Below are 60,948 nucleotides of genomic sequence, written 5' to 3'. Positions count from 1 at the left end.
GCGCTAATATGAAACTTTATCATGCTTTGATGTGTCACACAGACAATGGGTCTCAGCCTTGCCAGTATGCTACTGGGATTGCAAGCTGCTTACAAACCAGATTTAAAAGTGTCTATGGGGAAATGGTCTACAGATAGAGCTTGCAGGTACCAGCAGAGTTCTTTGTGGCACAAGGAGAGTCAACGACTGTGCAACTGCCACAGGTCTTACAAGTAAACAATGGCCTTTAGCAGGGTCACAATGTGGAGATCGAAAAACATTCTTGCAGAAGGAGCTTCACACATTTGCACGTCAAACTGGGAATGGACACTGTTCAAACACGCTGCGCCCACCTTATTCAGGGTGTCGGCAAGGGGTGCACATTCGTTGCAGATAGATGTAAATGGTAAGACACAGATGGTCTCATTGGAAAGAGGGAAGCCCACTCATATGAGGAAATCACAGATAGAAGGCAGGAACAGACACTGTTGCCCCCATAAGGAGGGTAGGAGAGCAGAACAGGACATGGAAATGCCATACCATCTTCAAGAGGTCAGGCAGCCTGAGAGAGAAGACACAGGTGGCACAGATGTTAGAAGGGCACTCTCGAGCCAGTCAAAAATGATAGGCAGATAGCCATTCTCCCAGGAGCTCCACTCTTCGGCAGGGGGAGGGGGAGCTGCTGCAATCAGAGAAAATAAATGCACAGTGAATAAAAGTGTTGTGCTTTGGAGGGAGTAGAGTGATATTACCATTACTCTTTATATTTCATAAAATTTCCATGGTTGTTAAGGATTTGTTATTCTCAATTTGACTCTTTTTCTCACAAAGTTGAATAAAGAGTTTCTTCATTGCTTTATATTGGTGCATCTTATTTGCACAGTTTTTATAACAAATATCACCAGAAAGCAATTAGTCAACAGCAAAATGGTAACTTAACATGTGGTGTCCAACAGGATTTCATTTCAATACCTGTAGTTTTTCTTGCATATAGTAATGACTAGAATGTGTAAGATTCTTCCTGTGAGTATGTGTCTAAAGTATGATGACAATGTATGCAAGCAGATGCTAGTGAAAAATTGTTAGGATTACAACTTGATAATAAGTTCAGTAGGAAGGAGCACATAAAAATAAAAAAAGCACATGTTGCTCACTTTCATTTCATAATGTTATAGGAAACATTCCACGTAGGAAATATATATCTAAAAACAATGATGATTTGACTTACCAAATGAAAGTGCTGGCAGGTCGATAGACACACAAACAACCACAAACATACACACAAAATTCAAGCTTTCGCAACAAACTGTTGCCTCATCAGGAAAGAGGGAAGGAGAGGGAAAGACGAAAGGAAGTGGGTTTTAAGGGAGAGGGTAAGGAGTCATTCCAATCCCGGGAGCGGAAAGACTTACCTTAGGGGGAAAAAAGGACGGGTATACACTCGCACACACACACATATCCATCCACACATATACAGACACAAGCAGACATATTTAAAGACTCTTTGTCTTTAAATATGTCTGCTTGTGTCTGTATATGTGTGGATGGATATGTGTGTGTGTGCGAGTGTATACCTGTCCTTTTTTCCCCCTAAGGTAAGTCTTTCCGCTCCCGGGATTGGAATGACTCCTTACCCTCTCCCTTAAAACCCACTTCCTTTCGTCTTCCCCTCTCCTTCCCTCTTTCCTGATGAGGCAACAGTTTGTTGCGAAAGCTTGAATTTTGTGTGTATGTTTGTGTTTGTTTGTGTGTCTATCGACCTGCCAGCGCTTTTGTTCGGTAAGTCACCTCATCTTTGATTTTTTTTATATATATATATATATATATATATATATATATATATATATATATATATTTTTGCTATATCTGGCAGTGTTGAGTTTCATTTCTTGGAAGAAGATGTGACACTGGAGCACAACATGTGATATTGCAATGCATGGTCATGTTGATTTTTCACAAAAATATTTATTTTCATGCTAAATTTCTTTTCCCATTTTAGATCAAAGGTGCCACAACAAAACTTGAAGCATGACCCTGATGCAGAATGTGGTTTATGTTCATGTCCTTGGAAAACATTCATAATCAGCAAGAATATATACAAGTGTTTCTGAGTGCTATCAGTCATAATGATTCATTCTTGCATCAACAAAGAGTTATATCAAGTCTGAAAGTGTTTTGTCTTGTATAATAATTCTCTCTCTCTCTCTCTCTTCCTATCCCTCTCCCCCTCTCCCTCCATCTCCCCCTCTCCCTCCCGTCATCCCCTCCCTCCCTCCCCGTTTTGGGGGAGTTTAGCAAAGAAAGTTATTGTGGGTAGAAAAAGTGATTACTCCCTTTAGGTCTTAAATTGTATTGGTGGTTTGTTCTACACGTGTTTTTTGTGCTTTGAGGAGTTAGCAGCCAAATAACATAGATCATTTTCGATTTGAAGGATGAGTTTCAGTCTAGAATCTGTCAATCACTGTTTTTATTATTTCAAACTGACCAGTTATGAGCAGTTTTGCAAATCTATAACATACCATGTCTTATAGTTACAGAGTAACCAGGCTTCATGGAACTATCAGTTTCACTGTAATATACTAAAATGAAACATATTAAAATTTCAAAAGAAATTTGATTGGTGTAAAAAGCTTGTAATTTTAATGAGTGTCTTCTACCAAATATAAAAATATGCATTAAACATTCAAGACCATTAAAAACAAAACATTACAGAGAATTTCTTAAATTGAAAAACATATTTTATTAAGGGGAAACTGTTAAAATTTTAAACGTGTCTCTCCTATTACTTTTGATTAAACCACTTTAGAGGGAAATTTGTATATCCCAATTCAAAAGTAGCAAGATGCTGAGGTTTCCTCCATAGTGGCAAATTCAATGCTGCCAATGTGTGGCAGCCCACCATCCCTAACCCAACATGGTAGAGTCTAAATCATATTTAAAAATTTAATAATATCGCTATATGCAAAATCACTTCATTTATTCAACAGGTCTCCCATGATTTTAGTTGATGAGCACAAATCTCATATTCTTCTATGTTGTTGTTGTTGTGGTCTTCAGTCCTGAGACTGGTTTGATGCAGCTCTCCATGCTACTCTATCCTGTGCAAGCTTCTTCATCTCCCAGTACCTACTGCAACCTACATCCTTCTGAATCTGCTTAGTGTATTCATCTCTTGGCCTCCCCCTATGATTTTTACCCTCCACGCTGCCCTCCAATACTAAATTGGTGATCCCTTGATGCCTCAGAACATGTCCTACCAACCAATCCCTTCTTCTGGTCAAGTTGTGCCACAAACTTCTCTTCTCCCCAATCCTATTCAATACTTCCTCATTACTTATGTGATCTACCCATCTAATCTTCAGCATTCTTCTGTAGCACCACATTTCAAAAGCTTCTATTCCCTTCTTGTCCAAACTACTTACTGTCCATGTTTCACTTCCATACATGGCTACACTCCATACAAATACTTTCAGAAATAACTTCCTGACACTTAAATCTATACTCGATGTTAACAAATTTCTCATCTTCAGAAACGCTTTCCTTGCCATTGCCAGTCTACATTTTATATCCTCTCTACTTCGTCCATCATCAGTTATTTTGCTCCCCAAATAGCAAAACTCCTTTACTACTTTAAGTGTCTCATTTCCTAATCTAATACCCTCAGCATCACCCGACGTAACTCGACTACATTCCATTATCCTCGTTTTGCTTTTGTTGATGTTCATCTTATATCCTCCCTTCAAGACACCATCCATTCCGTTCAACTGCTCTTCCAAGTCCTTTGCTGTCTCTGACAGAATTACAATGTCATCGGCGAACCTCAAAGTTTTTATTTCTTCTCCATGGATTTTAATACCTACTCCAAATTTTTCTTTTGTTTCCTTTACTGCTCGCTCAATATAGAGATTGAATAACATCGTGGAGAGGCTACAACCCTGTCTTACTCCCTTCCCAACCACTGCTTCCCTTTCATGTCCCTCAACTCTTATAACTGCCATCTGGTTTCTGTACAAGTTGTAAATAGCCTTTCGCTCCCTGTATTTTACCCCTGCCACCTTTAGAATTTGAAAGAGAGTATTCCAGTCAACATTGTCAAAAGCTTTCTCTAAGTCTACAAATGCTAGAAACGTAGGTTTGCCTTTCCTTAATCTTTCTTCTAAGATAAGTCGTAAGGTCAGTATTGCCTCACGTGTTCCAGTATTTCTACGGAATCCAAACTGATCTTCCCCGAGGTTGGCTTCTACTAGTTTTTCCATTCGTCTGTAAAGAATTCGTGTTAGTACTTTGCAGCTGTGGCTTATTAAACTGATTGTTTGGTAATTTTCACATCTGTCAACACCTGCTTTCTTTGGGATTGGAATTATTATATTCTTCTTGAAGTCTGAGGGTATTTCACCTGTTTCATACATCTTGCTCACCAGATGGTAGAGTTTTCTCAGGACTGGCTCTCCCAAGGCTGTCAGTAGTTCCAATGGAATGTTGTCTACTCCGGGGGCCTTGATTCGACTCAGGTCCTTCAGTGCTTTGTCAAACTCTTCACGCAGTATCGTATCTCCCATTTCATCTTCATCTACATCCTCTTCCATTTCCATAATATTGTCCTCAAGCACATCGCCCTTGTATAGACCCTCTATATACTCCTTCCACCTTTCTGCTTTCCCTTCTTTGCTTAGAACTGGGTTTCCATCTGAGCTCTTGATGTTCATACATGTGGTTCTCTTATCTCCAAAGGTCTCTTTTATTTTCCTGTAGGCAGTATCTATCTTACCCCTAGTGAGATAAGCCTCTACATCCTTACATTTGTCCTCTAGCTATCCCTGCTTAGCCATTTTGCACTTCCTGTCGATCTCATTTTTGAGACGTTTGTATTCCTTTTTGCCTGCTTCATTTACTGCATTTTTATATTTTCTCCTTTCATCAATTGAATTCAATATTTCTTCTGTTACCCAAGGATTTCTACTAACCCTCTTCTTTTTACCTACTTGATCGTCTGCTGCCTTCACTACTTCATCCCTCAGAGCTACCCATTCTTCTTCTACTGTATTTCTTTCCCCCATTCCTATCAATTGTTCCCTTATGCTCTCCCTGAAACTCTGTACAACCTCTGGTTCTTTCAGTTTATCCAGGTCCCATCTCCTTAAATTCCCACCTTTTTGCAGTTTCTTCAGTTTTAATCTACAGGTCATAACCAATAGATTGTGGTCAGAGTCCACATCTGCCCCTGGAAACGTCTTACAATTTAAAACCTGGTTCCTAAATCTCTGTCTTACCATTATATAATCTATCTGATACCTTTTAGTCTCTCCAGGGTTCTTCCATGTATACAACCTTCTATCATGATTCTTAAACCAAGTGTTAGCTATGATTAAGTTGTGCTCTGTGCAAAATTCTATCAGGCGGCTTCCTCTTTCATTTCTTAGCCCCAATCCATATTCACCTACTACGTTTCCTTCTCTCCCTTTTCCTACACTCGAATTCCAGTCACCCATGACTATTAAATTTTCATCTCCCTTCACTATCTGAATAATTTCTTTTATTTCATCATACATTTCTTCAATTTCTTTGTCATCTGCAGAGCTAGTTGGCATATAAACTTGTACTACTGTAGTAGGTGTGGGCTTCGTATCTATCTTGGCCACAATAATGCGTTCACTATGCTGTTTGTAGTAGCTTACCCGCATTCCTATTTTCCTATTCATTATTAAATCTACTCCTGCATTACCCCTATTTGATTTTGTATTTATAACCCTGTAATCACCTGACCAAAAGTCTTGTTCCTCCTGCCACCGAACTTCACTAATTCCCACTATATCTAACTTTAACCTATCCATTTCCCTTTTTAAATTTTCTAACCTACCTGCCGATTAAGGGATCTGACATTCCACGCACCGATACGTAGAACGCCACTTTTCTTTCTCCTGATAACGACATCCTCTTGAGTAGTTCCCGCCCGGAGATCCGAATGGGTGACTATTTTACCTCCGGAATATTTTACCCAAGAGGACGCCATCTTCATTTAATCATACAGTAAAGCTGCATGCCCTCGGGAAAAATTACGGCTGTAGTTTCCCCTTGCTTTCAGCCGTTCGCAGTAGCAGCACAGCAAAGCCGTTTTGGTTATTGTTACAAGGCCAGATCAGTCAATCATCCAGACTGTTGCCCTTGCAACTACTGAAAAGGCTGCTGCCCCTCTTCAGGAACCACATGTTTGTCTGGCCTCTCAACAGATACCCCTCCGTTGTGGTTGTACCTACGGTGCGGCTATCTGTATCGCTGAGGCACGCAAGCCTCCCCACCAATGGCAAGGTCCATGGTTCATGGGGGGGATATTCTTCTAGCACATTCGAATAGAATATTTTATTAAAGAACAAAATTAAAAAGACACTAGGCCAGTAGGAGACCTTGCATAATTCAGTTCATTTCTTGTCAGACTGGCGGCTTGCAGCGTTCTCATATTATCCTTCAGTTTGTACATATTGTATAAAGTTGACTACATTATACACCATGCAGTATCATTCATGTGTAAGCCAGGCTATGGAACAGCTGAGTTTTTGGAACAATTGTATGTACTGCTCTCATAATAATAGCTGTTATGCTATTGCAAATAATGAGCTTTTGATCCAATTTCTACTGATGCAGCTGGACAATTTCTTATATGACTATCGACCTGCAAGGTACTGTCTGTCTACAACCTGGCTTGCTCACGATGACATTTTCAACAATGAACTGTTATTGTTTTGGTACTTACAAGTGCATTTTGTTGCATGTTTCCAATGTTTATTCACCGCCTTTTCATATTTTGAATGTCTGAAGATGGTTGCAGATGGCCACTGAAACTAGTTAACAAACTTTATTTCTGGTAGGAAAATTGCAGTCTAGGCGTTAAAAGTTTTTACTTGAAAAAAATTTTTTTTTAGTAAACCAAATTAAGACCACCTTCTCTCCCCTCTGATCATGTCAGGCTACGCTTATATAAAATTTATTACACCCTGCACATTGATGAGTTTGATCACAGCTACTTTGGAATCCGTGAAATAAAATTCATAACCTTTCCTTAACAAGCCAATTCATGAATTAGGGACAAATGAGACATAATTTTATTTAGATCAACATCAGTAACTTTTAACATATATGCTCTATTAAGTGTTAAAAATGTTTCATATGGTATTCTCCATCTTATGTGAAGAACACTGTTTATGATTACTTTTGTGAAGCTAACTTTAGGCTGAGATGAGGTCTCTTATACTGAGAATGCTAATTTCTGTCAACATTTAGCCCATCATTTCTGAAACTATTGAACATATCACTACCAAATTTTTACCAATTTCACATCTGGGTATATTTAGTTCACTGATTTACAATAGAGAAGGTACATGCATTGGAAACTGATTTTCATTGTGCAGCTGGTGTCAGACTAAAGAATTACTGCTTGTCACGTCTTCCATGTGAAACCCAATGACAACAGCAAGTGTTAGTTTCGAATTATTTGTAAACCAGAATTTTGTGCACCCATGCGATACAGCACTCTCACATTAGTCTAGCCTTATACAGGGTGGAGCAAAGGAAATGCATGTTTTTCACTATTGAATGACTGGGACACGGTTTGATAAAAATAATAAAAACAAGCCTTAAATGATAGATTTCTTAATTCAGTTTTGAAATATACATACTTTAATTAGGTTTGAAAAATAATGTCTTGGAGATGATGTCTTTATTGCTGGATACAAATTTGCATCCTCTCTCGAATGCTATGCATGGCTCTCTCCAACATCTCATTTGGCACAGCTTCAACTTCCTGATGACTGGAATTCTTCAGGTCATCTATTGTGCGAGGCTTGTTCATGTAGACTTTTGATTTTAAATATCCTCACAAAAACAAGTCGCATATCAGCAAATCGGGTGAGCGAGTGGACCAGTAAATATCACCATGTCTCGAAATAGATGTCCTGGGAACATTTGTCGAACCACTTCCATGGATGCTCTCGCCCATGTGAGCTGTGACATCATCCTGTTGAAACCATACTTCTCTCATGTTCACTTGACACCTTTCAAGTTTTGGACGAAGAAAGTTGTTTAACATTTTAACGTAGTGCGTTGATGTCACAATAACTGCAGTTCCTTCCCCTTCAAAAAAACAGGGCCCAACAATCCCCATCTTTGAAATGCAGCACCACACTGTTATGTTTAAACTGCGGAGAGGTCTTTCATGTAATTCATGTGGGTTCTCTGGTGCCCAATACCGACAATTTTAAACATTGACGTAACCGTCTGCATAAAAATTTCATCCATTACGTGACAAAACTCTCTGCACTACACAAAATCCCCTTCACTAAGCTGCTGGACAGTCATTATCTTGTACAGATGAAACTTAAGGTCATCATGTAAGATGCGCTGAAGCGAACAACATGACGTACCCAGCAATACAGCCTGTCATTTAACCGATTATTTCAGACTAGCAAGAACTGCCATTCTCACTCAGTTTACATTTTCCAGAGTATGAACTGAATGGGGAAGACCATATGGTTTCCTTTTCATCACAGATCCAGTACTTCTTAATGCTGCAACCCATCAAAGTACAGTATTTTGAACAGGCACTGCACCTCGACGTCCAACTCTAAACTTCTGATGGAAAAGACGTTGCACTGTGACTACGGAATCATTGTTTCTAAAGTACTGCTCGACAATGAACACATGATGCTCTAGGCTCCATAGCGACTAAAACAGCATTGTATGGGCAGTGTGCCAAGATTCATTCTAGGTCAATACCCCCCTCTCATCACCGCGTACTAGTGGTTCAAAAAACATGCATTTCCTCTGCTCCACCCTGTATTTGTTTTATTTTATATGTATTAATAGGGACAGAAAACACAAAAGAATGAACATCAATGTGAGTGTGTCAGCTGTTGTTGCCTTGGAACAAAATTCAGAAATGTAACCAGCAATATACAAAAAGAATGTGCCAGTTCCACTAAAAGTGACTATGTTGTTCTCATAGTGGGATCAAACGATGTTTACTGCAACGAGGCCAGTGCATTTATAAGAAATCTGATTGTTATCTTGCAGTTCCTATTGACCACAAATGTGATAGTAGCGAATTTACGTCTGAGATTTGATCTGGCGGACTGGTCTTGTGTAAATAGTGAAATTCGATGAACAAATCAAAAATTGCAACATTTCTGCTCCAAGTTTAAAAATGTAAGACTTCTCAGCTTCAAAGACACTAGTTTCACAACGCATGGTCAACATTTAAATCTGTCTCGTAAAAAGAGACTTGCATCAGACATAAACAAAGCTGTTGACGTATTAATTTGTGAAAACAGCTGTGAAAACAGATGGGCTATCACCCTAAGTCCCAACACGCAGGGAAGCTAGTGGAAAGGGCTAACTCCAACCAGATTTGGCCCAATATAAACAAACCAGAACAGCAGGAAATTCAAAGTGACAAACTAAAAGTACCATTAAGGCATGCACTTAAATGTACAATATCTCAGAAATAAGCTCAATGTTTTGCAGACTTCTGTAAGTGATCATTCACCTCATGTAGTTGCGTTAACCGAGTATGGACTGAAATCTGAGGAAATTATTTACTTTAAACTAGATGGCTATTTCCTAGGAAATAGCTACTGTAGACAGGTGGAGGTGGGAGGTGGAGGTGTAGCAGTATTTGTTAGACAGCAGCTCAAAGTAAATAAATTAAATCATCTAGATCTGTATAATAATGAAGGCTTGACTGAAGTGACAGGTGTTGAACTCCATATCAAAGGTTGCAGAAAGGGCACGGTGAAACAGAAAATTATTGGGATTTATCGTCCACCAAAATCAGAGGTAGGGCGTTTCATAGATATTTTTAGTGGAATAGTGGGACACTGTGACCCAAACGAGGTAACAATGCTTGGTGACTTGAATATAGAGGCAACATCTTACAATAACCATAACAGCAGGCTAATAGTTACCCTTAACTCCTATAATTTTTTGAATGCAGTAAATTAAGATACAAGAGTAACTCAGTCTACTTCTAGTAGAATAGACTACATAACACTAAGTAAAGAGGTAAAAGATAGTATTAGATGCTGGAATGTGGACTTCCACCACTCAGACCACAAACGTCAATTTGTAGACTGTGAACACACTAGCACCCAAGAAAACACTCAAGTCATAGAACAAAAAACAATGCTTAAAGAGAAAAACATTAATGCTTTTAAAAGTAAACTAGCACCTGAGGAATGGCAACTACGTCTTCAGTAAAAGGGACCTTAATACAAATGGGCCAAATTTTATGATATTATTTTACAATATCTTAATTTTTGCTACCCAGTGAAAAAAATTAAGAAAGTAGTAACTCACAACCAAAGTGTAAAAAACACCAGACTGACTCTTCCAGCTTACATGATTAAACTTAGGTAAAATATTGAGGATCTAAGTGTGCTACATAAGTCAACTAAATAGCAAATATTTAAGGATAAGTACAATCAAGCTAAAAAACAATTTCAGGAACAGCTCTCAAATTTAAGAAAACAGATCCTAGATAAGGAAATAACTCAGTCAACAAATACAGGGAAGACTTCATGGAATATAATAAATGGATATCGCAAAGCCACCCCTAAGTTAGATGCTCAAATTGACAGAATCCAACATGAAGGAAACCTTATTAATGATACTGATAAAATCTGCAATATATTTAATGAATATTTTATATCTTCAGCTGTGAATCCAGTTAATAACACAGGTCTGACTCGAATGGTAAAGCCTTACCCTAGGCTGGAAACTGCTTTTGAATTTAAGGAAGTGAGTGTGGAGGAAATAGGAAAAATAATAAATAACTTAAAGAATAAGACCTATTCTGGCTGGGATGGGCTGAGTAGTATTATAATTTAAAAAATGCAATAAGGAATTAGTTGGAATAATTGCCCACATGATCAACAGTTGTATCAGGGAGCACACATTTCCAAATATTTTGAAGAAAAGTACAGTGAAACCTGTTCATAAAAAAGGATTGAAAGAAGAGCTATCAAACTTCAGGCCCATATCACTAGTACCAATTTTCGGTAAAATATTTGAAATTGTTTTGTTGACACAACTTATTGATTATTTTACAAAGAATAATTTACTAGCAGAAAAACAGCATGGCTTCAGAAAGCATCACAGTACCATTACAGTAATTACTGAACTTCTCCACAAGGTGTACGATGTCCTGGATGGGGGAATGCAGAGAGCAGGGATATTTCTAGGCCTTACTAAAGTATTTGACTCAGTGAACCATGAGCTACTACTAAGTAAACTGGAAACTTACAATATAAATGCCACATCCATTCAACTACTAACCATTTATCTAACCAATCATAAGCACTGTACAAAGCTGAGTCACGAAATTAATAATCAGATCAAACATTTCCAATCTAGCTATGAAACAGTAAAACAAGGTGTACCTCAGGGCTCTGTATTGGGCCCTTTCTTTTTCCTGGTCTACATTAATGATTTAGAGGCACCTCTGTATTCCCAATTAGTAAGTTGTGCAGATGGTACCTCACTTTCATTCTTTTGCAGACAAACTAATGACTTGACATTGGCTGCAACTGATGGCTTAAGTCATATAACTACTTACTTCCATGATCAATATTAGCAAATCCCAGCTATTACCATTTAAACTAGGTAATTCATATCAAACCTGTATTGATAATATAAGTGGCATCAAAAAAAGTAGACACTGACAAATGTAAATTTTTGGGGATATACCTAGATGAAAATCTTAGATGGTAGAACGTATCAATTTTGTATGCAATAAAAATGCTACGACATTTGCAAAAGTCATCAGGTGGTGACTATATGCAAAAAAAGACAATAAATAAATAAATAAGTGCTTAAGAAAGCTCAGGTCTGTGACGCCTTTGAGAGAACTATTTCACTGACTCTGAGATTATTTAAAAGAAAAGAAGGCGTATGACTGATCAAAAACATAGCTGCAGCTCAGACACTCCCTCCAGCAATACCACAGACTAATTGGGCCTTACCTCCAAAACTACCTGTTTCCATGGTCATGAGTACCAGGTTTCACAGTTGAAAACAGATTTTTGTTGTGATTAAATTATTTGGGGATAGGGGAAAGGTCTACAGAACTGCTGAGTTCACTGTGCTTAATCAGCAAACTATAAAAATTAGTCTCTGAACAAACATTAAAAACTGCTTATTATGGGACAATACTTGCATATATTAATTATGGAATAGAGGTATGGGGATTTGCTGTTGATAGACATGAACAGAATCCTAACACTGCAGAAAGAGAAATCAGGACCATGCATAGACTAGGATACAGAGATTCATGTAGGGAAACCTTTGTACAAGATAAATATCTAACAGTATATTCCTTGTATCTGTACAAATTAATAACATTCTTTGTGGACCATGGAAATAATGAAACTAAGTGCTCTGATGTGCATACGCATATCACAAGGCAAAAAGATTGCTTCTTCAGAAACAGAACTAAACTAAAGACAACAGATCATAGTCCTTGGATAAATTGGCCATATATGGTTTAACAAACTGCCAAGTGCTATAAGATGCCACAGAGGTAAAGTATTCAAAAGGGAACTAAAATCATTCTTAACTCTCAAATGCTTGTACTCACTGAATGAATACTGATATTAAAATGTAGCTATTCTTAAATGTAGGCCTAACTCTTCTATCTATATGATGTACTATTCTGAGGTGATTGTAATATATATTATTTTTGTAACAACATGCTGTAAATTCAGATACCTATACTATGTAACAACTGTATGTTGCATTATGAAGTACTGTACCATATCACTTGTAAGTATCAGCATGGCGCTCCACGAGTGACCGGTGTAGTGCCTCTTAGGTGTAAATTTGATTAATAGTTCATTTTAGTCACAGGGGAATATTTCCCCTGCTGTTGGAACCTAAACTGGAAATTGAGAATGACCCGGTCCAAAATAGAACTCTGTGATGTCACACCAAACAATATAAAACAACTGAAGTGCCTTAATCAAGTTGTCTTCCCAGTGTCATATAATGACAAGTTTTATAAGGATGTCTTGGAAGCAGGAGAACTAGCGAAATTAGCATATTACAACGACAGCGTTGTGGGTGCTGTGTGCTGCAGAATTTATACATCAGAGAATTTGCGCTGTCTGTATATTATGACACTGGGTTGTCTTTATCACTATCGCCGGCTAGGAATTGGTACGAAAATGGTGGAACATGTACTGAACTATGTCGAAAAGGACAGAAATTTTGACAGCATTTTCTTGCATGTACAAGTAAACAACGAAGGTGCCATCAAGTTCTATAAGAAATTTGGCTTTGAGATTGTTGAAACGAAAGAGTGGTACTATAAAAGGATAGAACCTGCTGATGCTCATGTTTTACAAAAGACACTTAGACCCCAATCGTGAGAAGACAAGTGATATAACAAATTACAAACAGACTTTTATCTGTGAAATATGGAAAATTCTTTTTTCACATGAGAACGAAGTGTTGTGATAAAGAATATCAATTATTTGTTGGGATACTGGTCTGCAGTCAAACTTGAACATTTGTGATAATGACATTATGGTTCCAGCTTGCTTCCATTGTTCTTGTGTAGGTGTGATGATTCGATTGTGTAATGTTTTCTGCTCTCTGAAAGTGTAAAGTTTTGCTGTTTTAACATACTGAGAAATTAAATTTCATCACCTTTCAGTTTAGTAAATTGACAAGTGGCTTCTTGTATATGTGAATTGCAAATTCCTACTGTTTGTACAAAAATTGTATAAAAACGCTATGGTGTTTACAAAAGTCACCAGTTGGTGACTATATGCACATAAAAGTAGACAATCAGAGACTCAGTAGCACTGTATACACAGTGGTAGCAATAAGTGTGAGCCAGGGCAGTACTGTTGTTGCTCATGTACTGGCTGTTCTTCAAGTTTTTCTGTCAATGTTAATACATATTGATAAACAAAATTCACACTAGACTAATTTGGGACTGCTGTATCAAATAGGCACATAAAATTCTGCTTTAAAAACATTTTGTTCATAGCACACTTTCCATTGACAGTGGGAGTTACATGAAAGATGCAATGAGCATTATTTATTTGGACTGACTCCAGCTACAAAATGCAAGACAAAATTGCAAATATCTGCTGAATGTTGGGAACCAGAGAAAATATGCCTGGTTATTCGTAGGTGAGACAGCACATAAATATATACATATACTTTTGTTTTTCGGGATCACAGATCGTGCCACCTGGCTGAAGTCCACAGCTAAATTTAACAACTTGTCTGCAACCATATAGTGTGGAACACCAGAAGTTCAGACATAAACATGTGCAATATATGTGGCATATGAATACATGGGCAAACTGTGCACCTAAAATTTTGTGGAAATGAAGGGTGCTATTGATGTGTTGTTTCCACAGAGTAGGTTGCTGGTCAGGGGCCCTTATTGTTAGCCAATACACAGATTGCAATAATACTTAGAAAGTGTATTTTTCATGAAAACATGCACTTTTTTTTAATGGGACCATGCCTATTGACATTAACAAACTAAAGCAGGATAAATTAGAATGTAAGTGGTGTTTGTTATAGGAGTCTAGTGCAAGTTGTTTACAAGATATCATATTGTGCAAAGTTTCCAAACTGACACCTGTTTGTGTCATTCAAACTGCTTAGTTGCTAGGCATGATTTTATTGTTGCTTACAGTGTGCTTGTGTGTTCCTTGAGTGCACTGCAACTTTCTACTCATTTAGTGTGTACTGTACAAGCAGTAGGTCATGAGTGGATGATGTGATTTGCCAATGCAGAAAAAGCCAACATGCTCATTGTGTGTGGAGAGCTTCACCAGTTTTCCTTCAAAGGATTCTTATGATTGGTGAGACAAATTAGGATGGGGCCATTTCTAAGTGGTGTTTTAATTTCTTTGGCTTCAAGGAATCATTCACAAGAATGGTTGTGCATGTAACACACTGGTTTTATTTCTTCATTACTTTCTACTGAAGTAAATTTGTATTTAATGTAACTGCTGTTGTACTTTCTCTGAGGCACCATTTTCAAATGTAAAACAGAAATGCAATTGAATATAAGCATAAAAAGCATCTCATAATAAGTTAAATAAATGTTAGAATAATTAATAAATATGTAAACTTTCAATATCTTTATTTCTCATTGCATATCACTATGTAATTATTCTTTAAGTAGTCATCAGCATAGGCCTACATTCCCTTTGTAATGCTTAATTTGGATGAAAAGAGTTTAACATAGAAAATTATGTAATACCTCTTTAACACAAGTCATTAGAATGTTGAGGACTAACAGTCAGTTAAACTACTGATCCTGTCAAACCACTAAGTAGTCAAATAGAATTACTGACAATACCGAGCAAGACAAAAGAAAGTGTTATTCTGTATCATCGATCACTTGCTGTCATTGTCCAGTATGCCACCAACATCCATCATCTGTGTGGAGAGGACAATGTTGTCATCAATGCACATGATCTCTGTCGTTCTCAGTTATTGCAGACTGGCTGAGAAACAAGAGTGTGACCCAACAATTTCTGTCTTACTCAATGACAATTCCTCTAATCCCAAAATTGAATGCCTATCAACTCCTGGTTTGGGTGCCAGCATCCTCTGTGACATGTCACAGCACAGACTTTGACCATTCCTCCCCACATCAATGCAGCAACCAATCTTTGACTATCTACACAACATCATCCATCCAAGAGTTAGACTGATCATCAGGCTGGTCACCAAGTACTTTTTTTGGCAGGGTGTCAGGCATGAATGCTGTAAGTGGATGCAGGCATGCCTTGAGCACAGACCCAGTGAGTTGGCCTACATATGCAAACGCCACTAGGCAGCTTTGACATACTTCCATCAGATGCACTTGGACGTCGTTGCACCTCTGTTTGAGTCAGCAGGGTATAGATATCTACTTCCCATGATTGATTGTATTTCACTCTGGGAGGAAGCTGTACAAGTCACAGTCATCCTGGTGGAATCCACAGCCTGAGCATTCATTGTCCTGTTTCGGTTTTCTGGATACCATCACCACTGATCAGGATCATAATTGTGAATCTTTGCTCTTCAGTGCCCTCTGTAAATTCTGCAGCATCTCCCTCCACCGTGCAATTATGTACCATCTCTAGGACAGTCGTATCATGGAATGATTGCACAATACAATGGAAATGGCACTCATGTGTCATGGTGAGCATGGACCATGGCCCTTCTGTAGCTGATCCTCAGTGTCCGTGGAAAGAGTGCATTGAAGGCTTTTGTGAGAGGGAGAACTTCTCTCATGATGTGATAGAAAAAGATATGAAAGTTGAGGTGGAAGAAGTAAGGGATCCAATATTAGTCAGAGTTTAACAGATCTTTGGGTGACTTGTGATCAGATAAGCCAGAAAGGATAAATAACATTCCACGAGAATTTCTAAAATCATTGGAGGGAAGTGGCAACAAAACGACTATTCAAGTGGGATTGTAGCGCATATCAGAGTGGAGACAAACCATCAAACTTTCAGAAAAGTATTACTCACACAATTCAGAAGATAGCCAGAGCAGAGAAGTGCAAGAACTATCTATGGCACAATCAGCCTAATGTCTCATGTATCCAAGTTGCTGACACAAATTATATTTGGAAGAATGGAAATTGAGGAGTTGCCTGATAACAATCAGTTCCTTTTTAGGACATGTAAAGGTACCAGAGGTTGATAATAGAATCAAGACTTAAGAAAAATCAAGACACGTTCATTGGATTTGTTGGCTTAGAAAAACCAATCCACAATGCAAAATGGTGCAAGACGTACGAAATTCTGAAAAAAATAGGAGTAAGCTGTAGGAAAAGGAGGGCAATATACAATACGTGCAACAACCAAGAGCGAACAATAAAAATGGAAGACCAAAATCAAGTGTTCTGATTACAAAGTGTGTATGACATTTCAGTCTATGAAACTGTAAGTGAGAGCCTTTACCAATACACACACATGTGCACCCACATTTAGGGGGCTCAATGGTCATTTTGTTCAACTTTATGAAGAAAAAAGGATATGGGATGTTTAAGTAATTTAAAATCCAAGTACCAATTTGGAATGTAAATCAAATGACTTTAATTGCAGGTGGACTGCAAGCAAAAATTAATGAACTGATAAAGGCTATTTTCATCCTTATAAGTAAGTTTCCCAGCAATTATGAAATAACTAACGTATTCCTACAGCAAAGGACTATCAGAGGAGAAGATCCACACAGTTTTCAGTTTTCTAGAAGCCAAATTAGTAAAACAGTTTCAGGACAGTGGTTCTACTAGTTGCAGGACAGTGGTTCTACTGAAAAAATAGATTTCAGTTGTTATATTTCAAACTTGGTTTGCCAGCACTGACTTGCAAGACAGGTTGGCAGTATAGAAATAAATACTTTCTTTCCAGACTAGTAATATTAATGTGTCATCTCTGAGGTCATAAAACTGGAAGACACACTCTATAGAGTCCCACTCTGAAGCTGCTTCTGGACACTATCAGTCAAAGTACATTGGAAGACTGGCATGCAAGTCAGTGAGTATCTTAGTTGCAGCATGTTGTGGACTTAATTCCTTTGAAACTTTGTGTGTCCAGTAAATATATAATTACAGTCCAATTGCATTTTTAGAAGATGGACACTAAGGTTATGATTGTAATGACATGGTTGCATCCAGTTTGGCAGGCAGTCCGCCAACTGCTGTTCAAGACGTGGTAAGCGACATGCTGATGCACTCACACCCTTGTTTCCTCATCTCATTCTTTCTCATGGCTCATTGACTGTGTGTGGTATCTTCCCTTGATTGGTTCTCTCTTGATACTATAAGCATTTTTCCCAAAAGTCTATAAGAACTCTCACTATTATTTCCTTATGCAATTCATTTATTTATTTTTCTGTGGTAGCGTGTCTGTGTCAATAGTATTCCGGAATTGTGGATTCTTGGCTCTTCCCACATTGTGAAGACTGTCTCACTTTTTTCCATTGTTCTTAAGAGCAGTGTACAGACTTAATTCAATTGCAGCATACCAGTTACTTCTGTAGACCTTTCCCCTATCCCGAAATAATTTAATCACAACTAAAAATCTGTTTTCAACTGTGAAACCTGGTACTCATGACCATGGAAAAGGTAGTTTTGGAGGTAAGGCCCAATTAGTCTGTGGTATTGCTGGAGGGAGTGTCTGAGCTGCAGGCACATTTTTGATCAGTCATACCCCTTCTTTTCTTTTAAATAATCTCATTGCAAAGAAAGATGAGTCAGTGAAATAGTTCTCTCAAAGGCGTCACAGACCTGAGCTTTCTTAAGCACTCATTTATTTATTTATTGTCTTTTTTTGCATATAGTCACCAACTGGTGACTTTTGCAAATGTCATAGCATTTTTTCTACAATTTTTGTACAAACAGTAGGAATTTGCAATTCACATTTACAAGAATCCACTTAAGGGTGACACACTTAGCAATATATGGTACAGTACTTCATAATGAACAAACAGTTGTTACATAGTATAGGTATCTGAATTTACAGCATGTTGTTACAAAAATAATATATATCACAATCACCTCAGAATAGTACATCGTATAGATAGAAGAGTTAGGCCTACACTTAAGAATAGCTACATTTTAATATCAGTATTCATTCAGTGAGTACAAACATTTGAGAGTTAAGAATGATTTTAATTCCCTTTTGAATACTTTACCTCTGTGGCATCTTATAGCACTTGGCAGTTTGTTAAACCATATATGGCCAATTTATCCAAGGACTATGATCTGTTGTCTTTAGTTTAGTTCTGTTTCTGAAGAAGCAATCTTTTTGTCTTGTGTTATGGGTATGCACATCAGAGCACTTAGCTTCATTATTTTTATGATCCACAAAGAATGTTATTAATTGGTACAGATACAAGGAATATACTGTTAGATATTTATGTTGTACAAAGGTTTCCCTACATGAATCTCTGTATCCTAGTCAATGCATCGTCCTGATTGCTCTTTTCTGCAGTGTTGGGATTCTGTTCATGTGTCTATCAACAGCACATCCCCATACCTCTATTCTATAATTAATATATGCAAATATTGACCCATAATAAGCAGTTTTTAATGTTTGTTCAGAGACTAATTTTGATCGTATGCTAATTAAGTGCAGTGAACTGCTGATTTTATTGCATACAACATTGATATGTTCTACCCATCTAAGATTTTTGTCTAGGTATATCCCCAAAAATTTACATTTGTCAGTGTCTACTTTTTTGATGCCACTTATATTATCAATACAGGTTTGGCATGGATTACCAAGTTGATACACTACAGACATGGTGACCATGACAGAAACCGGAACAGGCTCCATGTAAAAGCAACTCACCCACAGGATGTAGGAGAGAGAACAGCCCATTTCACCTTTGCCGTAATGACACAAGCCTGAAACGGTGATGGCAACAACAGCTGTTTCCCACTGACCTAGCTTTCCCGCAGTGGGAGATATTTCCTTTTGAGGTGTTCCACCAATAGAGAGAAGGAAATTCTATGTGGTCATTGTAGTGAACTTCAGAGGGATCAGGTGCAACATCCCTCTCCACTGCTGATGGTGCACCATATAACATCACATGTACCGCCACCACTGCTGACTATGCTCTGTCATCTGACAACATGATGAAGCACCATGCTAAGCTGTCAACAATGCTGGACAACAAAAACAACAGAAACAGTGAAGTACCGCTTTGTAATCAGCTCCAGCAGCTGGGACAGGGTTTGAAACATTTGTGCTGTGTACCTCTTCATAGACAATGGTAAGAAGAGGTGGTCTACAGACTAGTGTGACAACTGTTGTCATAGGAAAGCTAGACAGGAGCAGAAATGATTAGCAAACAGATTAACACAGTTAACAGAAGATTTTCATAATGTATATTTCTCCAAGAGAATGAAGACTGAATACAAATTATGCAGTAAGAAACAGTCCAGCTCATACAACAGCAACAACAGTGGAGTTCGAGAAGCAACTAGGTGGCATGTTCATGGCGTCCCATAGAGAAACGGGTCTGAGCACAAGTGGACCATATCGATGCCACCAGCTCTCCTATATTGTGGCAGCAGAGGGCATTTGTGGTACAGTGCTGCTGGAAGTGTGGCTAGTGGGCTCACATGACTGGGTCTGCCAGATTCCATGGGGCTACTATCAGTGTCGGATGGAAACTTGTTATTTCGCTGCCAGCTTAACACCAGTAGGGTGGTATCGATGTGTGTCATCACACTTTGCCCATTTGATGGCCACTATGCAAGCTTAGAGTGAGAAATTAGATGCAAAACACACTAAGTTAGAAGTGTGAGACCAGAAGTTAACTGAGAAACTAGATTCTGAAGCAAAGAAATTAAATGCACAAGATGCGAAGACAGAAACTAAAGTAGACCTGCAAGCATGAGCACTGCATGAAGTAAATAATTCATTCACTACAGCTCTTCAGTGCTGTGTGAAAAATTCTCAGGCAGATTATATGCCCAGGCTCAGCATTTGCACTCACAAGGACAGGCCTTACTTAACAGTGATGCAAGACTAGACACGGTTGACCAGTGTTTCTCAGGTAAAAAAGCACAAGTTGTTAACATACCAGAAAGGGTACCTGCTCAGAGCTCTATCTGGGAGTTGCTGTCTTATGAGGTAGGAGAAGTAGGAGTGGCCATGACAGCACATGCAGAACACCTGAGTTCAATAGAGACTACAAGGTGTGCAACTTTGCTTCCACGGTTTGCCGATAGGTGGCGACAGTGGTAAGTGGCAGTCGAAAGAAACAGGTCGCAGACGTCAGGCAGTTAGCTTGGATCTCAGTCAACATAACCTCATTCAAACATTAGTCGAATTGTGTCTGCATCATAAAGTTGTTCTTGATTGAAAAGTCAGTTTATGAGTGTAATTCTTATCATTTGCGGGAGGTGTTACTGTTTTGTTTCAGTATGAAGAAAACAGGGGCTGAGTCTCATTGAATGCTCTCAAGTACATTTGGTAAGGGCTCTATTAGTGAAAGAACGTGTTGTAAGTGGTTTCAATGCTTCAAGAATGGTGATTTTAATGTCATAGACTGCAATAGTGGTGGAAGAAAGAATGCTTTTGAAGATGCAGAATTGGAGACATTGCTGAGTGAAGAATTGAGTCAAACTCAGGAAGAGTTGGCATGATTAATGGGAGTGACACAGCAAGCCATTTCAAAATGTCTCAAGGCTATGAGCATGATTCAGAAAGAAGGAACTTGGGTCCCGTGTGAGCTAAAACCACGAGACGTTGAATGGCGTTTGTGTGTTTGTGAACAAGTGTTTCAGAGGCAAAAACAGAAGGGATTTCTGCATTGCATTGTGATCGGGGACAAAAAATGGGTTCATTGCAATAACCCTAAACGCAAAAAAATTATGGGGTTATCCTGGCCATGCTTCCATGTCGACAGCTAAACCGAATATTCACGGATCCAAGATCATGCTCTGCATTTGGTGGGACCAGCTCGGCGTCGTCTACTATGAGGTGTAAAAACCAAGTGAAACAATCACACATGCTCATTATCGAATGCAATTAATGTGTTTAAGCAGAGCATTAAAAGATGAAAGGCTGCAGTACAGCGAGAGGCACCATAAAGTGATTTTGCAGTATGACAACGCTCAACCCCATGTTGCAAAAGAGGTCAAAACATACTTGGAAAAATTAAAGTGGGAAGTCCTACCCCACTTGCCATATTCTCCAGACATTGCTCCCTCTGACTGTCACCTGTTCAGATCAATGGCGCATGGCCTGGCTGACCAACACATCCGATCTCATGAAGAAGTCACAAATTAGATCGATTTGTGGATCACTTCAAAAGATGAACAAATTTTTTGACTTGGGATTCATACACTGCACAAAAGATGGGGGAAAGTAGTGGACAGTGATGGAAAATACTTTGAATGATACATGTGTAACCAATTTGTTTCATTAAAGCCTCAAATGTCAGGGAAAAATGGTGGAAGCAAAGTTACACACCTTGTAGAATCGAGGATATGAATTGAGAAGCAATGGAATTGAAAACAATTGAAGGGCTGTTAGAAGAGGTAAGGAAGAAGATATCTGACAAATTAAAATGCATAAATTGTGAGTGTCACATTGAATCAGCAGGTTTCCCTACCTAGTGTGGTCATACTTATTCAGTAGGTGTAGCAGCCCTTGATGCTGCAATAGGAATCACTACAGACGCAGAAGCAGTCTGCACACGAGGTTTGAGTGCCAGCTAACAGTGCCTTCCATTGTGTGCACCAGCTGATTGCCACATGCACAGTTGGTGGCAGAAGCAACTGTAGTTAATGATATTTCCTTTTCCCTGATGGACTCGGAGATAGCTTGTCCAACCCAAGTAAGATCTTGCTCTGAGTCTGAAGTAGCTAAATTGGTTACTTCAGCATTGAAGCAGTGTCCTATTCACTGAAGGAGCACCACACTTCCACATAAAGGATGACCCTTCACATTGGTATGCTGCTGAAAACATTCCCACTCCGTCACGGGAGAAATTTGGTGTGGTGAAATCATTTGTTCTTCTTGCAAAATTTCAGTATGCGCATTGAGGACCTATGCATCAACCCACAATAGCAGATGAACTTACTCAGGCAGTATTTAACTTCCAAGGTGAGCCTGAGGTGGCAGGTTACAGGCAAATATCGTTTGGACTTTGCACAGTGAAGTAAAGAGCTCACTATGCAATCATGTAAGCAGAAAGTTGGTCACCCTCAAATGACTGATATGCTGTACAACATTAGTGGGGGAATCCTGAGAGAATTTTTCCTGTGTGAGGTGTTTTCTGTATGTCACTTAGACCACAGGGAAATGGTCCTGACCGTTTACCAGAGAATACCCAAATGGGCAAAACAATGGTTATTATGAGCAGTACCTGCCATCAGCGTCAAACAGTCACAGAAATGCTATCAGTGCTAGATGATTTCCAAGAGGAGAGACAGTGGCGGAATGTTGTCAGCAAGGGACAACACCACACTAGTAATTCACAAGCATCCCCCAGACAATCTAAGATAAGAGCCAGTCATTCAGACACATTGTCAGAAGAGAACAATAGGCACATTTACTGCCACCAATTCTGCTGATCAGGACAGTTATTGGTGCAGTTCAAGAACTTGTTGAGGAAGAAATGTAGGTGAAATCATTGGTGATGTGCTTCGTCACAAAATTTGGATGACCATGTGCAGCAGTGTAGCAATCAAACCTGTTGCCAGCACTAGTCAGTGAAACTAGATCACACAGTCAAATTACTCCCTCTGGCTGTATCTCACAATCCAAGACAGAAGAACAGTTGCTCCAAGGATCCACTAGCTGACCTTGAAAACTTATCAAAGGGAGTGTTTTTTAACTAATACAGAGATCCTCTCAAACACCAGAGTAGTCATTTCCATGACTGCTGAGTTGTATTTCAATATCTTGAAAGACAGAGTGTGAGTAGAAACTTTTCCTGTAACTTTGGCCATGATAAAAGGAATGCTAGACGCACAATCAAAACCCATAAATAAACAAGTTTTATTAAAACTGTCCAGTGCTATATGGTTCCACCCAGAAATTGTAGTGCATCACCTCTTGATACCAACCTCATTAGTTGCTGAGTGGCCAGGTGTTATATTCATACATGTCTGCATTTCAGGATCACTGTGGAAGGCTGCCAATGTACACTTACCATCAGCAAGTAAAGAAAACAGAGTATTTTTATTTGTGCCCATTCCCATTCCATTATCAGAGGTGGTGGAGAATGAAATAGATAAGATGACTGAGTGGAATGTTATCACTAGATCAAAAAATATATATTACAATGCAGTTCTTGCTGTCAATAAAGCCAGAGGAGGTATAAGACTAGCGTTAAATGATTGCTGCCTCTAGACCTTCCTGGTATGCTTTGAAAGGGTTAAATTTTTCTCTATCCTCGGCACTGTACCGTACAAGCAAATTCCAATGTCAGAAGAAACCAGGAAATATGCAGTATTCCTAGTCAATGGTAAGAGCTATGGATGTATTGTGTTGCCATTTCGGTTAAATCTGTCACTATGTTTCTGTACACACTAGATGTATTTCTTCATTCACACCTTGTGAGCATGTCATATAATACATCAATGGGATCGTGAATTCTTCAGAGAGCTTCAAGGAACACTGCAAAACTCAGAGGAGGTACTGCAAGCTGTTGCCCATGCTGGCATGAACCTGTGACTAGGAAAATGTAAATTTAGGAAGTGAAGTTTGTGCATCCTGTTTAGAATAGCAACAGTGTGCATATAAGTGAAGAGAAAGGCCATCTGCTGATCTCCTTCACCCAAATGCCAATGACAGTTAAAAATGTTCCGAGGAGTAATGTAATTTTTATGGAAGCATGTTCATGAAGTTGCCAGGAACAGTAACCACCTCATGGTAATGCTGCAAAGAAACATTGTTTTCTGTTGGTCTGAGGAGCACAAACATGAGATTTAGGCCATAAGGAATTCTCTCATTGAGAACATTACCCTCCACCATCTGACTTTAGCCACAAGTTTTTCCTTGCTGCTGATAGCTTGCACTATGGTGTTGTGGGTCAATCTGTGTCAGGAACATGGCAAGGGAGATGAAAAGAAATTGTATGTGATTTTTTTCTTTTAAAACCTCTATGATGAGCAACAGTGAGTAATACTACAGTGAGACAGAGAAAGCGCTATTGGCAGTAGTCTGAAGCCTACATTGGTTTTTATGATACCTATTAGGTAATCATATAATGGCAATGATTGATCATTGTGCATTCCTGAACAGCTGTTGGCTCCTGAACACCAGATTATGCACTGTGCACTTGCTTTGAAGGAGTTTGACTATACCATTCAGTAGGTATCTGGTAAAGACAATGAGGTTCCAAACACGTTATCCATCTTCCTCCCAGAATGCCAGACAAAGATTTGGTGACCAGGTGGCGGTTCGATAGATCAATCCATATGATTTTTCTTTATGATGTTTTGTTCTGTTTTGTTACATTTTGTGATCACTAAGTGAATAAAGTGGTGTTTAAAGTTATTATTTTGCTGTAATATCATTAATCACCACACTGGTGACCCCATCGCAGATACCAGCCTCATACCTCCAGCATTGCCAACTTTACCACCAACACCTTCCGCCATGACACTGGGAGCAGCAAAAAGTTTGTCAGTCACTATCTACGGGTCCACACACCTGCAGCGCAAACTTAAACCAAAATTCTGTTTTGAAGGGACATTCAACATGGCCAACATTGATGAGCTAGTGTTGGGCATTGATTTTCTATGACACTATGGTCTCTCTCCAGATTTATCATCAGGAATGCTGCTCCATCACTCTTTTGAGGGCTCCCTCACCGCAACACCCACACATTCATGAGAAACAATGGCTGCCCCTGTGCATGAGTTGGCTGAACTCAAATCTCCCACTTCAGACCTGGTGGATTCACTGTGCAAATTACTCAGCCAATGACATGACATTGCAGCCCTACGCGTGGCTAACATAGTGCTGCAGACACTGATCAACACTTACGTGGACCTGGCATGTGCGTGAACAACCATCGCAACATTTTCAGTGGCTACAACCACTACAGTGCTGGACACTGCTCCAGTTTTGCTTTCTATGGAAACATTCAATGTGAACTGTCTTCTTGCTCTCACGGTGAGCAATCTGCCTCCTCCACATTGGCAGACTACGCTTGCTCTACAGCTGTCAAACCAATGAGCTACGCATCCGCTATGGTCAGTGCTGTCCCGCATGCTCATGTCAAGTCCGCACACCCTCGTGCCACCTCGCCCACCACCAACACACTACCTGATGGCAGAGAATCTTCACCACCTTCATCACCTGTTCTGCAGGTCAGTTCTTAGTTTCACAGTGCTGCATGTGATGATGTTCCCAGCTCCAGAGTGCCTTCTGCTCGTGCAGGCTCAGTGAAGTTCTCCATTAAAGACTACATACTATGGAGGTACCCTGTCTATTGGCTAAGAAACTTCGTGCCACAGAATAATGCATTAAGGAACTTTTACAACTAGGGATTATATGTCCTTACGACAGTAATTGGTCATCACCTGTTTATCTCAACCTTCAGATTTTGCAGAGCATATCGTAGACTCAGTGCTCGCACAATTTTAGACAACCACCCCATCCTCCGTATTCAGGATTTTGTGCTGCAATTACTTGGTGCTTGGCATTTTAGCATAATTGACTGTCATATGGTATATCATTAGATTTAAATGCACAAAGATGACATTCCTAAACTAGCCATTATAACCCCCTTTGGCTTGTTGAGTATATGTCTTACGGACTTAAAAATGCAGCTCAGACATGGCAACAGTTTGTAGACTCATTATTTTGCCAGTTCCCATTTTGTTATGCTTACCTTGATGGCATTTTAATTTTCTCCGCCTCTGCTAATGACCATAAGCAACATCTTTCTCAAGTACTCTGCATGCTCTCAGTTAACGGCATGGAGGTAAACAAAGACAAATCCCAGGTGCACCAGCCAGAAGTTACGTTCCTGGGCCACACAGTGAACTCTGAAGGCATACGTCCCACATCTGAACATGTTGCTCACATTATGAGCTTACCACCACCTGTCACTTTTTGTGACCTAAGTTGCTTCTTGGACATAATCATTTTTTTCAGGGGCCACACCGCTTCCGTGCAGTCTCCTCTAACTGACACCTTACAAGGTAAACATACCGCAGGCGATTTCAAGGTTAAGTTGACCCAGGACGTGGATCATGGCTTCAGTGAACTAAAAATGGTCCTAGCTAATGCAGTCACACTAGCCCATCCCCATACCAATGCATCTATCTCAGTCACTACTGAAATCACGATTGGTGCCATGCTGCAGTGACACATTAACAAGGACTCTCAACTACTATGCTTGTTTTTATAAAACTACCCCCCTCTCAATGTAAATGGTCAGCATTTGACAGGAAGCTACTAGCCATGTAGGAAACCATACTATTTCCGAGAGGATATTGGAGGCATGTGATATCACCATTTACACGTATCCCCATCCCATGGTTGACGCGCTGTGTAACCCTGCTAGTGATCTCTCCCCATGTTGCTCTTCAGGCATATGGATTTCATGAGCCATTGTACAACAGACATTCATTTTATGAGAGGTGCAGATAACATCATAGCAGACTATATGTTATGTATTAATACTCTTACGAGCCTGTTTGATCCCACAGAGCTCACACAACTACATATTAGTGATACAGAGGTACAGTCGCTAGCTGCTGACAACTCCAACTTCCTCCTTATTCCAACACTCCCCTTCCCTGGTGTCACACAACTGATTCTTTGTGATTATTCAACTAACACACCACGACCTCTTGTACCCCGTCCCCTTCGACACGCCATTTTTTCTTCGCTGCACAGTGTAGCTCATCCAAGCATCAGAGTGACAGTATGTCTAGTAACTTAATGTTTCATTCAGCACACATCAAGAAAGTGTTCGTCAGGATAGAAGTCAGGAGCAGAGGGTGTTGTAAAATGAAAATTAATTGAGTGGAATGGACCCAGTTTATTCTTGTAATGATGGTACAGTGGTGCCTACGTGGGGCCGAGCAGCCCCAAGAGGGGTTGCCGTCTGCTCATCAGAGAGGCAGAGGCTAGAGGAGTGATTACTCGGGGCCGAGGTCAGAAGCTAAGAGAGCGCGGAGCTGTTTCCAAGCCACCCTCGCCGCTCCCGGCCGCGTCCCCATGTGATCACACGATTAGTCTCTGATTGGAGGATTGATTCCGCCAACGCGCCTTTCTAGTAGCATACCCCCGTCAGCACAACCAACCCGTGGGACTTGAGTCTGACCAAGGAGCAGGTGGCAGGAATGTGCCGACCATGGTCTTCCACCACAGTATGCCCAAGCCGGCTATGGCCGAACATTATGCATGGAAAATTCTATTTAATAAAATTTTGTCGGCAATGATCCCTCTTGGGGGTCTCCTCACTGCACATCCTTTCCCCTTCCGAAGAAGGCTCTCTGGATAAAAATGAATGAGCTTATTCTAATTGATTATTCCATTTAAAAATATATGCAAATATGTGCAAAAGTTACAATGTGGCCTGAAGGAAGGTTCTTGAATAACAAACTTGTGAAGTTGGTGCGACAGCAGTGGGGCATCGCCATGCTGTGAGTGTGTGTCGGCGGTATCAGTGGTGGTGGGTACCCAGGTGAAGATGAGGGGCACCGGAGTACAGCACACTGAAACACTCCACCCTCGTGGGGGTGAGAGAATGCTCCCAGGCCTAACAGTCACAAGGGGGGTTTTCCCCGTAATATTACTTTGAGTTCTTAAATCTGGGATTACAATGGTAATTGCCCAAGTGGGTGAATGAGAACATTACAAAATGACAAAAATTTAAAGAGAAAACGAAATGACTTACATGAGGGTTAAGACTCGACAGTTAAATTGTGATTCCATAGACTTTACATAGAAATACAAATCCATTACAAAATTAGTTCATTGACCTGACACCTAGACTACAACTTAATTCTGAGGGGGGGAGAAGGAAGGTGAACTGATTGACAAGAAATACAGGTTACTATGAGAAACCAGGTTGGTAATCTATCAGTCACACTAATGCAGATACATCAATTTGTTCAACCTGAATAAAGGTTAAACATCATAGAGAAAAAAAAATGAAAAGAATAGAGTAAAAGACAGAGAGTGCTGAGATTTATCAGCTCTAGGTTGGTCAGTAACATGAAGAGCAACAGAGATATGGTTAACAAGAAATCATTTTGATATGAATCTCATCTTAGAGCATGTTTAATGTTTCAGACATGAAAGAAAATTGTTAGTAAGGAATTTGTAACATAAAAGAAGGGAAAGGATCAATATATATAACTTGTTTATCAGTACACAAAGTGTCATTCATGTTAGTGTTAAGACGGTAACTGCTCCTAAGGGCCTGGGAGATTTAGCACCCAGGAACAGGTATTAGCTTAATTCTAGTGATTAAGAATCTGATATACTTGAAATTGTAAGAGGATACAGCCTCTACTAATGAACCTCAGAGCCTGAGCTAGAGTCTATTCGCAGCTGAATAGGCATTCACTGATTGTGTCTGCAAACCGAGTAACCACAGAAAGTGTAAATAGGCTTTAAACTCTGAAAACAGTAAAAATAATCAAAGTATCAGCTGTGTGTGTGTTGTGATCAGACTCCTCTCAAGGCCTGGTATGTTGTTGTTGTTATTGTTGTCTTCAGTCCTGAGACTGGTTTGATGCAGCTCTCCATGCTACTCTATCCTGTGCAAGCTTCTTCATCTCCCAGTACTTACTGCAACCTACATCCTTCTGAATCTGCTTAGTGTATTCATCTCTTGGTCTCCCTCTAAGATTTTTACCCTCCACGCTGCCCTCCAATGCTAAATTTGTGATCCCTTGATGCCTCAGAACATGTCCTACTAACCGGTTCCTTCTTCTTGTCAAGTTGTGCCACAAACTTCTCTTCTCCCCAATCCTATTCAATACCTCCTCATTAGTTATGTGATCTACCCATCTAATCGTCAGCATTCTTCTGTAGCACCACATTTCGAAAGCTTCTATTCTCGTCTTGTCCAAACTATTTATCGTCCATGTTACACTTCCATACATGGCTACACTCCATACGAATACTTTCAGAAACGACTTCCCGACACTTAAATCTATACTCGATGTTAACAAATTTCTCTTCTTCAGAAACGCTTTCCATGCCATTGCCAGTCTACATTTTATATCCTCTCTACTTCGACCATCATCAGTTATTTTACTTCCCAAGTAGCAAAACTCCTTTACTACTTTAAGTGCCTCATTTCCTAATCTAATTCCCTCAGCATCACCCGACTTAATTCAACTACATTCCATTATCCTGGTTTTGCTTTTGTTGATGTTATCTTAGATCCTCCTTTCAAGACACTGTCCATTCCATTCAACTGTTCTTCCAAGTCTTTTGCTGTCTCTGACAGAATTACAATGTCATCGGTGAACTTCTACATTTTTATTTTTTCTCCATGGACTTTAATGCCTACTCCAAATATTTATTTTGTTTCCGTTACTGCTTGCTCAATATATAGATTGAATAACGTTGGGGACAGGTTACAACCCTGTTTCACTCCCTTCCCAACCGCTGCTTACCTTTCATGCCCCTCGACTGTTATAACTGCCATCTGCTTTCTGTACAAATTGTAAATAGCCTTTTCTAAGTCCACAAATGCTAGAAATGTAGGTTTGTCTTTCCCTAATCTATTTTCTAAAATAAGTCGTAGGGTTAGTATTGCCTCATGTTTTCCAACATTTCTGCGGAATCCAAACTGATCTTCCCCGAGGTCGGCTTCTACCAGTTTTTCCATTCGTCTGTAAAGAATTCGCGTTAGTATTTTGCAGCTGTGACTTATTAAACTGATAGTTCGGTAATTTTCACATCTGTCAACACCTGCTTTCTTTGGGACTGGAATTATTATATTCTTCTTGAAGTCTGAGGGTATTTCGCCTGTCTTATACATCTTGCTCACCAGATGGTAGAGTTTTGTCAGGACTGGCTCTCCCAAGGCTGTCAGTAGTTCCAATGGAATGCTGTCCACCCCTGGGGCCTTGTTTCAACTCAGGTCTTTCAGTGCTCTGTCAAACTCTTCATGCAGTATCGTATCTCCTATTTCATCTTCATCTACATCCTCTTCCATTTCCATAATATTGTCCTCAAGTACATCGCCCTTGTATAGACCCTCTATATACTCCTTCCACCTTTCTGCTTTCCCTTCTTTGCTTAGAACTGGGTTTCCATCTGAGCTCTTGATATTCATACAAATGGCTCTCTTTTCTCCAAAGGTCTCTTTAATTTTCCTGTAGGCAGTATCTATCTTACCCCTAGAGAGATAATCCTCTACATCCTTACATTTGTCCTCTAGCCATCCCTGCTTAGCCATTTTGCACTTCCTGTCAATCTCATTTTTGAGACGTTTATATTCCCTTTTGCCTGCTTCAATTACTGCATTTTTATATTTTCTCCTTTCATCAGTTAAATTCAATATTTCTTCTGTTACCCAAGGATTTCTACTAGGCCTCGTCTTTTTGCCTACTTGATCCTCTGCTGCCTTCACTACTTCATCCCTCAGAGCTACCCATTCTTCTGCTACTGTATTTCTTTCCCCCATTCCTGTCAATTGTTCCCTTATGCTCTCCCTGAAACTCTGTACAACCTCTGGTTCTTTCAGTTTATCCAGGTCCCATCTCCTTAAATTCCCACCTTTTTCCAGTTTCTTCAGTTTTAATCTACAGTTCATAACCAATAGATTGTGTTCAGAGTCCACATCTGCCCCTGGAAATGTCTTACAATTTAAAATCTGGTTCCTAAATCTCTGTCTTACCATTATATAATCTATCTGATACCTTCTAGTATCTCCAGGGTTCTTCCATGTATACAACCTTCTTTCATGATTCTTGAACCAAGTGTTAGCTATGATTAAGTTATGCTCTGTGCAAAATTCTACCAGACGGCTTCCTCTTTCATTTCTCTCCCCCAGTCCATATTCACCCACTATGTTTCCTTCTCTCCCTTTTCTTACTCTCAAATTCCAGTCACCCATGATTATTAAATTTTCCTCTCCCTTCACTACCTGAATAATTTCTTTTATCTCATCATACATTTCATCAATTTTTCCATCATCTGCAGAGCTAGTTGGCCTATAAACTTGTACTACTGTAGTAGACATGGGCTTCATGTCTATCTTGGCCACAATAATGCATTCACTATGCTGTTGGTAGTAGCCTACCTGCACTCCTATTTTTTTAATCATTATTAAAATCGAGTCCTACAATACATTGATTTTGTATTTATAACCCTGTATTCGCCTGACCAAAAGTCTTGTTCCTCCTGCCACCGAACTTCACTAATTCCCACTATATCTAACTTCAACCTATCCATTTCCCTTTTTAAATTTTCTAACCTACCTGCCCGATTAAGGGATCTGACATTCCACGCTCCGATCCGTAGAACGCCAGTTTTCTTTCTCCTGATAACGACGTCCTCCTGAGTAGTCCCCACCCGGAGATCCGAATGGGGGACTATTTTATCTCTGGAATATTTTACCCAAGAGGACGCCATCATCATTTAACCATACAGTAAAGCTGCATGCCCTCGGAAAAAAATTACAGCTGTAGTTTCCCCTTGCTTTCAACCATTCGCAGTACCAGCACAACAAGGCCGTTTTGGTTAGTGTTGCAAGGCCAGATCAGTCAATCATCCAGACTGTTGCCCCTGTAACTACTGAAAAGGCTGCTGCCCCTCTTCAGGAACCACACGTTTGTCTGGCCTCTCAACAGATACCCCTCCGTTGTGGTTGCACCTACTGTACGGCCATCTGTATCGCTGAGGCACGCAAGCCTCCCCACCAATGGCAAGGTCCATGGTTCATGGGGGTAACTGGTAACTAACATGTAATATCCTGACAATATGAGGATTGTTACAGCACTGTAGGAAGGGTAGAGATAGCTACCCCGACTGCCTGTTGAGAGTGAACTGATTGTCCTTGACAGACAGTAGTGACCCCTGTTGTTACAGCTATCTGTGCACAACACTGTGAAATGACCACCCACAGCTAAGCTCCAAGGTTGTAATATATCTATTCAATACTTGATATTCAATAGCTTGCCCTTGCAACAGATGTTCATCATTATACTGAATGGAGTTGCACTGAAGGATATATTCAGTCTGCAAAAATATGGTTTTCTTTTCTTTGCTGATTGTCTGAAAGTTGGCTTCATTGCCTTCTTAGAGAGGTATGATAATGCCACACGTCTGCCTTACAGAAAGAACAACCATTGAGGATAAGATTCTGAAAGTCTGGTGAACCACTATCTATGAAATAAACTATATCTTCATTTTGAATTTTTATATTTTAATCTTTAAACATTATAACAAGAAAATATGACATTCATTTGCTTCCATAACAGTCATTTCCAACTACAATGTCTGCTTTATACAGCATCACAAACATGACATGTCTCCATAACTCTACAACTTCCAACCAAGTCCGGCAGAGAAGAAGTACAAAGATTACCTTTACAGTAAAGAGGTTTACATAGTTGTCAAAGACATTAATTGATAAATATTTTGCAAAACTTGGTATTGATGTATCTTCACTCACGATGCATGCAATTTCAGAGATCATGTGTCCATACAGTTCACAGGCCTACTTATAGAGGCCACCTGGGTTGGCCCCTAGGTGTGCTCTTGTAAGCCACCAAAGAAACAGTATTATTTAAGTGATTGTTAATGAGCATTCAGCCTATTCTGTAACCTGTGTTATTGTTGTTCTGTGCTGCGTACAATCCGGACTTCATTGTATCTTGCGTGTTCCTCTATCAAGTTATATGCTTCATAAATCGTGTTTGTTCTTGCTGTAGCAAGTACACCTAAATTTAATATTTTTATGTTAAATCTTCTAAACATATAAGACATAAATAGTTGTGTCTGAAATAATGAATTTTGGGGAGGAAAGTTTCATATGTATATTTAGATTTGTCAGTACAGCAGCACTAGAGACAACGCTGAGTAGAGTGTTCCCACGGTATGTGGAGTATCTGTGAGCAGTGTGAGCAAAAGCGTCACTAAAGGTGTATCGCACTATATTGTGTCTGCTACATTAATGGTATGTCTCCTTATACTGGATAATGAAATCTGACATACTGATGACGCATGACTACTTCAACAATCACTCTGACAGAACTTTTTGCTGTGTACCAAGTTGTTATGCACTAACAATGCAGCCATCTCACATTGCGCCTGCTACAACAACCACTTCATGTGACTGCATCTCATTGATTCTGTTGAGTGACGTGCATCTCCAGGGTTCCCAGAGCCTTAACTGACACACAGTGCTGAAATCTGAAACACGTACTATCACAAATACTTCCTTGTACAATGTCATGTTCCCTGGCATGCCACAACAATGGTTGCCCCCAACTGACCTCCTATTGGACTTGGTGCTCCAAGAGTCAGAGTCGGATCCATGTACTTGTGTTTCATATTCCAGTGGTCAGCCCATGTTTATTACAACTTATTCCAAGACAACTGTAACACCTGCTCCAGCCACACTGCGATCGTCATACAACAATGTGACCACCATGCAAGACATGAGGTCTCAGTCTCTGAATTGCCCGGACACTGTTCCAGGATCTACAAGTGGGCTGCGAATACTTCACGATACCTTCTCTGTTGCACCACTTTGCACAACTTCCATAGTACCACCAAATTCAGCGTGTAAATTGCTTCCAGAGACCATTCTTCTATCGAAGCTACGATCGTTTCGACCAGAACAAACAGCCTTGTGGTTTGCGACAGTGGAATATGTATTTTCATCACTAGGAATTATGTACAGCAGTTCTAAGTTTGTGACATTGCCATCTGGCTGAGCATGCTGACATCATCAGTGATGTCATATTTATGTCCTTCTTGCTCAACAAATATGCAACAGCCAACCTGCCTGTCTGCAATGCTTATATGCCGACCGGGGTGGCCGAGCGGTTCTAGGCACTTCAATCTGGAACCACACGACTGCTACGGTCGCAGGTTCGAATGCTGCCTCGGGCCTGGATGTGTGTGATGTCCTTAGGTTAGTTAGGTTTAAGTAGTTCTAAGTTACAGGGGACTGATGACCTCAGACGTTAAGTCCCATAGTGCTCAGAGCCATTTTTTTGGCAATGCTTATATGGCACTTTGGAACAACTTCGACAAGCAATCTACGACAAAAAACTCACTGATAAGACACCATCTCAGCTGTGCCACCCGCTATGGATAGTACTGGACATGAATCTGATGCCAGACATGATATTATGGGTGCTTTGAATTGTCAGACTTCTGCCTCAGCTGCAGCTTACTATGACTGCACATGAAGCAGAACCACTCAAGAAGAAGCTCAGCCTTGTGGCTAGAACTTTTACCCTACTGAAACACAGGTGGTGCTTTAATTACAAGGACACTGCCTCCCTGCAGAATGTTAGATCTCTGCTGCCCGCCCACCTCATACACTGAGCTGCCCTGACATGAGCTGATAGCAACTGACACTTAAGTCACTGCTTTCAAAATCAATGCCAGCCTGAGATCTGTTCATGACACCACTTCCTCAGGTGACAACACTGCAGCAGCTGCCACTGTTGCCTCAAGTTCAATGACGTGATATTGTCTCCTTATACTGGACAGGGAAATCTGTCACTGATTTATAAAGTGAAATTACTCATATCCAATTGTATCAAAGGATTATGTATATGTCTCAGGCCTTGTTACATCATAAGATCTGCTTTATCTGCTACTTGTCACCGACCAGTTAGGGATCCTGTGAGTAATGATTGGCCATCCAGCTGGTTTGTACCATACCTTTTCTCTAGCACTGCCATTTGTAGTCAAGGAATGTATCAGGTTAGGAATAGGAAATGTTGTGAGTATTACAGAGGGCCAAGCAGAGATACCTCTGCATGAAGTCAGGATAGTTGTTGGTAATCTGTGAAGAATCAATGACACCAGTGAAATATTGTGAGAGTTCAGTTATTTATTCACAATGTTTACAAGTTGTCATTCTTCTGCAGCAACATTGGCTGTTGCTAATTCAGCTGCATGTTGGATTCTAGCTCACACCCATCAAGTCATCTCAGCATTTGCCCACTGAGCAGGTGATGCCAGCAACCCTGGTGGTATGGCAGCTGCGCACTATGATGTGGTTCTCATGCTGGCTGAGGAATGTACTGGATCCCACTTCAGATTCTACAATGACCCTTGATGATCCATCTGCAATGCACCTGGTGTCAGGAGTCATCTGGTCAGTTGATCTCCTACCTACCCATGGTAGATTTCAGCCCAAAAAGACGCCTGAACGTTGAACAGGAATGTGGATCCCAAAAGGCCCTGTTGCTGGCTTCCACATTGAAATCCGGTATTGGTACCACTCTGCAATGTGGTATTGCCAGAAGACAGTCAGTTTCTCCAACAGTAGATGGTCAGCAGCAAGCAGCATGAATTCATAATGTGAAGGCCATCATTTTGAGTACATCTTTGGCTAGTTCACAGACTGACCTGGAGCATTTAGAACATAGATTACTTCAGTAGCATAATCATGGAATTGAGAGCTATTACAGTGAAAGCCATTGATACCAATCATCAACTCATAACAAGAGCTGGAGTATTTAAAGGGAGCCAGCGTGAGGCTATGATGCAAAGCTCAATTTGTAATGACCAAATGTGTACACCTTATTCTGCCTCATTCACTTAACAGGCACAGGCGTATACACTGAATTCTTACAGTGAAGCTGTAGCTCTTATTAACATGGATACTGTTACAGCACAGAACAGTAAGTGGTATGAATTAGTAAAAATATTATTACCGGTAATAGTCACTCACATTGCCTCACGCAAATTCAAGCGGTCTTATGAAGCAGATACAGTTTCTTTCAACATGTCTTGTGAGCTAACAATTACGCTAATCTTGCTTACTTTGGTTTTTCCATACTCTTTTCTGCTGAATGCTTATTATTTACTCAGCAGACAGTGTTGTCAACCTGATCCACTTGTGACATAATGGCTCACTTGCTGCTTCCACTACTGTCTCTGGAGTGACTTGAATCTGTGTGAGGCAATGCAAGTGAGTATTAATAAATTTTTTTCTAATTTCTACCACTTACTGTTCTGTGCAGTAACAGTATCCATGTTAATGAGAGCTACAGCTTCACTGTAAGAATTCAGTGTACATCTCTCCCCTGTAATGACAGTAAACAATGAGAAAAGTCTGTGACAGACCTACTCATTAAGATTAAGATTGTGTTGTGTTCTTTCCTTTTTTGAAGGATTTCTTGTGGTAATATCAAAACTAACCATGTCAGCTCCAAAGGAAGCTGTATTCTGGTGTGCTTCTCTATGATAATATTTGCACAATTATTCTATTCCTTGTATGTTTTCTCTGTTTTACTTGTTATCTGTGTGTCAGCACAAATGTTCCACCCACAAGAAGAGTGGCCTACAACCTAAGTAATTAGATTAAGAGCTTTGATCAGCTTTACAAAAAAAAGGGCTATGAAATGTGTAAGTAATTTAAAATCAAGTACACATTTAGGCTGCAAGAGAGATGAAAAGTTAAGTGCTTGTAATCATGGGTGGACTGCATGCATAATTAATGAGCTGATAAATATTGTAGGCAGTTTTCACCCTTATAAGTAATTTTCCCAACAATTCTGAAGCTACCAATGTATTCCCAAGATAAAGTGATGCATCCCGGCACAGGTAGTATCACCAACTTGGCCAAAATTGTGACACGTGTAGTGCAATCAGGACATTGATGACAATATGGGCTGGGGTCTACCATGTCACCTTTAACACAATGAGAGGGAGAAAGTCTCCTAGAATGCTTAGCACAGGTGATTCTGGAATGGAGAGAAGTTATGATTCATACAAAGTGAATAAGGATACAAATATATAATGATTCAGTTTAAGAACAATTCATTTTCTCAATAGATCAATCTTATCTGGAGAGGTGTCTGAGACCGTGGCTGTACATTTCCACAAACTGATGAGTACACCCTACCACTCTGTATCTTAGGCCTTTCCCAGTTCCTGAGTTCTACCTTCCCTTTCAGAGGCAAGCCTCTGCTTGCAACTTGTTCCAACAATAGACAATAAAATACCTTAACCACAATTAGACTCAAGTGCCAAGACAGCACTAGTTGCTTCCCATATTCTGATACATGGGAAATATCAAATTCTACTCATTGCAGCTATAATCAATCAGACACCTTATTCACAATAGGAGACAAGTGTGAAACAAAGCTTGTTCTTCTTTACATTCTGACATACTGTAAATATCAAATACTACTCGTTTGCTACTAGTGACAGACTCTATAGTGCTTATTCTTCTTTAACAAGCAGATAACTCAAGATAATAACTGTTGTTGGATACTCACTGAAAACTCAGTTGTCCTGCCTCAAATGTGCAGACTTCTCATACGGTTTACTGTAGCAGCATCCAAGTGTCACTCTATAGTGATTGCTCCCAACATTTCAGCTGTGGCACTGTCTGCTTCTGACTACCACTCTTCATTGCCTTTGGCCGTCTGTGCAAATCGCTTGTATACTGATTTTTCAGGGATTTTTGCGAGAGTTTCTCCTGTAGAGATGTTTCCCCTGACTTCCCAAAGTCTTTCTATGGTCTGATATTCGTCCAGCACTTTACAGAATGTTCTTTAACAATCTGCCTGTATGCCAGCATCTGATAGTCACCTTGCCACCTGAGTGTGTTGTTCTCACTACAGCACCATCATTTCCTCAGCCAGCTGCCAACAAGTCTTACTTCACACCAGAGTGCTGGCCCAGGTCTGGAGGACCAACTGACATCACATCTCATGTGTTGCCTTAATATTACACTTAATAAAGTTTCTCTGCTTCTCTCACAGCCATGCCACTTCGTACATTAATAAAATTTGATAGCCATCAAAAAAGGACTACCAGAGGAGAAGGCCCACATAATTTTCAGTTTGTTAAAACACAAATTATTAAAGTAGCCCCAGGACAGGCCTGTTGGAAATGGGAACTTGAGTCAATATTTTCAAACATAGTTTGCAGACACGTTCCGTATAAGGAAGCATTGTTTTTCAGAGGAGTGCTCATCTGGTATCTCTTCTGAATGACCAAAGTAAAGCACCAGTGGTCTCTCCTAGGAGGGACAGTGCTGCCTCCCTAGTAATATTTTGGCAGAACACAACTACTTTTTGCGCCCCAAAACCAAAACAAACAAAAACAACTACTTTTTTTCTGGAGTAGGAACACTAGTGTGTCTCCTGGAAGGTAATAAAATGAGGAGATGCACACTATGGAGCCTCAACCTGAAGCAACTTTTGGACGCAGTCGATTGATTGTAGTACATTGGAAAATTAAGTCAGCTGGCATCTTAGTCACAGCATGTTCAGAACTTTATTACTTTGAAGTTAGATATGTCCAGTAACCACAGTTAGAATCCGTCGCATTTTTAGAGGATGCATATTAGGGCTGTGATTGCGGTGGTGACATGCTTGGTTCCAAGTGAGTCCACTGACTGCTCTTCAATGCACTTGTGGTAAGCAATATGCAAGCACCCTCATGTAATCACTTCCTTGTCACAGACCCTCTGACAGCTCATTGATTGTGCATGTATCATTGCTTGATTGGTTCTCTCGTAATGCTATGGGCTTTTTCCTAAAAGGCTGAACAGACCCTCACTATTACTTCCATATGTAATTATGTATTTATTTTCTATGGATAGCTTGCTTGTCACATTTGTATTCCAGAATAGTGGATTCTTGCCTTTCCCCACATTGTGAAGGATGTGCCACTTTTTCAATTCTTATTAAGAGCAGTACACAGATTTTAGTTCTACTGCAGCATCTCAGTTACTTCTGTAGCCCTTTCCCTGTCCCTAAATAATTTAATCATGCTGCAACTGAAACACCTGTTTTCATCTGTGAGATATGATGCTTACATTAAAAGAGACAGGTGACTTTGCAGGTAAGGTCTGATTTATCTGTGAAATTCCAGGAAGGAGTGACAAAGCTGCAGATATGATTTTGATCAGTTGTATCCCACCTTAGCATTTAACTAATCTTGCCACAAAGAGTGACAACGAGGTAATTCTCTCCAAAGCTTCGTAGGCCGAGACCTTCTTAAACATCTATCACTTCAAAGTGCTACACATCAAAGAAGCAATGACTGAGATAAAAGAACATTTCAAGGTGAGATTAAAAGTCAGGGTGGAAGGAAGTCAGTGATAAGTTTTGCTGATGACACTGCTGAGTGAGATTGAAGAAGAATCACAGTATGTGATGAATGCCATTAACAGTCTAACAAGTACAGATTATGGATTCAGAGTAAACTGAAGGAAGGTAAAAGTAATGAGGAGTAACACAAATGTGATTAATGATATACGCAACATTAGAATTTGGGCCCATTAAGTAGACGAAGAAGGAATTCTGTTACCTAGGCAGAAAAATAACCCACGATGTATGGAGAAAGGAAGACACAAAAAGCAGACTGGCACAAGAGAAGAGGGCATTCCTGCCCAAAAGAACTCTATTAGTATAAAACATACACCTCAGTTGGAGGAAACAATTTAAAAAAAAAATACATGTGGGGCATAGAATTATATGGTTGTGAATCGTGTACTGTGACAGCACCTGAAAAGAAGAAAATCAAAGCATTTGAGAGGTGATGCTATAGAAGGACATTGAAAATTAGGTGGACAGATAAGATGAGGAATGAAGAATTTCTCCACAGTCAGTGAAGCAAGGAACATACAGAAACACTTACAGGAAGATGGGATAGGATGAGAGGACATGTGTTAAGACATCAGGGAATAACTGCCGCAGTACTAGAGGGTGCTGTGGAAGATAAAAGCTGCAGGGGAAGACAGAGATTAGGTATGCTCCAATGGACAGTTGAAGATGTAGGGTGCAAGAACTATCCTGAGATGAAGAGTTTGATGCAAGTGAGGAATTTGTGTGGGGTTCATCAAACCAGTCAGAAGACTGATAACCCCAAAAATCTCCCTGGAGAGTGTAACTGAATCTCATTTACAATTCTGTGTAATTTGTCTTTTCCTTTCTTAATTAAACCTGTTTTGATTGGGATGATTATTGCTGCCACTTCTCCATCACAGTCAGATAAACCATTCATTATGGGGCTCATATCTACTTCATGAAAGACTACTGAACATAGAAATAAATTATCAAATGCTATTGGGAATGTCATTGTCAGGATCCAACCAAAGCTGAATATCAGTTAACTCGAATGTCTCAATCAGAACCATCAGAGATGACATTAGTATTGAAAACTCCACATACAACCACTTCACGGTCATTTTTACTGTCTTATTAGTACCCCTCTAACTGCTTAATAAACTTGGAAACATTTCATGTTGGGGGCCAAAGACTGTGATAACTGCTATCTTCACTGTTACCAAGCCTGTTGCTAAAGTACAGTAGTACTCAAAACACTGGTCAAGGAAACTGACTGCTCAGCAAAGAAGAAGCCTCATTTTATTCTAGTGACAGAAGCAGATACGGACTGTGATGCTTATTCAGCTTGGACAAAATGTAAGCAGCAGCTCAAATTCTGAATTTCACTCAAGAGATCTTTGTATCCCCACTGCTGAACCATAAACACCTTTGGTACACACACAGTGCAATTTACTGGGACTCTCAGCTCCATACACTGAATCATATGATGTAGTTAGCTAGGTAGGTCACTGAAAAAGGCATTATGTCACTTAGTGCAGAAAATGTGCCTGATTCAGGTGTGGGAAACCAGGAGTGGGCCAGAATAGCCATAAGGTTTTTCTTGTAAACAGGAATTTTGCAAAGTAAACAATGGAAAATCCAAGGTGAAACAATGACAGTATTATGAAAAAGATAGACTTCTACTCACCACATAGAGTAGATGTTGAGTCACAAACAGGCACAACAAAAAGATATTTTCAGTAGTCTTTTCATTGTGTCTGTTTGCTCTATATGGGGAGTAGCACTCTATACTTTTCTTCATATTGTCAGTTTTGCAAGGTAGAGTGATTACTAGGAATAGTTATAGTAGATGTTTAGGTAGTAGATTAAAGGTAATTTTAGGTGAGACTTCTATTACATGGAGTGCATACTGTGGCAGTGTAAATAGTAGAAGCTTTGCATGTTTGATTTAGTAGGAAACAGTGGTGTCTTGCAGTGTGATAATTTGAATATTTAGTACAGTGCATACTAGGAGACCGGATAGCCTGATGGTATGACAACCACAAAGACTGTAGTTAGGGAATACTAGACACACAAAAAAAGTTTTGCATCACCCTGATTCCCAGAACTCCTGAAGACAGACGTTGACTGTGTATACTATATCACAAAGACAGTCCCTGTGACTGTTCAGAGATGTCACTATACCCACCCAAAGATGTTATTGATTGGCAACTCCATTGAGTGCTGTGTGCACAACGACCATATGATAAATAAAATTAGAAGGAAGGTCAGCATTGGCCGTAATTTTTATGATTTATTAACAGCAAAATCAATTTTTGATCACATAATGATCAACTTCAATGCTGGAAGTAAAACATTTCACATATCGATCAGTGAATAAAAAACAAAAGACCACAAATACTTCTGAGTATAAACCAACTGTTGGTAAGAATATACCTTTAGTGTATGAATTAAAGCTCGTAGGCACTGGTGTCTGGTTATTAACAGTAACAGAAGCTATGAAACAATCACAATAACTGAAGCCACCTATACAGCAGACCTCGGTGTGACGGGCTTGGAATGCCCTCTATGTGACATGTGTCATGTGAAGACTTAACATTATTTGGCAAGAGATTACCACAAATTACCAAATGTGCACTTGCAAACCATTAATTGAATATTTCAAATTTAAAATTGTACACTAAAAACTCATAACAAAAAGGAAGGGGGAAATGCATGTCTGGCCAACATACACTGATGTGTTATTTTCAAAACAACTTAAAACATGCAAGAATAAAAATCAACAGGTAAATTATAAGGAGTCATATTACAGGAATAGCTAAAAAGAAAAATATACAAATAACATGACATCAAATATAACATAATTTGTTATAGCACAGTAACTGCCATCTGGCACGGGAAGTCAGAGGTGCAAAGTTCTTAATTTACGTAAAATATTACGTTGAACCAAGAATTCAAATACATAAATAATGGTGATTGTACAATATGCCACGATTTAACAGGTCAAAATGTCATGAAACACAATATTCTTTATAAAAAAGTTTTAGGGTGCAGACTAACAATTTTTTATCGTATTTAACAACATGATGATACACACATCTCATTCGTCCTGTTTAGACATGTTAACACATTACAACTGTTTCTGAGGCTTAATTACAAAAAATCATTGTAATTATGAAAAACAGAAAGATATAAAAGCATATTGTGGATGCAGAGATCATGTAGCGCACTCATCAGTAAGAACTACTGTTACAAATTGCAAAGAATTAGTGATATGTTGGCTAGAGACACAAGTGTACGAAATATGCTAGCCTAGTAGAAACCTCCACTACCATGCCTATTATTTATAGAAAAAATTCCTCATACAAACAGAATTTGGGTATAAGGAAACAGTGTTCTCTTTAAAGTATGAAAGCTTTGTCCCAAAAAATACATCGCTCTCTGTTTGCACACTTTTGCACAAGCACTGGGTCAGAACCCATCATATATACATGTTCAGCTGATACAACAGAAACAAAAACTGTCAAGCAAATGGTTTTGAATACTCATATGAAGGAGATAATTTTATTACATGTCTTATAGCAACAGTGGGACACCTTATAACATAAAAGCTGATTATGAAAATACCCACATATCCAAAGTATGACATAAAAATTAATCTAAAATGCAAGGTGTGGATAAGTAGTAATGTTCATCGTACATCCCAAAGATGTAAACAACCATGCATGAGCAGCACCTATCTGATGGAGGGGGTCCAACAGCCAATCAGTTCCAGTCATTCCACCAGGAAGGAGGGACACGGCTTGAGTTGTCTGTAGCTCTGCCATGCCTAGACGGTCAATATCGCAGTTTTATCACATCCACATTGTTACTTTGTGCCAGGAAGTGCTCTCAACAAGGAAGTGTCCAAGCATCTCAGAGTGAACCAAAGCGATGTTGTTTGGACATGGAGGAGATACAAAGAGACAGGAACTATTGATGAATTGCCTCGCTCAGGCCACCCAAGGGCTACTACTGCAGTGAATGACTGCTACCTATGAATTATGGCTCAGGGGAACCCTGACAGCAACACCACCATGTTGAATAATGTTTTTCGTGCAGCCACAGGATGTCGTGTTACGACTCAAACTGTGCACAATAGTCTGCATCACGTGTCGCAACTTCACTCCTGATGTCCATGGTGAGGTCCATCTTTGCAAACACAACACCATGCAGCACAGTACAGATGGGTCCAACAGCATGCCAAATGGACTGCTCAGGATTGGCATCACATTCTCTTCACTGAAGAGTGTCTCATATGCCTTCAACCAGACAATCATTGGAGACATGTTTGGAAGCAACCCAGTCAGGCTGAACGCCGTAGACACACTATCCAGTGAGTCAGCAAGATGGAGGCTCCCTGCTGTTTTGGGGTGGCATTATGTAGGGCCGACGTGCATCACTGGTAGTCATGGAAGGCGTTGTAACAGCTGTACGATATGTGAATCCCATCCTCTGCCTGATTATGCAACCATATCAGCAGCGTATTGGCGAGGCATTCGTCTTCATGGACGACAATTTACGCCCCCGTTGTGCACATCTTGTGAATGACTTCCTTCAGGATAATGACATCACTCGACTAGAGTGGCCAGCATGTTCTCCAGATATGAACCCTATCAAACATGCCTAGGATAGATTGAAAAGGGTTGTTTATGGATGATGTGACCCATCAATCACTCTGAGGGATCTACGCCGAATCGCCGTTGAGGAGTGGGAGAATCTGAACCAACAGTCCCTTGATGAACTTGTGAATAGTAAGCCACAATGGATACAGGCATGCATCAATGCAAGAGAACATACTACTGGGTATTAGAGGTGTGTACGGCAATCTGGACCACCACCTCTGAAGGTCTCGCTGTATGGTGGTACATCATGCAGTGTCTGGTTTTTTGGCAATAAAAAGGGAGGTAATGATTTTTATGTAGACCTCTAGTCCAATTTTCTGTACAGGTTCTGGAACTCTCAGAACTGAGGTGATGCAAAACTTTTTTTGATGTGTGTATTTAGCTTCCAGATTGAAGGTAGGTGTAAGATAAGGTAGACGTTAACAGCTTGATACAGCACTGACAAAGCAGAATGTGTCAAAGTGTTGCAACATTATCATATAGTTGGGATTCTTGTCTTTGCATCACCCAACATTGACTCAAAGCAGCAAGGCACTGAGGCACCACATCAGTTAAAGTGCTTCAAGTCCCTCGATATACAAAGAGCATGATAGCAGGAAATTCGTCTCCGATATCTGTACGGGCCAGAGATTTGACAGAAGGAGAAAACAGCCAGGTATTAGGAAAGATTATGGAGTATCAAAGATGTACTAAGGCACAGCAAGGGGAGGGGGGTTAGCTGAAAAGTGACTGTGACCCAAGAAATAAATCTATGATATTGGAAAGCTGATGAAGTGGGGCCACTCTCGGAGTGAGAAGTTACTGTGAGATGAGGTATTCAGGTATTTTTATGATGAACAGAGGATTTCTTATGAGGGAATACTATTATGATGGCGAGTTAAGTTAATGATTATATTGTATTATGGAAGATGATGAGGTGTTATGTGCATTAGTGAAGTATTTTGAGGATGAAGTCTGTGTTGTTGTTGTTGTTGTTGTGGTCTTCAGTCCTGAGACTGGTTCGATGCAGCTCTCCGTGCTACCCTATCCTGTGCAAGCTCCTTCATCTCCCAGTACCTACTGCAACCTACATCCTTCTGAATCTGCTTAGTGTATTCATATCTTGGTCTCCCTCTACGATTTTTACCTTCACGCTGCCCTCCAATACTAAATTTGTGATCTCTTGATGCCTCAGAACATGTCCTACCAACCGATCCCTTCTTCTAGTCAAGTTGTGCCACAAACTTCTCTTCTCCCCAATCATATTCAATACTTCCACATTAGTTATGTGATCTACCCATCTAATCTTCAGCATTCCTCTGTAGCACCACATTTCAAAAGCTTCTATTCTCTTCTTGTCTAAGCTATTTATCGTCCACGTTTCACTTCCATACATGGCTACACTCCATACAAATACTTTCAGAAACGACTTCCTGACACTTAAATCTATACTCGATGTTAACAAATTTCTCTTCTTCAGAAATGCTTTCCTTGCCATTGCCAGTCTACATTTTATATCCTCTCTACTTCAACCATCATCAGTTATTTTACTCCCCAAATAGCAAAACTCCTTAACTACTTTAAGTGTCTCATTTCCTAATCTAATTCCCTCAGTATCACCCGACTTAATTTGACTACATTCCATTATCCTCATTTTGCTTTTATTGATGTTCATCTTACATTCTCCTTTCAAGACACTATCCATTCCAATCTACTGCTCTTTTAAGTCCTTTGCTGTCCCTGACAGGATTACAATGTCATTGGCGAACTTCAACGTTTTTATTTCTTCTCCTTGGATTTTAATACCTACTCTGAATTTTTCTTTTGTTTCCTTCACTGCTTGCTCAATATACAGATTGAATAGCATCGGGGAGAGGCTGCAACACTGTCTCACTCCCTTCCCAACCACTGCTTCCCTTTCATGTCCCTCGACTCTTATAACTGCCATCTGCTTTCTGTACAAATTGTAAATAGCCTTTCGCTCCCTGTATTTACCCCTGCCACCTTCAGAATTTGAAAGAGAGTATTTCAGTCAACATTGCCAAAAGCTTTCTCTAAGTCTACAAATGCTAGAAACATAGGTTTGCCTTTCCTTAAACTAGCTTCTAAGATGAGTCGTAGGGTCAGTATTGCCTCATATGTTCGAATATTTATATGGAATCCAAACTGATGTTCCCCAAGGTCAGCTTCTACCAGTTTTTCCATTCATCTGTAGAGAATTCGCGTTAGTATTTTGCATCCATGACTTATTAAACTGATTGTTCGGTAATTTTCACATCTGTCAACACCTGCTTTCTTTGGGATTGGAATTATTATATTCTTCTTGAAGTCTGAGGGTATTTTGCCTGTCTCATGCATCTTGCTCACCAGATGTCAGTAGTTCTATTGGAATGTTGTCTACTCCTGGGGCCTTGTTTCGACTCAGGTCTTTCAGTGCTCTGTCAAAGTCCTCATGCAGTATCGTATCTCCCATTTCATCTTCATCTTCATCCTCTTCCACTTCCATAATATTGTTCTCAAGTACATTGCCCTTGTATAGACCCTCTATATACTCCTTCCACCTTGCTGCTTTCCCTTCTTTGCTTAGAACTGTGTTTCCATCTGAGCTTTTGATATTCATACAAGTGGTTCTCTTTTCTCCAAAGGTCTCTTTAATTTTCCTGTAGGCAGTATCTATCTTACCCCTAGTGAGATAAGCCTCTACATCCTTACATTTGTCCTCTAGCCATCCCTGCTTAGCCATTTTGCACTTACTGTTGATCTCATTTTTGAGACATTTGTATTTCCTTTTGCCTGCTTCATTTACTGCATTTGTATATTTTCTCCTTTCATCAATTAAATTCAATATTTCATCTGTTACCCAAGGATTTCTACTAGCCCTCATCTTTTTGCCTACTTGATCCTCTGCTGCCTTCACTATTTCTTCTGTCAAAGCTGCCCATTCTTCTTCTACTGTATTTCTTTCCCCCATTCCTGTCAATTGTTCCCTTATGCTCTCCCTGAAACTCTGTACAACCTCTGGTTCTTTCAGTTTATCCAGGTCCCATCTCCTTAAATTCCCACCTTTTTCCAGTTTCTTCAGTTTTAATCTACAGTTCATAACCAATAGATTGTGGTCAGAGTCCACATCCGTCCCTGGAAATGTCTTAAAATTTAAAACCTGGTTCCTAAATCTCTGTCTTACCATTATATAATCTATCTGATACCTTTTAGTATCTCCAGGGTTCTTCTATGTATACAACCTTCTTTCATGATTCTTGAACCAAGTGTTAGCTATGATTAAGTTATGCTCTGTGCAAAATTCTACCAGACGGCTTCCTCTTTCATTTCTCTCCCCCAGTCCATATTCACCCGCTATGTTTCCTTCTCTCCCTTTTCTTACTCTCGAATTCCAGTCACCCATGACTATTAAATTTTCCTCTCCCTTCACTACCTGAATAATTTCTTTTATCTCATCATACATTTCATCAATTTTTCCATCATCTGCAGAGCTAGTTGGCCTATAAACTTGTACTACTGTAGTAGACATGGGCTTCATGTCTGTCTTGGCCACAATAAGGCGTTAACTATGCTGTTTATAGTAGCTTACCTGCACTCCTATTTTTTTAATCATTATTGAAATCGAGTCCTACGTTATCCCTATTTGATTTTGTATTTATAACCCTGTATTCGCCTCACCAAAAGTCTTGTTCCTCCTGCTACCGAACTTCACTAATTCCCACTATATCTAAATTTAACCTATCCATTTCCCTTTTTAAATTTTCTAACCTACCTGCCCAATTAAGGGATATGACATTCCACGTTCCGATCCATAGAACACCAGTTTTCTTTCTCCTGATAACGACATCCTCCTGAGTAGTCCCTGCCCGGAGATCTGAATGGGGGACTATTTTACCTCTGGAATATTTTACCCAAGAGGGCACCATCGTCATTTAACCATACAGTAAAGCTGCATGCCCTCGGGAAAAATTACAGCTGTAGTTTCCCCTTGCTTTCAGCCGTTCGCAATACCAGCACAGCAAGGCCATTTTGCTTAGTGTTAGAAGGCCAGATCAGTCAATAATCAGGACTGTTGCCCCTGCAACTACTGAAAAGGCTGCTGCCCCTCTCTGTGTTAAGGATTCTTTTTTTTTATGAAGATCTAATGGATTCAATGAGTCATAGAACAATGGTGTTTTTGCTGATCATTGTGTCCGACAATGCTACCATACTAATACTACCACTGATCCTTTTCTTTTATAAATAGTTTTCCCTATTTACTATGTCTTAATGATAAGGCAACAGAGTAGATTAACATAAATAATTTTGCACAGGTCAAGAAGTGCTTGGTTTTTGGTTCTGAGTGCCACAAAGCGCTTGATATTCTTTGTGCAGGTTAACAGAGGGCACTACTGAAGGAGAGTGTTTTCCTAGTGATTAGAGGTATGATCTGTATATATTATAATAGGGATGGGCAGTTATTTTGACTTTGGGGTCCACTTTGTGGAACCAGAAGTTAGCGGACTGCCACACCTTTTAAAAAGATTGAATTCATTAGTTAACTTTGTGTTTTGGAAAAGGTGTAAAGGTTACCATAAAAGACAACAAATATAAATAAATTATACTCAGTTTATTTAATGTACTGATTTCATATTATCTATAGCTGCAAGAAAAATTAATTTTAGAATTAGTTTAATGAGATAAATGCAACCTGTTGTCCTTTTGTACAATTTTTTTGAAATCAAGAGTGAGATTCTTTGTTGAGGTACTCATCAGAGCCTGCTAGTTAATATCTCTCAAGAAGCCTCTATATTTACTCATGTTCATCTCGAAACAAGAAAAACTTTGCTCACAAATGTATGCACAGGCAAATATAGAGAACATATTCTCAAAAAACTACTTCATGCAAGGAAATTTTCAACAAACGAAGATTTGTAAAAGTCAAGAAATATTGCAGCATTAAACTCTACTTTGTGGGTGCTCCAATACTACACCTTAGTTGTAAGTACTAAAGACACACCACTGAATGATAAACACTTTATTAACACCATCTTCGCACAAAGATCACAGCAGATTACAACACAAAAACATGACTGGCTAGAAGAGACACTGGAAAACAAATCACAAAGTTAGTCCTCACAGAGGGGATGGTTGACTTGTTCTGACTGATTGGTTGATTGATGGTTTTATTAGTCCATTTCATCATTTTTGTATATAGTTACAAATTGATAATGGACAACTCAATTTTTGTGAGATGATGAGATGAGGAAACATGAGTTTATGTGATGATTATGAATTGTGTATCTACTACAACATGAATAAGTTTACATACATATATAACTGTAATCAAATGTATATTTAAAAACAAAGATGATGTGATTTACCATATGTAAGTGCTGGCAGGTCGATAGATACACAAACAAACACATACATACACACAAAATTCAAGCTTTCGCAACCAATGGTTGCTTCGTCGGGAAAGAGGGAAGGAGAGGGAAAGATGAAAGGATGAAAGATGAAAGGATGTTTGATTATAGTTATATATGTTTGTAAACTTATTCATGTTGTAGTAGATACACAATTCATAATCATCACATAAACTCGTGTTTACTCATCTCATCATCTCACAAAAATTGAGTTGTCCATTATCAATTTGTAACTATATACAAAAATGATGAAATGGACTAATAAAACCATTAATCAACCAATCAGTCAGAACAAGTCAACCATCCCCTCATTTGTAAAATGTCTGCTTGTGTATGTGTATGTGCGGATGGATATGTGTGTGTGTGCGAGTGTATACCTGTCCTTTTTTCCCCCTAAGGTAAGTCTTTCCGCTCCCAGGATTGGAATGACTCCTTATCCTCTCCCTTAAAACCCACATCCTTTCATCTTTCCCTCTCCTTCCCTCTTTCCCGATGAAGCAACCATTGGTTGCGAAAGCTTGAATTTTGTGTGTATGTATGTGTTTGTTTCTGTATCTATTGACCTGCCAGCACTTACGTATGGTAAGTCACATCATCTTTGTTTTTAAATATATTTTTCCCACGTGGAATGTTTCCCTCTATTATATTGTAATCAAATGTATATATACAGGTTAACGCCTTCATGCTCTTTTCAAGAACATATATCAGTTTTCTAGTTAAAAAGCAAGTGGATTCTTAAATAATTGTGTTGATCATAGTTTAAAATTATTATTTTTTTCTTTTTGTGAAAGGAAACAAATTTACATTAAATCATGACACTTAACAATAATTACTCTTAATAATTAAAAAAGCGCAGTAATATTTACAGTTTTTGTGGCATCTTCATGACTATAATTTACAGCTTTTGCATTTGTACAAATGGTACAAATTTAAAGATTAGAAAATATTTACTATTTATATGACATATGCTAAGACTGAATATGTTACTGAAGTATTCTACAGGAACTCATGCAGATTTTAGAAAGCAGCTAGCTTCACCAGCTTGTATACAGTTTAAAATTGTATATATTCATCAACACTGTAATACAGTTTATTTAAAAGATACATTTTTAGAACCATTTTAAAATTCCTTAAATTTTTTTGTGCCTGTATGTGGTGTGGTTATGTAGTGTAAAGTTTTTTCCCTGCTAGTAGGGGCCCATCTTGTCTTAAGTTTTGTTTTTACATATTCACTATGTAGTTCCATTTCCTGTCATGTATTGCATTTATGGTACTCATTTTTTTTCACTATTCAGTGTCTTTTATTTTCTTAACGAAACATGTAACTTCAAAAATGCATAAGCAAGGTAGTGGAAGAATTTGTAAGTTCTCAAATAGTGGCCTACATGAGCCTCTAGTAGTTGCTTTTCCTATGCTCCTTATAATTCTTTTTTGGACAATAAAGCAAATTCTGCTTGCAGGTGAGTTGCCCCAAAAAATTATGCCGCATCTGAACAGTGATACCACCTGTGCGTAATATATATTTTTTATCATTTGTTGTGTCATGAAGCCAGTTAGAATTTCATGCAATAACAGGTGGTGCTTAATTTCTTACTGATAAAGTTACATGGTTGTTCCACTTTATGTTTTCTTGGATCCATAACAGTCTAAGAAATTTAGTGCTGTTTACAGTTTCTAATTGTTTGCCAGATAAAATTATGACAGGTCTCCGAGGGGTATATCCTTTGTATTGTATGTAATTGCAAAGTTACTGTCTTTTCTGCATTAATGATAAAAATGTTTCTGGAGAACCCATCAGTTATGTGTAATGTGCATATTCTGATTTCATTCTTCAGTTCATCTACAATCTTCCTTTTCATCACAATGCTGGTGTCATCTGTAAATTTTATACATGTCTGGGAAGGGTTGCTGACTCCAAGTCATTTATAAATAGCAGGAACTAGACTGGACCTAAAATAGAACCTCAGGGCACAACCATAATTAAAATTTTGTTATTTCTCCTCGTCCTTAACGCTTATGTCGGAACAACATGACAGAAACACACGTTCCCATCATAATAAAATCCTCTCTGCTCCACTGCATCGCTCAGTCACCTTCTCCAAGTCCTTTACAGTAGCGGGAACCCGACTCTGGAATAACCTTCCTCGTTATGTCAGAGAACTTAAAAACATGTCTGGCTTCAAAAAACAGTTAATGACGTATCTACTTAAGCAACAGTAATGCCTTCCTCTGTACATGAATGCACTTCACCTCATTACTTCCCTCTTTCTCCCTCCTTAAATCTCCCTTCCCCAAAACTCACTATACTAGTAAACATCTACTTTACACACCAAGATATTAATGTACATCTGCACAAATCTTCATTGCTATTGCCAATTTTTCTCATGTTTATCATTATTATTTGATTTTTTTTACTGTTACTGCTATTGCTTTTATCATAATTTGTATGTATAACACCTCTTGTAAAAATACTGCCAGTACTTACTTTATTAGTTCTTAGTCATTACTCTTTATTCATATTGTGACTAGGGTAATCTAATTTTCTTATTTAAACTATTGTCATGATGTAACTCTGATGTGTGAAATGCTGCATGTGTGAAACACTGGTCTAATGTAAGAGAGGGGCTGATGGCCCTAATCTGATCAGGCAAGATAAATAAATAGAATAGAATAGAACCTCAGGGCACACTATACTTAACATTTTGTTTCCCTAACTGATACATACATATGTTGTTCCCATCTTGATATTTAGGTTCCACTATTTGTTGTCCGTGGTTCAGGTATGATTGTATCCACTTGTGTCCCAGTCTCATGACACCTGCATATTCCATTTTTGAGAGTAGTAGTTTATGGTTAATGTGATCAAAAGCTTTGGTGAGGTCCAAAAATATAGCAGATAAGTGTTGTTTATAGTCTACTGAGGTCAGAGCTTTATTTATAAAATCAAAGGTGGCAGTTTTTGTGGACCTACATTTATCAAAACCATGCTGTGGTTTTGAGAAGAGGTTATTTTCTTCTATAAAATGAACCAGCCTCTTATAACGTATTTTTCTAACCACTAAGACACTAGCACAAATGCTAGAAAATTCTACTGAAGTGCTGAGGGGTGTCTAAAAATGGTCACAGGAAAACAAAGTAACTGTCAACATAAAGAAAACAAATACAGTATGCTTTAGGATGAATAGGAAACAGAGTCTCTTAAATTTGAAACTAGATAACATCTCCATAGATGATGTACCTACAACAAAATTCTTAGCGTTACACACTGACAGCCAAATGAAGTGGCATGAACATGCTATGAAACTCTCGAAAAAGATATCCACAACATGTAATGCACTTAGAGTCCTTTCATCTGCATGCAGTGATGAATGTCTGAGAACCATATACTTTAGTTATATTCAGTCAGTAATCAGTTATGCTATAATTTTTCTGGGGAAACAGTGCTCAGAATTTACAAACAGTATTTAAAATGCAAAAGAGAACAGTAAGAATTATAATGAAAAGCAGTAAGTGGTATAAAGCAGTAAGGTGTAAAACTGTATCATAATCTGCCGAATAAAATAAAAGACACAGATAACATGTACTAATTTAGGAAAAATCATAAATTGTTTTAGCAGGAACACTGTTTTTACACTGTGAGCGAATTCCTTAGTAAAAATTATTTTAAGTTACTTTTGTCTGACAGTGCTTAACTACATGTAATGTTTTGATAAGGAGCAAAAATGATTGTAAATAACTTATGTCTCACAATGTTTAATTACATGTAACAAAAACCTGTACAAATATGTGAATGTACACAAACCAACAACATCTATACATTTTAAAATGTCTACATATGGCTAAATAAATAAATTTAGAAAAGACAGACAGTAGAGAGATTGGTCTGTAACTTTTTACCTCTGTTTTTTTACCCCTTTTAAACAGAGGCCTCACTTTTGCTATTTTTAACTTTTCAAGAAAAATGCCACTAGCAAGTGAGGAATTTCAAACATCTGCAAAGGGTTTTGCTATTACTACTGAGCATTTCTTTAAAATACTATCAGGGATGTTATCAATGGCACATGAGAATTTTGATTTTAGTCCTCTAGCAACTTTTGATATTTCTTTCTCATCTATCGTAGATAAAAATACACTTATTTAAACTGTTTGGAACTTCTTCTGTCCTAGAATTTGCTGGATGCACATTGATAAGATTTTCTGCTACTTCTCTAAAGTAGAAGTTAAATTCATTTGCAACTTTTTTTGGATCTGATACTTTGTTTGAGTTTTCCAGGAACTCAATATTGTAGTGTTCTTCACATTATTTTCCTGTTCCTCTTTTTACTATGTCACATATAGCCTTCGTTTTGTTTGGGGCACTTTTTACAGAATTCTCATTTGTCAATGTCTTACACATTTTAATGATTTTGTTTTGGATATGCTTATATTTTCTAAAATAAGCATCAAAATCTAATGGTTTTTCTGCTTGTTTTGATACTTCTCATAGGAATCTCTTTTTTTTATTTTTTAAAGTGATATCAGTATGCCTGGCTTGAGACAATTACTTTTCTTATTTTTCTGTATTATCTTCTTTCTTTGGGGGGGGGGGGGGTGGGGGGGGGGACATAGTTTAAAGTAATAGCAGAAGATGTTAAGATGTTACTGAAAGCATCAAACTTTTCATTTGGCCCTCATTGTTGTAAACGTCTTCCCATTTTTCCCTGGTTAGGAAATATGGAGAACAATTTATATTTCGTTTACTGTGTAATTCCTAACAACAGCTGATACTGACTGTTCGAAAAGATGACAATGATTTTTTAATTCTACAGAAATTATTTGAGTGCTATGATCCCCAAAGCCTCTACTGAAAGTTTGTGTATTGTATTTACATGACATATTTGTAAATATTTGGTCAATGGTTCACACTGATGTTGCAGTTAGGCCTACCTGTGTTGCTGTTTCTATTTTAGGTTTTAAATTAAAATTTAAAAGTGGGTTCAAAGGATCAGTTTTTTGTTTTGATTATTTCAGGAAGTTAATTTTAAAATCCTCACACATAATGAGATTTTTGCACCTTTTTGTTAAGCTGTGTAAGTATGATTACAAACTTGTTAACAGGGTAGGTATATTGTGTGTTGGAGCCCTATACAAGCAGATAATAACTGCATTTTCAGCTACTAATTCAATTCCAGATATCTGTAAAACTCTTTCTTTAGGAATATCTTTTGGGAAATGAATAGGTGCAAATTTTATATCACTTTTTATATACATACAGCTTCCTTCATTGATTTGTATAGTTCTACAGAAACCTAAAACAAAATTTTGCAGACTCAGCATTTTTAGTTTTCCTTCTTCAAGTCAATGTTCTGTTATGCAAAGTATAGTAACAAATTTTAGTTCAGTCTCTAGAATAACTTGAAGTTCATTCACTTTATTTGTCGGTGACTGCACTTTTTGGTGAAGCACCGAGAAATTGTCAAATAACTTTGGGATTTGAAACATACTTGTTACATAGTGTGGTGATTTTGCTTCTGTGTTGTTATTTTCCAGGTTACAGGAGAAGCCATGGCCATTTATCTTGTGTATTTCTGCTTCTGTGTGCCTCTAACTAAAAATATCATTCAAATGGGTAGGTGGCACTGTTTTTCTGTTTTTCTCCTGTGCATAAAGACTCCCCCCAGTAATGCAGAGCAGAGGGAAGAGATTGTAGCATGGAGGAGATCCTAATGTGAAGAGAAGTAAATTTGAATTTATTCACTTTCGAACGTTCTACATGTCATTAGTGTAATTATTTACTTATAAAGCTAAGAGACATAAGGTACATAAAAATTTCATTGCATTTACACCAGTGACACATTGTTACACATAATGTGAAAATTAGATATATATGTGAACCTTTTAACTTTCCAGTGAGGTGGGGTGTTGGTAGCACTCTGGACTTGCATTCAGGAGGATGACAGTTCAAACCCACATCCAGCCATCCTAATTTGGGTTTTCCACGATTTCTCTGGATCACTTCAGGCAAATGCCTGGATGTTTTCTTTGGAAGGGCATGGCAAACTTCCTTCCCTGATCCGATGACTTCACTGTTTGTTCCCTTGCCCAAATCAACCAACCAACTGAACCTTTTAATTAGTGATTTGTAACAACTTAGTATGACGGTAGTCAGGACTTTATGTCACTTAAATCTAATCCTTCATACTCTTTTATGGAGTAGTATGCTTCCTTCTTAAACCACACCACTAGAACATTCTTAGATGTATTATAATGGAACACATTGGGCAGCTTTTGGGACTATTGGAAATTCTGGGGCCTAGATATTTGTGGTTGTAATGAACCTTAGCTAACCTACTGTAGGATACATCAATTGATTGTCCAGTTCTAGTTTTGTGATCATGTAGAGACATCTTAAGGTTAAAACTATTTAAATTCTCTTTAACACTGAGAAGGCAACTATACATATGGAGGCTTGAGATTGTCATAATTGTGAACTCTTTGAAGTGATCTTTACAAGATTCTCTTGGTATCAGTGTTGCTATACATCTGATAGCCTCTTTTTGCCACTTGAATACAGTTTCTGAGCTGGGACAGTTACACCAAAGAAGAGTTCCATGGGTAAGGTGGGAGTCGAAAAATGCAAAATATTCATAAACTAGTAGGATTTTGCTTACATTATTCTCAATTTGTACAGCATATATCAGTCGAAAAAGTTTTGAGCACTTTTTTTTTTTTTTTTACGTCTTGCCCAGCTGAGTTTCTGATCTATGTGGAAACCTAACAGTTTATTTTTTTTAATGTTCAATGGAGACACTTAAATTTCAAACATGGTCTTCAGTTTTATAGCTATTAATTTGTAAATAATTTGCCTGTGAACCAGTTAGTGAATTAATCCATTTACTTCATGTTGCAGCTTAGCTGGATCATCACCTTGTGTGATTAGAGATGTATCATCTGTGTACAGTACTGTGTGACATGGCAAAAATTGAGGGCAAGACCTTTATATATATATAATGAACAAGAATGGACGCAGTACTGAGCCCTGTGTAACACATAACAAGTCTGACCTTTGTCTCTTTATTTTTACTATCTGATTTCTATTGCTTAGGTATGACTCAATAAGGTGAAGAGCATTCTCTCCAACTCCATAGTATTCTGTGGCAGCATTAGGCATCAGCGACCGTTGACAGTCTCATGCCTGTAGGGGCCTCACAAAAAAGTTATTGAGGCTGTTAAAATTGTAAGAATAAGAATAAGAATCTTTATTAGCCATTCAGTATTTTCTTATACAATGGGCTTCGTCAATAAGTTCAATTACAGTATAAAGATGGTTATATTCTCATAACAATGTATATATAAATCATGTGAAATTTAGTGTAGTACAATAGCACTCATTTGGAATTTTATATATTATTAATTTTACAATAAAAAGGAAAACATTATACAGATTTATATTAAGCAGGGAGTATTCATGTTGATGACACTATGTCATTATCATATACACGTTGATAACACTATGTCATTATCCTAAGCTATTGATACAAATTTAGGTCCTACTACAGGCAGAGGTACCTTTCTCTATGTTAAAACAGCAAATCTGCCATATTACAATCTTTAAATTCATCAACTGAGTAAAATGCTTTACCTTTGAGCCATTGACCCAATGTTGTCTTAAATTTACTTTTAGATACTGTTTGTACAATTTTAGGGAGCATATTAAACAGTTCGAGGCCTACATATTTATAACTATTATGTATAAATGATTAATGGAAAATCTCATATAAGATGTGAAACAAATACTAACAAAGAGATAGAGGGGCTGGCCAGTACTTACCTCAGCTCAGTACAGCCGATAGATACACATAAAACAGAACTGAAAATTTACATTCCTAGCTTTCGGAACTTTGTTCCTTCATCAGGGAGGAGAGAGGGGAAAAAAGGGAAGAAGGGAAAGTGGATTCAGTTACTCACAACCCAGGTTATGAAGCAACAGGGAAAGGTAAACAGGGAGGGTAGCAAGGATGGAGGCATGGTTGTCAGAGGGAAGCCAAAGATCTTTGGCTTCCCTCTGACAACCATGCCTCCATCCTTGCTCCCCTCCCTGTTTACCTTTCCCTGTTGCTTCATAACCTGGGTTGTGAGTAACTGAATCCACTTTCCCTTCTTCCCTTTTTTCCCCTCTCTCCTCCCTGATGAAGGAACAAAGTTCCGAAAGCTAGGAATGTAAATTTTCAGTTCTGTTTTATGTGTATCCATCGGCTGTACTGAGCTGAGGTAAGTACTGGTCAGCCCCTCTATCTCTTTGTTAGTATTTGTTTAACTATTATGTATCTTAGACAGTCTAGAGTATGGCAGGTCAATTGTGTGGTTTCGTCTTGTATTGTGGGTGTGGACAGATGACGTAAGGGGATATTGAGCTATGTTTTCTTTTATGTGTAGTAAGCAATAATAGATGTACAAACAAGAAACTGTCATGATGTTAAGTTTTTTGAAATGTTCCCTGCATGTATCCCTAGGAGATAAACCCACTGCACATCGAAGAGCTTTTTTTTGCCATCTGAAAATTGATATTGAACTGGGAGAATTTCCCCAGAGCAGAATACCATAAGAAAGATGGGGGTGGATATAAGCAAAATATGAATGCAGCAGTAAGTTTTGGCTGACATTACTCATAAGCTTATAAAGTAGGAACATAGCACGTGCAAGTTTAGAATAGACGTATGTGATATGTTTATCCCAGCTAAGTTTCTGGTCAATCATCATTCCTAGCAGTTTAACGGACTTATTTTCTTTGTTTGATACCTTCAAATTAAAGAATATTTCCTCAGTTTTTGTTTCATTTATGAATAGGGAGTTTGCACTAAACCAATGAACTGATTTCTCAAATATTATATTATTTTTTTCTCGTACAGATTCAAGAGTCTGTCCTGAATTGATAAAAGTTGTATCGTCTGCATAGAGGACTGTTTTACAGGGTAAATACTGTGGCATATCATTAACATACACTACAAACAGGAAGGGTCCAAGTATGGAGCCCTGTGGCACACCTCTTTTTATTGTTTGTGGGTTTGACAGCTGCCCATTTACACTAACAAATTGTACTCTGTTGCTTAAGTAGGATTCTAATAATTTCAGGGTGTCCTCTTCCATGCCGTAGTGTCTTAATTTCATGATCAAAGTACTATGAGATACAGTGTCAAATGCTTTACTCAGGTCTAGGAGAGTAGCACATGAGATTAATTTATTTTCAAAGCCATCATATATATCACTAACAATATTTTCAACTGCTTTAACTGTGGATAGTTTAGACCTGAATCCATACAGTGAGTTACTTAACAAATTATTCCTCTCAAAATAGTGATTCATTTGTTGGTGAACACAGTCTTTGATTATTTTAGATATTATTGGGATTAATGAGATAGGGCAATAGTTACTTGGATTTGATTTATCTGCTTTCTTAAATATGGGAATAGTTACTGCTATTTTCAAACAGTCGGGGAAAATCCCTTGCTGTAATATATGGTTAATGAGAGTGGTTAGAGGGGGCAGAAGATCACTTGATATCTTCTTTATGACAAAGTGTGACAGACCATAGAAGTCCTCTGCTCTGGAGCTTCTTAGTTTGCCTATTGCTTTGCTAACATCATTTTCAGTTACTGTTGCCCAGCAGAATTTATGGACTACATACTTATTTGAACCTAAAAGAGTTTTAGCATCAAGCATGGTGTTGAGGGGAGACAAATCTTGTTGTAAACTGAAGTTAACAAAGTGTGAATTTAAGATATCTGGGGCTATGGGTATAGCTAGTTGAGTTGTTGGTCTATTTATTTCACTTTTAATTACTTTCCAGGCAGCTTTACAGCTGTTTCTGGATTTAAGAATATAGTTATCATTCGCCCTACGTTTTGCCAAACTTATTTCAGATCTATAAATTTTTCTTATTCTAATGTACATCTCTTTGTACTCGTTGCTGTTATGAGATCTGTCCTTAAACATAAGAAGCATAATCCTGATGCTGTTGAGGTATGGCGTAAACCAATTATTTAGTCTGTGGTTTATGAGCTCGGTTATTATTCTGTCTTTTTACTAATCTGGGACAACACTCATCAAATATTCTTGCAATTTCCTCTATAAATAATTTGCTTGTGTTATTCACACACATATCTTTGTATAAGATGTCATTCCAGTTAACTGACCTTAATCTGGTTCTAAACTCTCTTATGTTGCATTCATTAATAGGTCTAACAGTTTTGTGTTGTTCATCTGGAATGCTGACTGGAACTGTAATCCATAGGCCATCATGGTCAGCTAGGCCTAACTTCACTGCTCCAATTTCAACATTATTTTCATGGATATTACTTATTATATTGTCTAAGCATGCATTATATCTTGTAGGCTTATCATTTAGACAATAGCAATCAAAAGCTCTTAGGCTATCCAAGAATTCCAATACGATATGACTCTGTACCCTGATATCCATATTAATATCACCAAAAATTAAGATTCTTTGGTATTTATATTTAGGCTTAGTTAGTAAGACTAACAGTTTTTTTTTAAATTTACCATAAATTCATATTCACTAGAAGATGGTGTGCGATATACAGATGCAACAATAATATTATGTTTAGGTATATGTACAACTGCAGCCTCAAAGATGGTGTCTATACACAGGTCTGTGACATCAATAGTAAAGTATTGTAGATTTAGTCTATTCTTAATATATATTGCAACACCCCCATGTCCAATTGTTGGTAGCTACTTAGTTGTCTGTCTCTATTTCCATACGAGTGTATCAGTATGTACCTATGTCGCCTGGCAACATCATGACAGTTAAGCCCCATTACAAGCTGTACATAAGGTGTACATCTAAGTAGCAACATGCCAAGTGTACAAGTTTGGAACTGCAGACTGGTTCTGGCAGGCCTATTACATTACATGATTCATTCGTGATATATTTGTCGCGAATCAGCACTTGCATTAGACGGCAGTAACACGGAAATCAAAGGACACTGTTTTGTTGTAAAATCATTCATATAGACTAAAAAATTTTGTAAAATAAATTATTAAATTATATGCTTAGAGAGGAACCTAATCTCCATATTAAAGAAAGGTGCATGTTAAACTGAAAATACGCTTACTTTTCTTTATACCATATTCACAGCCCGCTTGGTATGCATAGTTTTTCTGAACTGACACTTCGATCCAG

General features: G+C 38.7%; 1 protein-coding gene across 1 annotated transcript; it reads left to right on the top strand.

Annotated features, from left to right (window-relative positions):
- The first annotated feature begins 12,819 nt into the window (after positions 1-12,819).
- LOC124799127 (probable N-acetyltransferase san) lies at positions 12,820-13,391 on the top strand. The gene has a single exon (XM_047262664.1). The coding sequence runs from the start codon at positions 12,915-12,917 to the stop codon at positions 13,389-13,391; it is 477 nt and encodes a 158-aa protein (XP_047118620.1). The 5' UTR covers positions 12,820-12,914.
- The last annotated feature ends 47,557 nt before the right edge of the window (positions 13,392-60,948 follow it).

This window comes from Schistocerca piceifrons, chromosome 5, assembly GCF_021461385.2.
Source record: "Schistocerca piceifrons isolate TAMUIC-IGC-003096 chromosome 5, iqSchPice1.1, whole genome shotgun sequence".
Taxonomy (NCBI): domain Eukaryota; kingdom Metazoa; phylum Arthropoda; class Insecta; order Orthoptera; family Acrididae; genus Schistocerca; species Schistocerca piceifrons.
Note: the sequence above shows the minus strand (reverse complement) of the source record. Positions and strands in the feature narration are given on the sequence as shown.

Coding starts and splice junctions, on each gene's coding strand:
- LOC124799127 (XM_047262664.1), top strand. CDS start 12,915: ATGACCCGGTCCAAAATAGAACTCTGTGATGTCACACCAAACAATATA.